At 37.4% G+C, this 72,089-nt stretch overlaps 2 protein-coding genes across 8 annotated transcripts; both read right to left on the reverse strand.

The window, feature by feature from the left end:
* Positions 1-9,825: 9,825 nt before the first annotated feature.
* LOC126369635 (organic cation transporter protein-like) lies at positions 9,826-21,655 on the reverse strand. 5 transcript variants are annotated; one of them, XM_050014160.1, is made up of 4 exons: positions 21,515-21,644; positions 21,206-21,383; positions 12,092-12,203; positions 9,826-11,820 (listed from the first exon to the last, which is right to left on the reverse strand). In XM_050014160.1, exons 2-4 carry the CDS (start codon positions 21,243-21,245, stop codon positions 10,335-10,337), a joined length of 1,638 nt encoding a protein of 545 aa, XP_049870117.1. In that variant the 5' UTR covers positions 21,246-21,383; positions 21,515-21,644; the 3' UTR covers positions 9,826-10,334. The 5 variants fall into 5 exon arrangements, with proteins under 5 accessions (XP_049870117.1, XP_049870113.1, XP_049870114.1 ...); XM_050014156.1 differs by lacking the exons at positions 21,206-21,383; positions 21,515-21,644 and adding exons at positions 17,248-17,323; positions 18,210-18,353; XM_050014157.1 differs by lacking the exons at positions 21,206-21,383; positions 21,515-21,644 and adding exons at positions 17,248-17,323; positions 18,187-18,350.
* An 861-nt stretch (positions 21,656-22,516) lies between these two features.
* Positions 22,517-45,811, reverse strand: LOC126369639 (organic cation transporter protein-like). Of its 3 annotated transcripts, none has more exons than XM_050014172.1 (4): positions 45,720-45,811; positions 25,665-25,808; positions 24,723-24,834; positions 22,517-24,332 (listed from the first exon to the last, which is right to left on the reverse strand). In XM_050014172.1, the coding sequence occupies exons 2-4, from the start codon at positions 25,711-25,713 to the stop codon at positions 22,898-22,900; spliced, it is 1,596 nt and encodes a 531-aa protein (XP_049870129.1). In that variant the 5' UTR covers positions 25,714-25,808; positions 45,720-45,811; the 3' UTR covers positions 22,517-22,897. The 3 variants fall into 3 exon arrangements, with proteins under 3 accessions (XP_049870129.1, XP_049870130.1, XP_049870128.1); XM_050014173.1 differs by lacking the exon at positions 45,720-45,811 and adding an exon at positions 30,919-31,040; XM_050014171.1 differs by lacking the exon at positions 45,720-45,811 and adding an exon at positions 26,514-26,638.
* Between the last annotated feature and the right edge of the window lie 26,278 nt (positions 45,812-72,089).

Genomic DNA, 72,089 nt, shown 5'->3' on the forward strand with positions numbered 1-72,089 from the left:
CAGATTAGGTCACATGTTTGATGATGTTTTCCTTCACCGCTGAATACATGATAATCATTTGTGATCCAAATATGAATTATCATTTATTGTTAATGCTTGAAACTCATCGCGATCATGCGTAAGCGCTGTGCGTTTCTTTTGCGCCGTGAGCGCGCCAGCCCCAACACCATCATAAGCGCATTGGTGGACCGGTACGACTAGCCGCTGCTGAGCCGCTGGGTTCGATTGCACGCAGTTACATAGCTGCCCGCGGCATCGATGACTCGGGCCGGTCTCCTGTAGCGTATTTTATGTTGTCGCCCCTGAGAGTAGCTTTCTTATCTTGTTGCTTCTTCTGTTCTGCTAAAGGCAACACACCATTCATGTATAAAATGTTACTATAGTACCTCATTGGATAATACATTCCAAAGCCTGTTTCCGATATAAATATTTTGAATTTGAATTTGAAACTGCGACATCACAATGAGAGTCAAGCGTTCATCCAATTGATTACCACGGCTCGACCACGCTGATGAATGGAGATATGTGTGGAGTAATCAACAGCTGATAGCCTTCTTTACTCCTACTCCAGCATAGAAGTAATTCATCCCGCCTCCTACCCTTCCCCCACAGCCCTTCCAATTGTTTTTTAAAAAGTGCAGTTTACTCGAACTTTTTGTAAATGTTGGAGTATTGTAAGAACTCTGCGTCGAGCGGCCTTTCCGAGCGGCACTAGGGTTGAATAATTCTTTCAAATACTATATTCTCAGGCCTCGCCCTGAGCTGAGGGTTCGCGCCCAACCGGGCACACTCAGGCTAATTGTCTGAAATTTTGTACCAGGTGCTCTCACCTTATCCCTCAGCGCTCCCCATTTGTCCGGCCACGTAGTGAATGCCATCTGCGGCAAATCTACAACAAGTCCCGTCGAAAAAAAAAAGAATATTGTAACATTCGTCGCTATGTAAACTTTTACCAATTGAAGATTCATATGGTGATTTTAAGGGTTGTTAACTTTGTAGGGTGAATAGCTCGCGTAAATTGTATTTATAAAGTAGGTTCCTACATATTGGCACTGTTTCCAGTGCATATCATCTTATTTTATTTTAAATTATACCTGTCACTTTCTTATCAGCCGAAAAGGAAAGAGACGGGTAATTGACAGACATAAACTATAAGGAACGTCAATTATTATTGTAGACAGAACTGGTAAAACTCTCCCAATATTTTATGTTGCTCATAACCCGACAGAGTTAAGTTGACCGCACACGTCAAACGGGTAGCATATCAGCGAGATGCCTATTTTATTCGCCCGATTTATTCATTAATTCGCCAATCATTTTATAATTAAGAGTTGTCTATAATCCGTCCCTTTCCTTTTCGGTGGATAAGAAAATGATGGGTATTACCTTTAACTTAAAATTAGGAAAAGCTTTATTCATCGATGCATTTGTTTGCCGAAATTTTTATTCGTCGATTTGCTGATAAGTTTATTATTGTACCCAATGTTTTAAAAATAATCTTATTACTTTCACCCTACAACTTTACCGCTATCGGTGTATCATGACCGGGTGAGAGCGTTCAGTGCTCCCTCTTTTTCCGGCCAAAAAGGTAATGTCATCTGCGGCAAATCTACAATTAGTCACCTCAAAAAAAAGGCGTATCATATTTTCAGCGACCCGTGCTACCGGCAAGTAGTGTAATCGGCAAACGTAGCTACTCACTTACCATGATATTGACGAACAAAACTTTCGCCAAACAAATACATCGATGAATAAAACTTGCGGTAAACAATTATTGCGATGAATGGTTTTTCGAAGTACAGTTGTGAGCAATATCATGTACCCACTTTAGAACTCTGTCGCACTATCACATTTGACATTTAATGAGACTTACGGTTTAATTTGGCAAAAACGTTAATGTGAAATGGTTTCAAAGTGTACATATTAGTACTCGTGACCGTACAGTTGCGGACTCACTCCCTCGCTGCTCAAGTGCAGGTAGAGAATAGAAAAGTTTGTCACCTAATTTGATTCTGGGACTTAGATACAGTTAAATTGCCAATCAGGCATTACACCATAAAAGTCGTCTTGTTCCTAAAAAAAAGATGTGCGAAAAAGTACCTAGCTCCAAACTCTTTGATTACAGTTTTACAAACAACCCATTATGAAGTAACTTTTAAACCTAAGTTAACTACTGAATAAATGATACCATCGCGGTGAATTTGATGTCAATATGTGTTAACACTAAGCTATTTAGTTCACGAGTCGGGGGCCCCACTCACACAGAGAGAGCCCACCACCCTCCCTCACACAGAGAAAGGGGACATTTTTCACACAGAGTTACACAGTTACACACACAGAGGTGAAGTATCTCTGTGTTGCCAGTTTCGCCTCCCCCGAAAGTTCGGTAGATTTTGTTCCCAGGTTTAGCTAGCTATGCTGTTAACTTAAAGCGGACCCGCTGAGACTTGTTTCATGAACTTGAAGAAATATTTTGCTTTTAATAGTTGCGAATACAAATATCCTTGGAGATTTTGTATCTTGGGACATTAAGCGTCTTGTGTCCGTTGTTCTTTTGTTTTATTTTTGTTTTGTTAATATTGTTAAACCGACCTAAAGAAGTAATTGGGAATAATAAGGAATACTGATAAAAAAAATTAATAAACATAAGATGATGTACCTACTTACTTACCAATTTCTTATTAATAAACAAACAAAAATCCATTCTTAATATTATATCTGCGTTTTAAGTTTGATTCAAAGGAGTGTATAATTAACTAAAGTAAAGCCACCGAAAAATTATAATTATAATTTTCTCCATTACAACAATAATAATTATCGCCATACGCTTTGCAAAAACAAAACTATATTTTAAACAAAATTATAATTCTTTAAAAAAAAATTATCTTAACGAAAAGTCAAACCACTAAAATCTTTCCCATAGCCAATTAGCAAGGTAATTAATTAGCAATTACAAACGAGATGAAACGAGACAAGTCGGACGCGAATACTAGTCCATCTGAAAATTGAAGTCCATTGTACGTCTATAAAGGTAAAATAGTAGGACGCGAGTGCTTTGGCAAAATCATGGCACGAGAATGCATCGAAAATGATTATGGAATGTGTTAGAACAAGACAGATACACTGCAGTCCTACCCCTCTCAGTCAGTTAGACAGAGATCAAATATTGAATACTGAACCCGCTTGTACTCGCTAAAACGGAAAATGTTGCCAACAACAAACTTGCGAAATTGCACCATTTGTCACGCGACATAGGGTGGGAAATGAAGGCTAGCGGTTTGTAACATAGGGTATCTCAACCAAAGGCTTCGTGGCTCTCAACTGTGGCAGATAATCAATATCCGCTTGGCTTGTGGACACTATAATAATATACGTTATTTTATACCTTTCCCTTTCTTGCAGACAACCTTCAGATATAGTCATCCCTCTCGCACCATTATCTAAAATGGACAGTGGCGTAGATTTGGTAAATGATAAGTGTGAGAAAGTATTTATCACGACAATGAAGCGTGATATGTAATTATATAACCTACTTAGGGTATAGTAATGTCGGGGGGTGTTTGGGTGTGTTTGGGGGTGTTAGGGGGTGTTGGATGTGATATATTTATTTTTATTGACGTGTGTTTGTCCACGCTATGCGGTCTACTTCTTCATTACATTGGAATCGACTCACCGCTGCCCCGTCGTTGGTTAATTGGAGTAATCTAATGGAAAGGATATCTACGCGACTATTCCATTATTGTATCTACTTTAATATTATGATATACTATAGCCATTAAAATAGTTTTTTTTTTAATTATTAAAGATATTTTTTTACATACAATCTTACCCGACGGTAAGAAAGATGTAGACTTAGGTGGTACACGCTTAGCTAGATAATGCCTATTCACTTTAGTTTTAAAGAAGAGTGAATAGGCTGGAAGCCCGGCCCGACTGCTTAACATGCTCTCCGAAGCACAGATCATCTCTATTACTTTTGGACAATCGGATGATCAGCCCGCAATGTCCTAACTAAACTACTTAGTGATTTTTGTGTAAACCAATAATTGTCGAATTTGTTTTCGGATATATGTTTGAATAATAAATGATTATCACGTGCTCAACGGTGAAGGAGGACATCGTGAGGAAACCCACATTCCCGAGAAATTCATTTTTGGAGGTATGTGACGTAACCTATATTAGGCTGGTTTTCCCTTCGCGGGTTGGAAGGTCAGACAGGCAGTCGCTTCTGTAAAAAACCGGACCTGTCAAATCTTCAGGTTAAGTAAGCGGACCCTGTGAGAAACGGGATAATGCCAGGGTGATGATGAGTCCTGTACTGATATAACATTTACTTGTATCGAATTGAGTTAAAAATTTTAGCACCAAAGAATTTGGTGCCGAAAAATTGACATTCACGGAAAACATGTTAGTTCTTGAATTTACACAACCAATATTCTTCACAAGTTAACCAAAGGAGAAAAGAAAGTCTTAGAAGGCAATAAAAGGCCCTTTCAAGTATTGTTACGTTTACTCATTTTCTGTGGTTTCGTTTCGCAACTCAATGGAAAGTTTTTACTGAAAAATTTATAATTCTTTAGCATTTCACAGGTTGTATAAGGTCTTAGAAGAATATTCCGAATCTAAGGCATTGTTTAATGTTGACGCGTTTAAGTAACCACCGCGCCTATAACAATCAATGTTTATATAGAAGAGACTGCCAGTCAGACCTTCTAACCCGCGAATGGAAAACCAGCCCAATGCATTTATGTTTTTTTTTTTAAAGAATGTCTAGGGCCAGGGTCCACATACAGCACAGGATGCCGTGGTTTTTATTTTCCCCGGCTATACAGGTTGTGAGAAGCTGCAGTAGTTTTAGGCGGATGAGACGTTCGTTATGTAAAAATTGACGATTGAAATTGTAACTATGTTACCTACTGAATAAAGATATTTTTGAATTTGATTTTGAATTTGCTGGTTAGGTCACATACCTCTGAAACACATTCTTCGGGAATGCCGCTTAAAACATAGCATGATTATGCTATGTTTTAAGCGATATTTCATAGCTTATTGCGTAAAGTAATAGTTATAGGGTTTTCTGGCTTCTGTCTAGAATCTGAGATAGATAGATACTTTATTGATAGGTATGGCTGTATAATAATAAAGCCGTCTGTGTAAACCATGAAGCCAAAACTCGTCGAATATTGACTAGAAATGCTATTAAAACAGAATGCGTTACAAATAAGCGTGTGTATAGTGTAATGCGCAAACGGTTCACCCCTTGAACCGTCCCCAAATAATAATGGAAACATAACTCGATTGGCCGCCGTCTGTCGATGAATCAGAGGGAACAAGGATGTATTTTGCCTCCTGGAAACGATAGGGTGTAGATAGATAGATAAAATACTTTATTGAACACAATGGACACAAAATACACAGATAAGGACAACATATACAGAAAAGCACAACAGGCGACCTTATTGCTCATGCAGTAATTTCTTCCAGGTGTAGTGTATTAGAGAGAATTCGCTTTAACGCCAACGTTTTAACGCAACGTTTTAATCATTTTCTTCTGTACTGTGTAGGTACCTAATATTAAAAAAAGGCTAGCCAAATAATGTTAAAGTATATGAAGATGTATGGAATTAAGCCCAGTAATTTTGGAATTACCAAGCTTATTGCCTGGAAAATTTTGTGGAAGTTTTTAAAATTGGCGATTTCATAGATTTTTATTTGCGTTATTTGAATTTCAACTTAGCCAACTTGCTACCATGTATCTTTGCGGTTTGCACCGCCATATTGGAAATAAATAGGTATTAGTTTTTTGACAATATCTCTTTTTCATTTAATCTAACTTGCTTTGAAATGAAAGAGAATGTTGTAGGGAAGACTTAATTTTCTGATAAACGTTTTGGTGATAAGGGATCAGCCTATCGCCACTGGGACACTGGGGGGTTAAAATGGTCACATCGAAGCAATTCACCTAAGAAAGCAATATTGCTATTAGACGTTTATTTGCATTGCGCACTTACTTTTATATGCGAAAATGTCAAATTGCAATATTGCTTTCTTAGATTAATTGTTTCGATGTGGCCAGTTTAATCCCCAGTTGTAATTATCACAGAAAGTCTGTTATTATAACAGATGTCGTAAAACATAAACAGCCTATGTACGTCCCTAATCGTATCGTTGAAATATCGTTATAAATTAGATCACTTAATGGGGGTGTTATTTTAAATATGGGCAAAGTAAAAGAAGTATCTTTTGAAGTATGGCGTGATTACAATGCAAAAAAGAACACGATCAAAAAACGAAAAAGATCTGATAAAAAACGACAAAAAATTAAAATTGGTCAAGTGTAACATCGCTCCATATGTAATGGCTCATCTAGTAGCTCTAACTCCATAGAATAACGTATCTCGCAGATTAGACACTCCTCTATGTAAATAAATTGGAACAGATCGATATGGGCGGAAGTCAGATAAAATGTTAATTGGAACCGTAATCAGCGAGTCGACGTCCATTTTTTATGTTTTTGACACTTTTTACTATCGGTTTTCTATGGAAAATCGTTTATAATCTATAACACTAGCACACAATAACGCTCAAACAGGAGTTGATTCCAGTAAACACTACTTAATTTTATTTTAAGTAATAGATTTACCTGTCATTTTCTTATTTGCCGAAAAGTAAAGGAACGGATGATTAACAGTGATAAAATTTATGGAGCACACCTCCAACTTTTTTTTAAATTTAGACAGAAAAAAATAAATTTGCCAATAACTCGACATAATTTAGTTGACACACGCCAAACGGGTTGCACACCAGCGACATTTTCTTCGCCCGGATATTATTAATTCATTAATTGATCTTAAAATTGTCCTTTTCCATTTTTGGCGGATATAAAAATCACAGGTAAACTTAAAACAAAGTTAGGAGGCGTCTTCAAGATAAATTATGACATTCTGATTACTAAATAAAGACACTTAAAACTAACGAAAAACATTACAATACAATACAAAAACGCTTTATTGCACATATAAACAACACTAAAAACAATTACAAATGTGACAATCGGCGGCCATTTTTTATATATTTTTTCTAAACAACTTATTTATTCATTTTAATTAAGAAAAACGTTATAATAAGCCCGACAATTTATCACGTTTTTCTATGATGTCACAGTGTGCCTTTTCATTCAAATTCCATAGTAATTTCGTGTTTTGACGTTTAGTAAAGACAAATCGATTTGATGACTTCTTAATTTGAAAAACTCTGAAGATGGTATCCCTACCATCAAAAAGAAAACCTAAGAAGTCATCAAATCGATTATTCATTATTAAACGTCAAAACACGAAATTACTTTTTATTTGCTTGAATTAAAGTTAAGAAAATTAAATTAAATTTTGTCGTTAATGTGTTTTTTCTTTCAACAAAGCCAAAACGTATCAAAGACATTTTTGTTTCTCAATTCGAAAAAAAAAGTGTCGCAAGCGGATGATTCACACATCATGATCTCGAATGCAGGGAGGTCAGGCCCTCCGAGGGTCGCTGTTCGCATCCAATATGTCTGACACCCACACGCGCCGAAGGGCTATAATCCTGTGGAAAAATACGAACATGGCGCCGATTTAATTGAAAATATAAAGCTTGAAGAGATTGTTTTCAAATAGTTTTTTGTGGTGTGCTTAGATATAAAACAACTATTAAGTACTTATCTGAAAAAAATCTTTATTTTCATAAACGTTTAGAATATATCACTTATGCAGCTTGATTAAAAAAGATTCGAATGTTGAGAATTTGGTTACATTTTCAACCAGTGCACCACAAAGATAAATAGAAAGATAATATAGAAATAAAAATCAATTATAAATATTTTTTTTTATTTATTTGGATCAACCAACAATGATACAATATGGTTTAATAATTTCATAATAAAAGACGTGTTTATAAATGACTAAAATGGAAAGTTCTCGTAAAAGCTACTTACTATTTTCAAACCATTCGAATCCCAAATTCAATGAAAAATACGCAAGTACAAATCAAATACCCAAGGTCTCTGGTTCGAATCCCAGTGGGGACATAAAAAATCACTTTGTGATCCCTAGTTTGGTTAGGACATTGCAGGCTGATCACTTCATCGACGGAAAGTAATATGATCCGTGCTTCGGAAGGCACGTTAAGCCGTTAGTCCCGGTTACTACTTATTGACGTAAGTTAGTAGTCGTTAGTTAGTCGTTAGCCGTTGGTCCCGGCTGCATTAGCAGTCGTTAATAACCATCAATCCGCACTGGGCCCGCGTGATGGTTTAAGGCCCGATCTCCCTATCCATCCATAGGGAAGGCCCGTGCCCCAGCAGTGGGGACGTTAATGGGCTGATGATGATGATGATGATAAGTAGTCGTTACATGAGCTATGTCAGAGGCCTTTGGCGGCTGAATACTGACCCAGACACAAGGGGTGATGGGGTTGGTAATCTACCTCACAACCCACACAATAGAACATCAAAATACAATTGCACCTACATACGTCATTACCGAAATGATGACGTCACATCAGTAATGAGACGTCAATATGCATGCATTACCGATGGTAGTATTAATATCTGTAATATGCACCGAATGGACGTTATATGCATATTAGGGGGCGACATAATCCGTCAATTGTATTAGCGAAACGTGATTCAATGTACCACTTAGCATAATGTAGCTATTGACGCGTTAGATATGGATTAAATTATTTATTTCTTAATCATCATCATCAGCCCATTAACGTCCCCACTGCTGGGGCACGGGCCTTCCCTATGGATGGATAGGGAGATCGGGCCTTAAACCATCACGCGGGCCCAGTGCGGATTGATAGTTATTAATGGCTGCTAATGCAGCCGGGACCAACGGCTTAACGTGCCTTCCAAAGCACGGAGGAGCTCGAGATTTTATCCAGGCGGAGGATTCTGAGCTTCTTTATATAAGTGGTGCTGTGGTGCATGCTCGCCTCGAAATGTTCGTATACGCGGTGGCGTCCGGAAGTCGGGTCGCACCTTTCCCTCAAAAATGTGCGAAGGGAGCGATGGCTCGTCATCAAATAGCTTATTTTTATGTTGTCGTCTTTCGAATCTGTTACTTATACTAGGTTAAGCTTTCTGTTACTAATAAAATATGGACTAGTTTCCGAAATAAATATTTTTATTTGAATTGAATTGCACATTTGTAACAGCAACAGTTGCGTTGTCGATACTTGTTGTAGATTTGCCGCATATGGCATTCATTACTTGGCCGAACATATGGGAAGCGCCGAGGGCTGTCACCCGGTGGAACTATTGGCTAATACATCAAACTGTTACTTGTGATTGTTTGTGGCTCTGCCCATCCTACTAGAGATTATAGGTGTGAGTTTATTTCTTTTCTTGTTGCTTCTTCTGTTCAGCTAAAGGTAACACCATTCATGTATAAAATGTTACTATAGTACCTAATTGGATAATACATTCCAAAGCCGAAGCTGTAGTACTTAAGAGACCCCCATACTAGCGCCTCTCATCGTCGTGCCAGCGTCCGCGCAACGTCCACACGACGTCGACGTCGCGGCGACGCGACGCCAGCGTTGCCCAGCTGCCGAACGCCGAGCTTACGCGGCGCTATAATTCATATAATATCTTGACCTTAAAATCTTTAAATTTTAAATGCGGCCGAACAGTTTAATAAATAATCATCAGATCTACATAAATATATCGCGCATGAGTTTACTGTTTTTGAATATAGCAATGATTAAAATGTTATGGTGATATAAAAAGACCAAGGGCAATGATTACTGTAGAGCTATTTTAAACACGGCAATAAAACTGGTGACTTAAGTAATAAAAAATATTTATTAAATGAAAAAATATTAATAAAATGCAAAAAGAATTTATTGAAGTTGTTTGAGGAAAATATAATACTTTATTTATTTTGAAATAAAGTATTTCTAGCGTATCTTTTGAATTGTTGTTAATTGGTTGTGATAAAAGAGAATCGATCAGCTCATTCAAATATTCATTAAGGACCCTATCTCACTGGGGCACCGTAGTTGGGCCAACTTGCCGCAACCAAACCGTTGAAGCCCGATCAATTTCCTGCTGGTAGCGCGAGCATGGTGTCTTTGTGAGATAGGGCTCTGAGACTTAAAAAGAGCTTGAAATATCGAAACACTGATTTACGACATGCGACAGCACTCTGTTATTACAGGAAATACAACCATCTCTTTCCATCTTCACATCATTGCCATTTTGTTCTCTTTTATAAGCCATCTTCTTTTTCATTCAACTCTGCAAATCTTCCACTTTGGAATCAATATGTGGCTCATATGATGTTCTAGTGAGCTTATTTCTTTCCATCAATTTTTAATGGCTCGAAGAAATCTGGAGAATCCGAATAATCACTGCCACGTCTTCGACAACTTGTGAAGCAGGTATCATTTAGACCGAATAGCTCTCCATCTTCCAGGGTTTGAGGAAGTTTTCTACCACGAGTCTCAGGCAGAAGCATGCAGCATAACCCAAAAACAAGTCCGGATAAACCAAATATGATGGTTGGAATTTCTGGTTTGAAAGTATCCAGCAGCGTAATAAGAGGAGTGAGCGCAGCTGATATACTCCCACACATTGTGCCAAAACCGACACCAGAACTACGTACTACTGTTGGGAACAATTCAGCTGAATACTTATAAATAATAGCGAACGACCCTGAAGCTATAAACTTGCCTATCATAGCTGCAACTGTGGTCATGGTCGAAGCTTGAGGTAGAAGTACTATCACTAAACAAGCGACTCCGCTTAATAACATCGTAGAGCTCAAAGTCGCCCGGTGGCCAATTATGCTCACTAAATACATGCCTATAATATACCCAGGTAATTCTACGAAACCACTTAAGAAAAGGATTATAAAAGGATTCCCATTGAGCTTTCCAGTGTTGATAGCAAGACCGTAATAGACGACGTATACTGCTAACCAGCAACCACATATTATTACAGATTTCCTGGCCATGTTTGGAGTTCTGAATAGGTCCAGTATTCCAGTAGTAGAACTCTTTACGCAAGGGTCACATAATGTTTTATAATGTGAAACTATAAGTGGAGTGTCAACTGTTTCCTTCGATCGGTTTATTCTTAGTCCTTTATCAACTATAGCGACAGCTTCACGAACTCTGCCTTTCCCCCACAGCCATCTTGGAGATTCGTCCATAAGGAACCAATGTGGGAGAAGCAACGCTGCATGCGAAGCATAAACGATTTGTAAATAAAACCTGTTGTCGATTACATATCCCCAAACTCCTAAAAGCATTACTCCTACACCAAATAAAATTTGGAATAACGCACCACAAAAAGTCCGTTTACGAGGTCCAATCAGTTCTATCATTAACACGTAACCAGCTTTGAAGGGGCTAATTCCGAAAATTCCGTAAAGAAACCTGATCGTTAAGAAGGTGTAATATTCTGTGGCGAAGGCGCTGAGGATTCCGGTGATGAGTTGAAATAGGGCTGTCCATATAAATATGGTTCTTCTTCCGAAGGTATCGCATAAGGGTCCAAGCACTAGTGACCCTAGGACCACTCCTGTCATGAAGATGGCTTGCGGTGCGGCTCCCATCCATCGTCGATTGCAGACAAAATCCCATTCGATTCCTCTTGACGAGTGGTAATATTTTGTATCATATACCCAGGAGTTGCATTCTTGTATAGTGTTGTTCGCTCCAAATATTTTGCAAGACTCAAGCTTCCCATATTCATTAGTTGGTATATTTTCTGTCACCAGTGAAGAATTCCATGACGCAGTGTAGTTTAGGGTGTCCACCCCTTCTATGGCACACCTGAAAAGAGAATTATAATATTGTTTTCAATAGTCCTTATTAATGTATACTTAAAACAGTACATTTACCATACTTTCTAGTCTCACTAGTTTTTTTACTTAAAAGGAAGTTCCAATCAAAATTGCATCGAAACGTTTAAGTTAAAGAAATAAATATTTTTATATTTGATCATGATCATAATGATAATTATCAGCCCATACACGATTTTTTTTTATCAAAGCAATAAATTATATGGTTTCTGTGGACTTTGAAGATGGTGTAAAACGGTCACCTGTGTTCAGGAACAGCAGCGATGGTGACCAGCGACAGCATGGCAATGCTGGTGGGCACGGCTGACAGCACGTGAAGCAGGAACTGGTAGTTCTGGTACCGGCCATATTCTCCTGGAAGATTGAAATGTTATATGGTTACAAAAGAAAAATACATTTATTTGAGGTCAGGGAGGGCTACCGCAACCGCTTATCCGGTATGTGTCTTGTGGTGCCGTCCACATTTTTCCTTCTTATTTTTTGAGGCTTAACGTGCCTTCCGAAGCACGGATTAACTTACTTCTGTACTATCAGATGATCAGCCTGCAATGTCCTAACCAAACTAGGGATCACAAAGTGATTTGTCCCCACCTGGATTCGAACCCGGGACCTCCGGAGCAGAACGCTCAACCACTGAACCACGAAGGCCGTTTTACTTACTGATGTAAGTACGTAGCCATTACTTGAGTCACGTCAGGAGCCTTTGACGGCTCAACAATAACCCTGACACCAGGGTTGATGAGGTTGGTCATCCACCTCACAACCCACTCGATAGAAGAAGAAGAGTAAACTGAACTACGGAGGCAATACTATCGATGGTGATGGATCAATAGGTAACTTTAATATTTAATGTACTTATTTTGCGCTAAGTTAAGACTACGATCTGCTGTCTCCTACTTATGCTGTGCTCTCCAGGGTCCATAATGATTCTTATTTATGACACCTGTATCTACATTGGAATGGCAATAGAGTTATCGAATATTGAGTACCACGGAGTGGGGGATGTAAGGGGCTCCAAATGACACCTTTCGGAGCCCAAGCCAACCTCGCCTGCACGCGGTACATCCTGCTGTTCAACGAAAGCACCAACACGCACTGGACCAGCGCGGTGGGCTTATGGTCCAAACAACCCCCCCCTCCCCTTTGGGGGAGGCCTATGCCCAGCAGTGGGCGTCGTAAGGCTGATGATGATGAGTATCACGTGATATTGATTATCTATGATCCAAACATGAATTGTGTCACACTATGATGTAAGTCTACGAATGGATTGTGTATGGATACAGTAAACGGATTTATAAGCATTACGAATTATCATCCAACTTCAATGACCCAGATGTTTTATTTATAAATAGTACAACAATTTTCATCACATGTAAGCATATAAAAATAAAAATAGCAATAGAAGCGTTTCAGTGAATTCGAGCGTTCTTATGCGTTTGCGCACGATTGTTGACTGTGATAACTATTGGTTAAATTCTGTTTGGAAAATTTTAGCTAGTTAGTTAGGTTCTCTATTTTGACGCATATTTTTTTATGTAATAATGTACCATGGCATAATGTTACTTGTCCTGTTATTAGTTACACATAGTATTGATTTGTCATAACTTTTTAAGCATAATTTTGAAACTCATAACTACCGTAAGCATAATAATTAAAGACAATAATGACATATAAGCATATATGTATTATAAGCATAACAACTATACTCCGAATAAGAAAAGTTTTGGCACAACTTTGAACATTTCCGAAACCTACTTTTTCCTGGGCTGCATTTGGTTCATGATTGTGACTTTTTATATTTTTTTACCCACGACGGAACGGAGCAGGTATATGCGTTTAGGGTGAGAGATGTTTGTGTGTGCGTTTGTGCAAAGAAATGTTATTAATTATCTTCTAAACTAATAATCCGATTTTGATGCGGTTTTCAATAACGGGTTTGTGTTTGATGAGTTCATGTTATTAGACAGGTGTCATGTCTGTAACTCACTAGGGGGCGCCACAATATTAGAGTTTAGAGTCAATATTATTCGAAACGCCTCTTCATTTTATAATAGCAATTTATTTGCAATAGTTTTTATTAGTTAATTGTTTCTGACAGGCGTTTTTTTTTCGGTTCCATTGATTACACGTAATTACGTCGAACACGGTGCTGTTTCATTGCTACCTAAATCCCTTAAAAATCAGTAAAAAGGCATATCAGGCATATTCATGGTCCTTCGAGCCAGATTTCAGAGAAGATCACAATCAATAAATTGTAGATAATACGAAGTGATTGGCGAAGATTAAAGAAAAATCAAGATCGACTATAAGTGGCACGTGGATTGTGTGGTCAAGTGAATCAAATTCATCCAATTAATCCTCATTTAATTCATAAAGTCGAACCCATCACTCAATAATCAGGTACTATTAAGTAAAGCAAAGTGTTGTTAATTACGGTTACTATAATTTTAATTACATTTATTACCCACGACGGAACGGAGCAGGTATATGCGTTTAGGGTGAGAGATGTTTGTGTGTGCGTTTGTGCAAAGTAATGTTACCACCTATCTTTTAAACTAATGATCCGATTTTGAAGCGGTTTTCAATAACGGGATTGTGTTTGATGAGTTCATGTTCTTAGACAGGTGTCATGGCTGTAACTCACTAGGGGGTGCCACAATATTAGTGCAAACAATGTTGCAATATAATCAAAACGAAATGTCCGATTACAATAAATTCTGTTTTCGGCAATGTGTACGTGGTAGCTTATTGCATGTACCCAAATAATATAAAAATTACGTCTTTCTAGAGGGTGCTACTTACAATATTAGTGAAAAATAGTATTGCAATAATATTAAAACGAATTGTCCAATTTCAATGCGGTTTTCAGCAATGGGTTCGTAGTTGAATGGTGCATGGTCTAAGATAAGTCTTATGATATTAACTCACTAGGAGGCGCTGCTATATTAGTGTGAAACGTTTATATTGCAATATTATTAAAATTAAAACGTATTGTCTGATTTCAATGCGGATTTCAGGAATGAGTTCGTGGGTGATTGGTGCATGTTCTCAGATGAGTGTTATAGAGGTAACTTTAAACAGAAAGCAACTGTATAATATATAATAAGGGACTTAATATTATGTGGTAGGATGAATCACACTTATTGTTTTGCGAGATCTTACCTACACATTATATAGATTATAATTCGTATATGCTCTCTAAAAAGTCTGAAATAAAATTAAGCAAAATTAAAAATTTTGGAAAAACCCACGACGGTAAAAATATCATCGAAAAAGAATAAAATAACTCAAAACCCCCGACTTAACCCAATTATTATGTAACGAAATATTATATTAGACTTAAAAATACTTTCTAAAAAAGAGTTGATATCTCGAGACATCGGTAATAGATATACTTAAGTACCTAAACAATGAATATGGATGTTTACAGTTTTTTCCTAACGTGTCTGTTTCTCGAAGATATACTTAAATGTAGCGATAATAATTTTACCATAATACATAACCGAGGAATATCCGTCGGGGGCTGCCATTAACCCAGCTAAAGTTTTTCTAGTGACGTGAATACAATTATTGAAGAATTGTAGATGTTTAACGACGACATAAAATACACTTATGAGTATGATTAAATTTCTGTTGAAATTTCATATAGAAAAGGCAGCCCCCGACGGATATTAACTTATTAACTTATTGTAGATTTGCCGCAGATGGCATTAACTACTAACTGAATGTTCTCACCCGATATAACGTTTAAGACAACAGGCTTGAGGTTGCCCAGTTGGGCGCGAACCTCGGCTCACGACGTCGTCTGAGAGCCTTGGCCCGTATTATGGGAGGCTTACACGTAAAAAATATGAATCGTTACAATGAGGGAATTTCCAATTGAACACACGATAGATGGCGTTGATCACTTTTAACGTGATAATTACCTATTCTCTCGATGCTGGAGTACATAATTATTAAAAAATGTAATGTAATGGTAGAATCATATATAAAACTACCTAATTGTTGCTTGATATTTGGATCACATTATGTATAAAATGATGTTGTTACCTACATTGCTTCTCTTTATTTTGATCAGAATAATAATGGGTGGAAGTTGTAATTGTACCTTGATGTAATAAAAAATGAGGAGCTCGGTGGCACAGCGGTAAACGCGCTCGGTCTGCGATTGTTGAAGTTAAGCAACTTTCGCAAAGGCCGGTCATAGGATGGGTGACCACAAAAAAAAAGTTTTCATCTCGAGCTCCTCCGTGCTTCGGAAAGCACGTTAAGCTGGTTGGTCCCGGCTGCATTAACAGTCGTTAGTAACCACCAATCCGCACTGGGCCGTGGTGGTTTAAGGCCCGATCTTCCTATCCATCCATAGGGAAGGCACGTGCCCCAGCAGTGGGACGTATTCATATTCATTTATTGCATGTCACAAACACACATAAGGTGGATATAATAAAAAAAATATAGTAAAAAATTACATGTGACGCCTTGCAAGGGCACGACAGTATAAAAGAAGCGACACGAGGTGTCTTATTATAATTATATTATAATAAGATATTGGTGCTAATTCCTGTAAACACCATCTAATTTTATTTTAAGTTATATCTGTCATTTTCTTATCCGCCGAGAAAGAAAGGGACGGGTAATCGACAAGCATAAAATTTATGGAACACACGTCAATTTTAAGCGCAAATCTAAAACAACCGTCTAAAAAAATTACATTGGCCAGTAACCGGACAGAATTATGTTGACAGCACACGTCAAACAGTTTGCATACCAGCGAGATACCTTTTTGATTCGCCCGGATTATTCATGCATTTATTCTTCCTAAAATTTACGACTGTCAATCATTCGTCTCTTTCCTTTTCGGCGAATAAGAAGATGACAGGTATAACTTAAAGTAAAATTAGGAGGTGTCTGCAGGAATCGGGGCCTTTATGTAAGTAAATATTATAAAATTAAGTAATTAGGTACAACCGTAGGTACGCATATTGGCAGTTTATATTTATATTGACTTATTGTATTTTGCCGCATATAGCATTCACTACTTGGCCGAACAATCAGGGAGCGCAGAACAAAAAAAAAAGAACAACAGGCTTTAGTGCCCAGTTGGTCGCGAACCTCGGCTTAAAGCGTCGAAACCCATTGCTTCGATGTAAGAATGACTGGTACCGAGACAAACCGTATTGTGGTTTAACGGTATCAGTGGTTTACCTAATTATGTAATACTTTAATGATATAAATAAAAAAAAAATGCGTTAGATATTGATAAGATTTATGAACAAATTATTATTTTTGTTCTATGTCTTTATTGTTATTACTAACATTGATTATTACGAGATCATTTAATAATGAAACAGGCAATACTCTTTTTTATTAAAATCAGTCAAAGCGGAAGGGGTCTCACCAAGGGTCTTCATCAGTTTTTCCAATCCATCATCTTCTGTATCCATTATTATGGTTTTAGGCATACAATTTAAGAACTGGGGAGTTAGGCCATATTGACGCAATTTATTTAAAAAAGCAATATTGCTATTTCATGCTTGCGTTTATGAAAGTAAGTGCGCAATGCAAACAAAAGTCAAATAGCAATATTGCTTTTTTTAGATGAATTGCTCCGATGTTCACTTTTAATTTCACTTTCTAAATTACTTTAATAAGAACTTTGAAATCGACCGATTGCTTTTATTATCAAATTGCAAGTAATCGTTGAATCATTTAGTTGATATTATTTAAACACACACCTACATTATTATTTAAATAATAGCACTGTTTACTATTTTTATTACTTAAAACGATTCCTTTTGAGTCGTGACCTTGCTTATTCTTGTTTCTGATTGTTATTTTAATTTATTATTGTGATACACAATATTGTGATATAAATAATTTATATTACTTACATATACAATTATACATGTAATTATTAGAGAGTTATTTCTGCAGACAAACTGTTTAAACAGTTTTGCATGGCAGCTATGATATAATAATTAACAAATTAGTTTCATGTTTTAGTAAAATAGCTTACATTGTCTCAATTACAAGTCATAACGGTATATTTAAAACAAATGGAATCCAAGTTATGAATTAAAAAAAAAACTTACTAACTAAAACATACTTTTCAGATTATATTACTGAGTTTTGTGAATAAAAGCAATCAAGACAGTTATTTTCTTAAAAAAAAACACAAAATTTCACTGATCTAGGTAAAAGGTATAACAGTTTAATAGATCACATTTGACGTAAGGATTCGTGATGCTCGGGAGCCGACATGGAAAATTAAACCTTATAACCGCGACGTTAAGGAAACGTCAAAATGTGACCAATTAATTGGCCCTACTTTACTGACAATCCAAATGCGATATCACCCACTTTTCACAACAGAGAGAACAATGTGTGGACGAGGTAAAATAAATCACTATTTTATAAACAACACAAGTCAATATCCGAGACTAAAATCGAAATAATTTGTAAGCAAAGTTGGCGATGCGCACGCGGCGGTGGCCTTTGCTACTGTGACCGTGTTATAATACAAAAAATGGCCATGTTCCCAGAATGTCCCAAGTATGCGTTCTATGGTGTCGATTGTATATGTATCTTATTTCTCGCTTGTTGGTGGGCCGATGACGTCATTGCCATGGGATTGCCTACCTGTAAAGCTATACCTACCTATCTGAGTTATTATTTAAGCTTGGTTATCGCATTCCTTATGATCATAATTTGACCGCAGCATTAAACCGTTTACTGACCTCAAATTACTAACTAAAAGCATATCAAAATTCTTCCTTAACGCAGGCGCGGTTAGAATTTTCAGTTTTATAATATGGATTTATAATGATTTTTACAGAACTGAGAAGTTCAATTTTTGATTTGTTAATTTGAAAAGTTCGGATGCCATCCGAGACATTTTGTTCGGAGACATTTTCACCATCGGAATGTTTCAACAAAAAATATCGATCTTATCTATTCTGTAATAGTGGTTATAACACCATAATAACATTGTAAACTGGACGGCGCGTACGAATTTTGGTCTGCTTTCTGCTTGAGTTTGACCGTTGTAGATAAATATATTTTGTAAATATGTTATCCTATTTTGTCTATACTTAGTATGTGTATTATTAATATATATATTTTATATAATAAGGAAATAGTCAAGAAAAACAAGTGAATCATAAATTTTATAATAGGTAACAAAAGTTATACCTATTAGTATTTTACATCAGTAACTATCAATCTATATAGTAAAGGCACTTTAAGTATATACAGGCTGTTAGTGACACCGTAACGAATACTGAGGGAGATGATTCAGCTCATAATTCTGAGTTAATAACATGTGGAATTTTCCGTCGCGAAATTCATGACGATTTGTGCTTTTTAAATTATTTTCTTTACTTTTGCGATAAAAAATCACTGACCTGAATCACCCCCCTCAGTATTTAGTACGGTGTCACTAACACACTGTATACTGTGTAAATGGAATTCTTTTCAGCAAATGTTCCCATTTAATTTGTGATTAAATTAGGCAAAAAAGTTAAGAAAAACTCAGAATTTTACTCAGTCCTTGAAATATCGTAGAACTCGGCTAAAGATATTTCAAATTTATCTTGTCCCTTTACTTTTTTTACCAGTAAAAATACGTGTGTAAGAGAACCAAGCCAAGTTCAATCGTTTTAATTACTCATTTAATTCGATTTTGCTTGGCTGTCAAATACTTATACACGTTTACCGGCTGTTATTTTTTTACTAAAAATAGTCAAACGTCAAAAGCTTTAGGTTGTGAGAAGCTGCAGTAGTTTTAGGCAAATGAAACGTTTGTTAAAAATAATACGTCACAATTGACGATCCTGCTAAGTGTAACTATGTTCATCTTCTTCTATCGTGTGGGTTGTAGATTACCAACCCCGTCAACCATGGCGTCAGGCTTATTGAACCACCAAGGGCCCCTGACATGGCTCATGTAACGACTACTTACTTAAATCGGTAAATAGTAGCTGGGAACAACGGCTTAACGTGCCATCCGAAGCACGGATCATCTTACTTTCGGACAATCAGGTGATCAGCCTGTTCTAACCAAACTAGGGATCACAAAGAGATTTTTGTGATATGTCCCCGCCGGGATTTGAACCCGGGACCTCCGGATTGTGAGCTCAACGCTCAAACCACTAGACCTAAACACAAAAGCGTGTTGCGTCTATCTGTCTGTACTTAATAAATTTTGCAGAAATTCGGCGTATGTATGTGCTCTATCTGTGTCACTGTATTGATGAATACAAGCTTCATTTATAGTCGTATTTAATGCCATCAAAGTCCAATCCCAAGTAATCACCAATCATAGTACATCACAAGGACACGATGTGGCTCTGCAATCAGTATAATGAATTATACTTAACGGCCTCAGTGGTCCAGTGGCTGAGCGTTGGGCTCACGATCCGGAATGTCCCGGGTTCGAATTCCGGTGGGGACATATCATAAAAATCACTTTGTGATCCCTAGTTTGGTTAGGACATTACAGGCTGATTGTCCAAAAAGTAAAATGATCCGTGCTTCGGAAGGCGAATTAAGCTGTTGGTCCCGGTTACTACTTACTGATGTAAGTATGTAGTCGTTACGAGTACATGAGCTATGTCAGGGCGTTTGGCTTTGGCGGCTCAAAAATAACCCTGACACCAGGGCTGATGGGGTTGGTAATTTACCTCACAACCCACACGATAAAAGAAGAAAAAGATTATTATACTATGAACAACTGTATCCCCGAAGGGCTAGGCAGAGGGTACCGTTTATACACTGACTCCTCACCAGCTATATTTAAAGTTATCTATAACCCAATATGATCACAATATATCACGAATTTTTATACTACGTTTTCTTCATAAATACATACATACATACATACATAAACTCACGCCCGTAATCCCTTATGGGGTGGGCAGAGCCACAAGTAATCAAAGACAACTTGCAGCCACTGTTGATATGAAGTCCAAAGATGGATATGATGAACCTTATGGTGATAAGGGATCAGCCTATCGCCCATAACATTAGTCCATCATGTTAGAGGACACAATCCCTCTGTCGGTTTTTACGACATGCCCGGGAAGAGAAGCAGCTGAACGCGTTCTATGTTTTTTATTTGCTCCCAGAACAGCATAGAAGCACCATCATCATAAATACACCCCGATAAATTTGACAGCTCTCAAAACAGTAAATTTTCCACACTTAATTATTTTTGTAATATTTTATTATTTCTTTAACAAAATACTGTGTATCTTTTTCGGCCGTGGCAAAAATTTATTCAAGCTGTTCATTTGATACTTTTCCTTCTTTTGAAGGTTAAATTATAAAAAAAAATCCTTAATTTAAAATATACTTACCCAACTTCCTCATAATTCTTTCCAATCCATCGTCTTTCATTTTAGTCTTTAATATACACCACACTTAAAGTTCAAACTGGCATAAAATATATACCACAACTTTAATGGGATTATTTTCTATTTTATTTCCAACACAACATTTTATAACTTTTTTTTAACGTTTGGCCGGACTACAATTCTAAAATGTTAAAAAAAAATTACGTTACATTTTACTGTGATATATAATAATTACTTATATTATTTAATTTATTATTATCATATTATTTAAATAAATAATTATTAATATCAAAATTCACGTTCGTTTCTTACACGTCTGGTTTAAAATGTAAGCTTCGCGGGTGTTATTTTAATACTATACGAGAATAGATACGTTATTCCGGTTTTTTTCTATGATCCGAGTTTGATTATTTTTTTCATTATAATAGGAATGACTAGTTTTTCTAATACCCAAGTGTTAGCAAATGAGCAGGTTATGGTAAGCAGATGGGTTATACGGGCCACATTTAGTATATCAAGTCGTCTATATGTATTTTTTTATGTGACTTATTGTAGATTTGCTGCAAATGGCAATAACCTATAAATGTCAATATCATATAAATGATCGGAAAACTACTTGGCCGGACGGCGAATATGTCAACGTACTTATATGAAATTTTAATATACTTAAGGCGCAAACAATGATTTTAAATATAATAATAATGAAAAAAAAACAATAAAAAATCTTATTTTTTCATACAAAAAATTAAAATCCGACAACGGAAAAATCACGCTCCAAAAAGTATGAAAGAAGAAAATAGGTATATTTCTTTGAAATTCTTCCGAATAATGCAATTTTCTTGTTTCATTGTTTTTTTAGCGTGATTTTTCCGTAGACAGGTTTTAGTTTTTTGTATTTAATTATTTTATCATTAAAGTATTTGATATATGATACTTAGCGCAGCATATTTCTCTCGCCATCCAACGGGGCAACGCTGCGAGCGTGATGGGCACATTCGGTCGAGAGGTGATAAAAGGGAGCATTTTTAATTGAGCTTTTTAATTTAGTTTTAGTAGTATAGTTTTAATCCTTATTTTTGCGTTTATTACCTATTCTTATTTTTTGTAAACTTGTTTAGGAAGATTTATATTAAGAACATAATAAAATGTTTATTACTTTGATATATTATGTTACTCTGGACTTCTTTTACCTGATTTTAAAATAAAAAACTATTTATGAAATGTTTATTTTACTTGTATTTTATTTTACCCTTTGATTTATTATTTTTCCCTTTGATTTTACTAATGTATGTACTCGGAGAATAAATAAATGAGTCCATAAGAACATTTTATTTTTAACAATAAATTAAGTAGGTACTTACACAATTTTTCGGTACGATATAAACGTCACTTAAAACAGTATTGCACTTACAAAATGCATTGGTAGATGGAAAGGAACAACGTAAGGCATACCCTTTTATATATAGCTGTAATTAATTTGACAGCTGTCACAACAGTTAATTTTTTCCTGTATCCTATCTTTCTGTCTTCCTCTTGAATTGATCAAAACTCTCGAAACTATATTTAACGGAATATAAAAAGTGTTCAACATTGTTTATCTAAAGGCCTTTCTTGCGTCGACTTTCAAACATACGATGAGGCAAAAGAGCGATCACAACGCGTGCGCGCCACTGCTTCATAAACAACTTAGACATTTTATTCAGAAAAGCTACGACTTTTCCTCCTACCTTTACAACTTGCAAAGCAAGTGTCGCCAATACCAAACTTTTCACCGTCTTCTAAAGTCTGCGGAAGATTCCTTCCAAAGGTCTCAGGTAACAGTAACACAGTAGACCCTGATAAAATTGCAATAAAACCAAAAACTACAGTCGGTATATTTGGATCAAACTTATCTAGTAATATTATCATTGGTGTCAAAGCACCCGATAAACTAGAACACATGGTTGCTAGCCCTACTCCTGAACTACGGGCTACAGTAGGAAACAATTCAGCTGAGTACTTAATTACTACAGAAAAAGTTCCAGAAACAATCATTTTCCCAAGCATCGTTACAACAATGATGAGGTAAGACTCTATAGGTAACGCTACGGCTATCAGACAACAACTGCCGCTCATAAACATCATGCAACTAACAAGAGTTCTATGACCTATCCTATGTACGAAAAACATGGCCACTATATATCCGGGAACCTCAACCAACCCTATTAAGAATAACATAAAGTAAGGATTGCCATTCAACTTTCCAGCGTTCAGAGTAAGTCCAAAATATACAACAGAGTTTGCGAACCAACAAAAACATATTATTAATGTCCTTTTCAATAAATTAGGAGTTCTAAACAAGTCTAATGTGCCAACTTCTTCTGTGTATTTTTTAGATTTAGTACGAGCTACTAAAGGAGTAGTCACTGTTTCCGTTGATTTGTTCATTTTTAAAGCTTTTTCTATGATTGCCACTGCTTCTTTTATACGGCCTTGAGACCAGAGCCATCTTGGCGACTCGTCCATGAGGAACCAGTGAGGAAGCAGCATCACCGCGTGTAATGCGTAGATTAGTTGCAAATAAAATCTGTTTTCAATCAGATATCCCCAAGCTCCTAGGAGCATGATACCAACAGCATATCCGACTTCAAATAAGGACCCGCAAACGGTTCTCTTTCTCGGACCAATAAGTTCAATTGTTAAAACAAAGCCAGCTTTGAATGGACTGATTCCAACAAATCCGCAAAGGAATCTGATGAATATAAATGAGTAGAATTCTGGAGCGAAGGCGACCATAGTGCCGAAGACGAGTTGCAGGACGGCAGAGCAGAGAAAGATGGTTCTTCTGCCATATTTGTCTGATAGTCGTCCAAGAACTAAAGATCCCACGACGGCCCCTGATTTTGTAGAAGTTTGGGCAACAGCAAACATCCATCGGCGACTGCATACGAAGTTCCATTCTATGCCTCGAGAAGACTTGTAGTACTCAGTGTCATATACCCAAGAGTGACATTCTACCGTCGTGTTGTTGTATCCATACATCAGGCATGAATCAAATTTTCCGTTATCATTCATTGGTATAGCATCTATCAGCAAAGATGAGTTCCATGGTTCTGTGTGGTTTGGCGTGTCTACTCCTTCAATTGCACATCTGGAATTAAAATAATAGCTTATGAGAAACAACCTAAGTAATCAAAATATGGGTTATCTATATCCAAGTTTGGACTAAGATGGATTATATGGTGATCTGCAGTGACAGTGTTTTTTTTTTCGTTTTGATGGCATTGACACTGCTTGGCCGGGTCCTCGCCTAGTACATATTTTAAAGCAAGAGGCTTGACTATACCCAAAAGCGGGTGCAAACCCTCGGCTCAGGGCGTTGTCTCATAAGATTATGTTTTAGGAAACCCGCCCTTGATTAAAGAGGGAAAACTGGCTTAATCAGTGACAATTACGTTTAATAAATAGTTTTCAATTTGAGTTTGACTTTGAACTTTGCTGTTAAGTTGATTCACTGTTATTTATATTGAAGCTTGCTGACCTGTGTTCTGGGACCGCTGCAACTGTTACCAATGAAAGCAGCAGGATACCAGCAGTCACTGCAGAGGTGATGTGCAGGAGGAACTGGAACCGCTGGTAGGGGCCAAAGTCACCTGGACACGACAAATATATATATGTAATTTTATTTATTGAATCAAGTAAAGAGATGAACAGGTTAAATAAACATTATTATCATACTCAATGGTTTCGTAGGCCATCTTTTCTTTGATGATGTATAATGATTAGCTGTATAGGTTATTATATTTTTCATATTTTTTAAATGTTTTTTTATTTACCTATTTAAAATGTTCCTATAATTTGTCGATGACAAATGCTCACGGTTATAATTTATCTTAGCAATCAGTTTTGAGGCTAGTTTCACTATTTGTTGCTGAAGTGTCAGATAGTTTATCTTCTGGATAAAGGTGTATATTATCAGTAAGTATTACCTATTACATAGCTTGAACAAGCTATCAGACATTTTTATTTTAGACATTAGTAGTAGGTAAGTGATGAAAGTAGCTCTTAATTTGTGTTGATTCAGGAGAAGCTCTTTGCCCAGCAGTGTGACGCATTAAGGCTGTTTATATTAAGCATTTTACATAGTGTTAGTGCATCGTAACTAAAACATCAGACCAAGATTCTGAGTTGATATCAAGGGGATTCCCTGTCGGAAAATTCATGAAAATTTTGGTGTTTTTTAAATTATTTTTAGTTTCATACTTTTGCGACTGAATATTCCACTTGATATTAACTCAGAATCACGGTCTGAATCATCCCCCTCAGTATTCGGTACGATGTCACTACCATCCTGTAGATGCCGATACGGCTCACCACCTCTCATATATACGAGTACTTATAGGTTTTACATAAATCTTGCGATGGGCCTCTGACTACCACAATTGGGCCAGTCGTGAGCTTACGTTATGTTGTTGTAGTTTACCTATTTTTCTCATCATCTCCTCTAAGGAATCTTCATCCTGAGTTTCCATTTCGCTCTTCTTTTATTCGAAATCTTTTTAATCGGTTGCTGTCGGATCTTGATTGTCTGTGTCCTTTTCCACGGTCATCCAAGTTACCAGGCCATCTGAAATGTATAAATATAATCATATTATGTATTGCTTGAAAAAATACATAAATCTTTGCGATAAAATAAGTAATAATAAAAAACACTTTATTGCATACAAATGCAATGCAATGCGATGCATTTTTAACTAACAGCCTCCGTGGTCTAGTGGTTAGAGCGTTAGGCTCACGATCTGGAGGTCCGGGTTCGATTCCCGATGGGGACATTGTCGAAATCATTTTGTGAGACTGTCCTTTGTTTGGTAAGGACTTTTCAGGCTTGAATCACCTGACTGTCCGAAAAAGTAAGATGATTCCGTGCTTCGGAGGGCACGTTAAGCCGTTGGTCCCGGCTATTAGCCGTAAAAAAACACCTCCACCAACCCGCAGTGGAGCAGCGTGGTGGAGTATGCTCCATCCCCCCTCCGGTTGATTGAGGGGAGGCCTGTGCCCAGCAGTGGGACGTATATAGGCAGTTTATGTTTATATGTATGTATTTTTTTATGACTTTTATGATAATAAAACACTTTGCTTGCACTACAATCCGAGTAGTAGTTCTGTAGTCCCTAAGTAGGTTGTTACATGAGCCATGTCAGGGGCCTTTGGCGGCTCAATAGTAACCCCGACACCAGAGTTACTGAGGTTGGTCATCCACCTCACAGGCCACACGACAAAAGATGAAGTGGGCCCAAAAACACTGAATTGCGTTTTTAAATAAACTACTCACCAAAAAATTGCAGATATGTTTAAAAAAAAAAAAAATGTTACATTGAACATGTAAATATTAACAAATATTAGCAATTTATTAAATAATTTGTCACATAAAATTAAAATTACGAATAATTAAAACATAATAATGTAATAATGTAATGTAATGTTGTAATATTAGCAAATATTAGTCGGACCACCGAAATATATGATAATCGGATAGTTTTTTAATGCCGTCGACTTGCAGGCCACATCACAACTACTTTCAATAAATTCAATGCAAAGAATTTAATAAAATAAATATTGTTACTGACTGTTTTAACAACAAAACAGTTTCAGAACACTTAATCAAATACGTATGAATAAAGCTAAATGTGTGACGGACGCCTTTTAGTTGAGGATGAAATATAAAGCATATAAAGTATAGAAGAGCATAAAAAATAATTTATCATCAGCATCCTTACCGTTATGCCGTTTTCACGGGGTCCAGTATTTTTTTATTAATTTTTTTTTATTTTTATTTTAAGAAACTAAAATTATCTAATTCATCATCTAGCGTTGCATACCCCTAGCGTTGCATACTTTTTACACAGGGTGTGCCAACCTAACCTGAAGATTTGACAGATCCGGCGTTTTTACAGAAGCGACTGCCTGTCTGACCTTCCAAACGAAGGGAGAACCAGCCCAATATATGGTAGGTCACATACCTCCGAAAACGCGTTTCTCGGGTATGTGGATTTCCTCACGATGGTCACAGTGTTTTCCTTCACCGCCGACCACGAAATTACCTAATCAAATCAATTATTTAAATCCCCTACAAATTTAAAAAAAATGCAAATTACTTTATGACATTACGGTGATTATTTATGACAGTTATATACATATATACAGAAACTCACGCCTATTTCCCACCGGGGTAAGCAGAGACTATGGAATACACACCACTATGGAATTTATTACAGTTATTAGTTTGTTGTTAGTTTAGTTGCGTGGGGCTCACGATCCGGAAGCCCCGGGTTCAAATCCCGGTGGGGACATATCACAAAAATCACTTTGTGATCCCTAGTTTGGTTAGGATATTATAGGCTGATCACCTGATTTTCCGAAAGTAAGATGATCCGTGCTTCGAAAAGCACGTTAAGCCGTTGGTCCCGGTCACTACTTACTGACGTATTATGTAATCGTTACATGAGCCATGTCAGGGGCTTTTGGTGGCTCAGTAATAACCTTGACACCAGGGTTGATGAGGTTGGTATTCCACCTCACAACCCACACGATAAGAAGATTACAATTATGACCAAATATCCTAAATATCGATTTTTTTACGGTTTTCGCGCTGCCCACTGTGTTATATTATAGTATTGAATAAATCTATGGCTAATTGGGTAACGCAAAATAACTAAGTAGTTTTAAGTTTACGCGGTTATTATCACAATTAAAACACACAATAACGGGTTCTTACCGCGTTTAAAGCAGGGATGTGATATGATGTCATCCCGTGATCATGGCACTTGCAACAGTGTCGAAATATCGGGAGTCTCATATCCCTGATTTAAACGCGGTAAGAACCCGTTAATTATGACTGAGTAGTTACTTAAGCCATCTGCATGAAATCTACAATAAGTGACACATTGTTATAATTATTAATTTCTTTCACCATTTATTGTTTAACCTTATGTGCCATTGCAACTATTTTGTTACGTTTTACTTCTCTCTGTTTATTTAAGAGCTGCGCTCTTGTCGGTGGAGTAATCGCCTTCAATACTCCATAGATAGGGCGTGTAGAACGGTGGTTGCCCCAATCGCCTTCCGTTCCGCAGCACACCGACTAATTTCTCAATCGGTGTTCTAGCTAGAGCCCTACCAGAATCCATTTCCTCAACCTCTAACCAGTACTGATACCGCTGCTGCCCGGCATCAGGGGTGCGCTTTTGAAGTAGCGGCGCCTACTCGCTACGTCACAAGATCGTCATAGAATCTAAGTAGCATTTTATAGGTTAGCCCGTCCCAGTGAGCTACCCACTACGTTCTGCTAATCCTGTCGCTGTTTGGTCGGGGACTGCTTATTTTTATATTCGCAGCTAACCATCATATCTGATGGCCGTTCCACTATCCGCCACCTGTGGACCCCGTAGATGGCCTACAGCTCAGCCTACTACATACGTTCGTACGTTACGTACGTTTTACTTACGTAACACTAAACAAAAATGTAAATAAAAGATGGTATTTTCGTTGAGGAATGCGTTGCATATATTTAAATACTCATTTGTTTGATTTCAAATAAGCTTTTATTTTTAAATTTATATTTATTTAATGTAATGACCATGATTTCCCCTCTAAAAGAGGTTAAGAAAAAGTCTGTGGTATAATGAACTTAGCCAGAAGGTGCCTAGGTTGTATGGCGATGATGATAAGGTCGAAAATAAACTGGTCTACCAGTAGTGTTACTAGGTATGGTAAGCAGCTGACAGACAGTAACCACCTTACAAATAAAAAGTAAACCAGGGATGAACGTGGGTTGGGGGCTGATCACCTGATTGTCCAAAAAGTAAGATGATCCGTGCTTCGGAAGGCACGTTAAGCCGTTGGTCCCGGTTACTACTTACTGATGTAAGTAAGTAGTTGTTACATGAGCCGTGTCAGGGGCCTTTGGCGGCTCAATAGTAACCCTGACACCAGGGTTGATAGGGTTGGTACTCCACCTCACAACCACACGATAGAAGAAGAAGAACGTGGGTAAGTATTTGACAGACAAGCAAAATTGAATAAAATTATCACACTATTTGACTGAACTTTGCATGGCTGTCAAATACTTAAACCCACGTTCATCATAATCATCATCATCAGCCCATTAACGTCCCCATTGCTGGGGCATGGGCCTTCCCTATGGATGGACAAAGAGATCGGGCCTTAGACCATCACGCGGGCCCAGTGCGGATTGGTGGTTATTAACGACTGCTAATGCAGCCGGGACCAGCGGCTTAACGTGCTTTCCGAAGCACGGAGGAGCTTGAGATGAAAACTTTTTTTGTGGTCACCCATCCTATGACCGGCCTTTGCGAAAGTTGCTTAACTTCAACAATCGCAGACCGAACGCGTTTTCCGCTGCGCCACCGAGCTTCTCATTTCATCCCTGGTTTATTTTTTATTAGTAAGGTGGATAGGAACACAATATGGTATTTGCTTGGATGAAAGATAAATATAGAATATAGACTCTCAAGTATAGAAATAGAGGCTATTCTAGAGGTACAATGATCAAAAACCTATTTTGTTTTACATTTTTTAATTATATTCGAATTTGGAATTATGATGATGTCACACGCCAGTATCTCCGTACAATAATGGTTACTATAATAACATTACTATAATAACATTACTATAATAACATTACTATATGTCGATAGCTGTACCATTTTTTTAAAGAAAGAGGTTGGGAGGGCCAAGTGAGCTATGGAATGTAAGACGCAGTATATCTACCGATAGTAGTAGTACAGTCATGAGCAATATAATGTACCCACTTTAGGACTCTGTCGCACTAACATATTTGACATTTAGCGAGACTTAGAGTTCAATTTGTCAAAAAAGTTAATGTGACATGGTACCAAAGTGTACATATTAAAGCTCGTGACCGTACAATAGAGTGGGGTTGAACCAGAGACAGCGGTTCTCAAACAAAATGCGCAAAAGGGCCTTTACATCCACTTTCTTCTATTTCGTGGAAAGTACTCAACCTCTTATCATAAAAAAAATAAATAATAATAATAATAAAAAATAATAATAATGAAAAATAATATTCTCTTATTATCGTGTGGGTTTTGAGGTAGAATACCAACCTCATCAACCCTGGTGTCAGGCCCGAGATATGAAAAAGACACACAAATAATAATAAAAAATAAAAATAATGAAAAATAATATTCTCTTCTTATCGTGTGGGTTGTGAGGTAGAATACCAACCTCATCAACCCTGGTGTCAGGCCCGAGATATGAAAAAGACACACAAATAATAATAAAAAATAAAAATAATGAAAAATAATATTCTCTTCTTATCGTGTGGGTTGTGAGGTAGAATACCAACCTCATCAACCCTGGTGTCAGGGTTATTACTGAGCCGCCCCTGACATAGCTCATGCAACGACTACATACTTAGACCAGTAAGTAGTAACCTGGACCAACGGCTTAACGTGCCTTCCGAAGCACGGATCATCTTACTTTCGGACAATCAGGTGATCAGACTGTAATGTCCTAACCAAACTAGGGATCACAAAGTGATTTTTGTGATATGACCCCACCGGGATTCGAACCCGGGCCTCCAGATCGTGAGCCCAACGCTCAACCACTGGACCACTGAGGCCGTCCCTCTAAAATTATATTAATATTATTATATAATAATAATTTAATAGTAGTAAGATTGAAAAAAGAAATACCTTTTAGTAAGCTTCCGTCTTCCAAGCTTTTAACTCTACTGACTAGTAAGAGAACTGTGGCCTTTCTACTTAGTGACTATTACACAATGTATTCCTTGTCCTGTAATCAATCCTTCTTAAATTACAGTCGTAATTAAGTAAATTACAAAGATAACATAATTATATTAATAAAGTATAAAATAAATGATAACAAACCTGTTTATGAATGGAAAGAGCAAATATGTAAAACGTAATTTATGTAATTTGATTAACATACTTTAGTTTATAAAGTAATTATATCCTTAGGTAGGTACTGAATAATAAAGTATTGTCGGCATTGTCGGCATTATCGCTAAGGCCATGATAAGGCCAGTAGTTTGTAATGTGTTGTAGGTTTGAATCCCGATAGTGTCATAATAAAAAAAAATTGACGCAAGCCCCATCACTGATACCTATTGATTGAGTTGAGGGTATGTTTCTTTCAGAAATCAAAATAATTTAATCAACGTAATTATCATAGATAAACTTGTTGATGGTCAATTTAACATTTTTTGAATCTACGTCATTTCGCAAGGTGTTGGCTGAGGAGAAGAAATGACAAGAAACTGCAACAGCAACACATCTTTTAAATCAATGTAGTATACATTACAAGTTATTTTATAACTAGGGGAATATATAATACCAGGCATTTTTATCATTTAGATAATCATTAATCTTATAAATAAAATAAATAAATAAATAAATAAATAATAAATACTTATAATTAGCTTTTCTATAAAGTAAGCTTCACATGAGCTTTGATGAGCTTTCTTTCTTTCTCTTAAGTATCTGTCCCAAGTATCTTTACCTTTTTATAACGGGACAGTGTGTACTTTTGTCTCGAATGACTTTGTCTCGAATGTTACAAAAACCTGCCTGAGATTACCTAGGTAGGTACGGACCTCGATTCAGGTTATTCTCTAACCCGTTCCCAAAGGTGGTAAAAAGGATGTGGTCAAAAAGGACCTGTGTATGTGCAATGTCTCCGAGAACGACACGTCCGATAGAGCGAAGTGAAAGAGAAGTACGAAGAAGGCAGACCCCACCATCAGATGGGAATAATAAATGCCAAGGAGAGAGAGAGTTCCCAAAGGTGGTAAAAAGTGGTCTGTGAAATTCTTAACGAACGCGTACCTAATAGGCTACTTGACAACCTAGTCAAATGAGATACTTTTTACGAAATGTCAAAACAAAACTTTTCTTTGGAGTTTGTATGGAAATACTGTCCTGTGACGTCATCATCAAAAGCGATCAAACGTCTTACTCATTGTTACTTAATCCATAAATAAAATTCGAAAATAAGTCGAAAAGTAAAATTAGATTGATTTTTGATCATCGTAAAATGGCTTGTATTTCTAGATTAGCATTTTATAATTTATCTTTGACCCAGTCAAAAACCCAATTCAAAAAAGCAAGCGCGTCGCGCGGTATTTTGAACAAGCGACTCAAAACAAAAGCTTTTTTTTTACTTTTGTATTAGTGATACTCTGTACCTTTTTTGGCGTGATTTATTGTAGATTTGCCGCAGATAGCATTAAGTACTTGGCCGGACAAATGGGGAGCACTGAAGGCTCTCACCCGGTACAACGTTTAAGACAACAAGCCTGAGGGTGCCCAGTTGGGCGCGAACCTCGGCTCAGGGCGTCGTCTGGAGAGTCAAATATTTTTATTTGAAAGGATTAATCGACCCTAGTGGGTCGATAGCGATAAGCGCTGATTGAGGGAAATTGAGGGAAATCGTCGACCACGCCGCCGCCGGGTCGGTAAGTGTTTGGTGTCGCGAGCTGATTGGCTTCCTCTATGGCTAGAGTAATCGGGTCGTCGGGCTCGTATATTACGTCCTTCGGTCGCCGATCCTTTTCAGCACCGTCCCTAAGCGGGATGATACTATGTACCTGGTTAGTGGTTTCATCACAATAACTGTCTTCAGTATTCTTCTCTATGTTTAACCTTGTCAGGATCGAAGCAAATGGAATTCCATAGTTTCTGCTTACCCCGGTGGGAAAAAACCGTGAGTTTATTATGTATAAAATGCAATGCGTGAAAGTGGTCCCTAGTCACAAAAAGATTGAGAACCACTGCATGATATTATTTTGAATTAAGTAAATGTAAAGCGACCTCAAATTAATTCGTCGAATGCTTAGCCCGCTCGCAGTACGCCGCTCCTTCAAATTTACATATTATTAATTTAACATCATCCCTCAAACTTAGAGTGATATAGATACAGACAGATACCCTATCTAATACATATACATACATAACATCACGCTTATTTCCATTTGGGGTAAATAGGTACCACGGAACTCTATTCACGAACCCGAATACAGAGTTCTTATTATAGAAAGATTATAGAGAGATTGGACCGTAATATGCACAAAAGGAAATGTTTTACTAACGCAACGATCGTATCATAAAACTTTCCAAGTCATTCATTGCTTCTTTGTTATCACGCAACCGCAACTAGAGCTTGTGTTAATACGCAATGAACGGCGGGTAAATCGATCTAGCGGTCCATTCAGATTGTCTTCGTCGCTTTACACTTCACTTGTATCGTGTGGGTTGTGAGGTGAACAAGAGATCACAAAGTGATTTTTTGATTTGTCTCCACCGGGATTCGAACCCGGGACCACGGATCGTGATGCGAGTTAACAGGAGATATGCGGAATCGTGTAATTTAGTGCAAAGGGCCCAGTGATGTGTCATACCCTGACATAACATAACCATAGCCTATATACGTCCCACTGCTGGGCACAGGCCTCCCCTCAATTAACCGGAGAGGGTACGGAGCATACTCCACCACGCTGCTCCAATGCGAGTTAGTGGAGGTGTTTTTACGGCTAATAGCCGGGACCAAGGGCTTAACGTGCCCTCCGAAGCACGGAATCACGGAATCATCTTACTTTTTCGGACAATCAAGTGATTCAAGCCTGAAAAGTCCTTACCAAACAAACGAGAGTCTTACAAAGTAATTTCGACAATGTCCCCATCGGGATCGAACCTGGATCTCCAGATCGTGAGCCTAACGCTCTAGACCACGGAAGCTGTTGTGGAGGTTATGTCATACCCTGGCAAGCTCTTAAAGTGAGAATGTCCCCGTTGTTACAACTTTAATAGTAAGGACACCGTTGAGGAGCTCGGTGGCGCAGCGGTTAACGCGCTCGGTCTGGGATTGTTGAAGTTAAGCAACTTTCGCAAAGGCCGGTCATAGGATGGTTGATCACAAAAAAAAAGTTTTCATCTCGAGCTCCTCCGTGCTTCGGAAGGCACGTTAAGCCATTGGTCCCGGCTGCATTAGCAGTCGTTAATAACCACCAATCCGCACTGGGCCAGCGTGGTGATTTAAGGCCCGATCTCCCTATCCATCCATAGGGAAGGCCCGTGCCCCAGCAGTGGGGACGTTAATGGGCTGATGATGATGATGTAGTAAGGACATTGGCGTACTCCATTGTCGCTTTTCCTCAGACGGCATACTATTAGGTCGAGAATTCTGGACATTGAAAGAGAAACCTCGATGAGCCACGGTTGAAAGCTCAAGCTTTTCCAACTAGTCAAATCAGTTACATTTTGCTAAACGTCAAAACACAAAATTACAATGGAATTTGTATGAAAAAGCACACTGTGACGTCATAGAAAAACGTGATGAAATGTCGGACTTATTATTACGTTTTCCTTGGTTTAAATTCATAAATGAGTTAAAATAGAAAAAATAAACCAATCAAAAACATACGTAAATGTGAAATGAGAGCCAAGTTCAATATTATGATAAATGTCTTGGTTGTTGCCTTCAACGACAAAAGAAGTGAGATCTAAATGGGTGCCAAGTTCAATGGTCAGTCCTGAAATTTATTTATAAGTAACTAATACTAATAGAATACTTGTATTTAACATAATATCTTCTTATAACATAAGACAATGTATTGTAGCCTAAGGTTTGTCTTGGCTAGTTTTTATAAACCTACCAACGAATTATTATGTTCGATCGCTAATTTCAAATTCAAAAAAATCAAATTCAAAATTCAAAAATATTTATATTTCAAAATTGGCTTACAAAGTTAGCGCTTTTTGAACGTCAAAAATTAAATTACATATTATGTAACTAGCTGTAAAACTACTACCACATCGGAATCTGTAAAGCTGAGGGAAAGACGAGGCCAGAAAACCTCCCAGCACAGGGCCTAGTCCTACTGTTTCATGTTTTCCTTTCTTTTTTTTTAAATCCAGTTTGTATTACATAATTTATAAATTTAAATACAATGGTATCCTACAAACAATCCAAATTTTCGGAATTATAAAATAAGAACCGACGAATACTTGTAGGTTTAGAACTTGCGAAGGCTATAATTCATATATTAATTATTCTATATATGAATTATTTAATTCATATATTATGAATTATTCTATATATGAATTATTTAATTCATTTATGAATTATAGCCTGTAATATGAATAAACCAGGAAGACGACAAAGACTCTCGTTGTAAAGACCTTGAATCTATATCGATTTTAATCTGTGCTTGAGCGCTGTACGCAATCAGTGTAATTTCGGTGTTCAGAAGGTATTTCGGGTACTTACTTGTCTGAATGATACACGTGTATTTGGCATCGGCGCGTGTATCTCAGGAAAAATGTTAATCAATTATTCACGACACTAACAATAGGCAAATTCAGACCATGATTCTAAGTTAAAATCAAGTGGAATTTTCTTACAAATTATTTATGAATTTTAATAAATAAATAACCGGAGGGGGTATGGAGCATACTCTACCACGCTGCTCCACTGTTTATTTAAGAATTTTAATTCATAAATAATTTGTAATAAAATTCCACTTGATTAATTACTACGGAATTTGTATTAAAAGCAACCTGTGACATCATTGACAAACGTGAGAAAAAGTCGCAATTATTATTACATTTTTCTTAATTAAAATTCATATAAATAAATAGCCTATATTATGAATGCCTATGCCTAGCCTATGTTATTTATGAATTAAAATTCATAAATAAACAGTGGAGCAGCGTGGTGGAATATGCTCCATACCCCCTCCGGTTGATTGAGGGGAGGCGTGTGCCCAGCAGTGGGACGTATATAATATAGGCTATTTATTTATATGAATTTTAATTAAGAAAAATGTAGTAATAAGTGCGACATTTTCTCACGTTTGTCAATGATGTCACAGGTTGCTTTTAATACAAATTCCGTAGTAATTAACATACTTACTTCAGTTTATTAATTTCGTGTTTTACGTTTAGTACAAAACTGATTTTGACTAGTACGAAAGTACCCTATTGTCTACGACTTTCATCATCATCATCAACAGCCTATACACGTCCCACTGCTGGGCACAGGCCTCCCCTCAATCAACCGGAGGGGGTATGGAGCATACTCCACCACGCTGCTCCACTGCGGGTTGGTGGAGGTGTTTTTACGGCTAATAGCCGGGACCAACGGCTACGACTACGACTACACTTCGACTACGACTCTACTTTGTCTACGACTTTACTTTCAAATAAAAAAAAATAGTGATATTGCTTATTTAGGTGAATTGCTTCAGTGTAGTCCTTTTGCGGGAGGGGATCTTACTGAGAGCATTTTTTTACCTTTAATGGGTTTGCTCTTGACCCCAGACTTGCCTGAAGGTATTGACGAGGCCTAAGATGGAGCGAGCTCGCCCAAAAGTTGCTTGTTCACTCTGGCCTTGAAAGCACCCGGGTCATGTGCATTTGGAAATACAGAAGACGGCAAATGCATGCGGGAATTCTTAATTGTTTCGATTGGACTCAATTAACTATAGTTCCACTTTGTAGTAATAAACAAGTATGATACTTACGCCTTACGAACTTACATACATCATCTCCCTAGTTATCAGTTCCTCACGGAGTCCGCTTACCTAATCTGAAGATTAGAGAGTTCCGGTCTGACCTTCCAGAGTTCCAGCCCAAGAACCTATACAAGTTAAGTCAGATAGGATCTCTAGTTTGTTTAGAACACTGCAGGCTGATCACCCGGTTGTTCGAAAGTAAGATTATCATTGATTATTATTAATTTTAATGAATATTTCCTTTCCACTGGTTGCCTGGAAGAAATTGCTGCTTAGCAATAAGGCCGCCAGATTGTACTGTATCTTCCATCCATTTGTGTAAATTCGTTTTGTATGTTGTGTGCAATAAAGTATATTTGATTTGGTTTGATTATCCGTGCTTCAGAGAGCATGTTAAGCAATCTGCCCCGGCTACTATTTACTCAAATAAGTATGTACAGTCAGAGAAATGTCATGTTCCCACTTTAGAACTCTGTCGCAATAACATATTTGGCATTTAGTGAGGATCACAGAACAATATTTCAAAAAGTTAATGTGACATGGTATCGAAGTGTATATTCATTAGTGCTAGTGACCGTACTCGTTACATGAGCCATATCAGGAACCTTTTGCAGACCTACTAGTAACCCTGACACCAGGGCTGATCAGGTCGGTCATTGATCTCACAACTCACACGAGAGAAGAAGAATTGTAATTATAGACAGTGGGTACATCATATTCATCTTGGAACTTGATATCAAAACTGACTACAAACTTTGTTCTGATTGCCCACGGCTCTGTCTACCCTATTGGGGATAACAAGCTTGAATTTATGGGAAAAGGTTAAACCACCAAATAATAAAGATTTGTATTAATAATAAACAAAGAAAATATTGATTCGCGAAATACGCCATTTGTATTTTGGTTCCGATATTTTTGTCTTCCAGTCCCTACTGCATGGTACACGGTACCTACATAGGCGCGACAAATAATGCTTCGACTAATGGACGGACGTTTATAACTACTTACGCTGCGTGTAAAGTAGACAGCATACGCTGCGTGTATTGGTCAAAGTTAAATCACATGAATTATATCCCCATAATACCTACAGAGCTCTGACTAGTATTCTTTTTTATTTATTAGTTCTGTCACGGTAGCAGGCAGTTGTTTCTGTAAAAGGCCGGACCTGTCAAATCGTCAGGTTACGTAAGCGGACCCTGTGAAAAGCGGAATAACGCTAGGTGATAATGACTTCTGTCACAGTTTTTTAGACGGAAAGACAATTCAACAAAGACAATAGATAAGATTCTCGCGATGTTAATTTGTCGCCTCGCATGTACCACGCTGCGGGGGTAGATACTTCTGATATGAGTGGGTATAAGGCCACGTGCAGGGGATGAGGAAAACATATCTACTGTGTCGTTAAACGTAAAATGTATTGTTGGAAGTCTGTGGGTCAATATTGGTGATTAATATCACAAGGTTACTGCGGGAGCGAATAAAAAACATAGAACGCGTAGCATCCTTATCTTCCCGAGCATGTCGCATATCCGAGGGTATTTAATTGTTTCGGACCGCAAATGGTTGGAAACGCGGGGCGAACCGACTTAAAAGCTCTTTTTGAAGCCGTCGTTTCGCACCGCTGTGATTGAAGCGGTTCAAATTGAATTTGAATTTTAATATAGATTGTAGTACTTTGTATGACGTTTGGATTTTTACTTTTGAAAATCTTTGTATATGCTCCTTTTCTGGACCATTATATTATTGACAATATATTAAGATCGAAGAACCGAAAATAAGATTGAAAAACATCCTTTTATTTCTTAGTACCTTACAAACTTTCTCGCAAATAATGATTTGATTTGATAAATATGAACGCCCTAGTAAATTAGTTTATAAAAAAATATTCCGTTTTAATTAAAACTTTGCTTGAAGTTTATCTTGGGTCAATAGATGTTTTAGAATTCAGCAAAATATATAAGAGTTTAAAAGTACTTACTGTTAAAATTTTAAGGGACTTTTATTTTGTGCAATGCCAAATTATTAAGAGTATGCCAGTCTTATTATAGGCTCTGGTGTGTACAGTCATGAGCAATATCATGTACCCACTTTAGAACCCTGTCGCACTATCATATTTGACATTTAATGAGACTTACGGTTTAATTTGTCAAAAAAGTTAATGTGACATGGTTTCAAAGTGTATACATATTGGCACTCGTGACCGTACAAGTATGAAGTGTTTTCACATTCATCAGTCACCTACCTGTCCTCAAAACACTTACCTAAATGGAAATTATTTTTCCATATTTTTTATTTCATCCCTTTGTTACCATAGCAACGGCTATATTCACATCAGCTACGAACTTAGTCAGGTATAACACCGTCCCTCATTGCTCGATATATATTATTATATTTAAAATTGTTCACTCACTTCACCGCCCGTTTATTTCCACTGAGTTCAATTGTTCCGTCAGATATGTTATGGCTACAACACTCAGATCGCGTAGTGATGTGCCGGTAACCCAATACACTACTTAATTAATTATGTCGATATACTAACGCTGACATAAATTGAATCGACTATAAACAAACTTTTATGTGTAGTGCCCGATTCGGTTTTGTTACAAAACACTTGCACACAATGCTATCAAAGGATATTTTGAAAAGTTGAGGTCTATATCTGATATTTTATTTATTATATGGCTTTTAACAACTCGTTATTTTACAAATATTTAATTGAAAACTTAATGTTATAGAAACTTAATATATTATGTTACATTGTAATTGTCAGAAGTTGGTGTGCAGTTGATGTTGTTTAAAATTTCATCGCTCTTGTCGGTGTAGCATTCTCCATGCTACTTTTTTAAGAAAAAATAGGGCAGTGGTTTTCCTCTTGCCTTCCGCCCCGCAGTACTCTGTCTGACGCGACCGGGATGGCGTCTAGAGCAGTCTATTTCAAAGCCGTACTAGGACTCCTGTCCTCTGCTTCTGAATAGTACTGACAGTTACTGCTGCCCCCTGTTAAGTTCCAGGTTACAGTGCCTGTGAATCGCCCCTTCCCTCCTGAATTGTTATACCAATGGCTACCATCAACGATGAAAAAAAAAAATAGTTCGATTAATTATTGAAATGTAACTAAACAATATATCAATAAAGAAATACATATATTATTATCATAGAATAAAGAACAATTTATTTAAATATCTTTGTGCGAAACTCTGGTTTACGAGCAAGGTACAAAGACCTATGTTACTGACCTTATCTAGTAGGCAGAAAAAAAATATTGGTATAAAATAAAATATTTTATTTATTTATTCAAGTTAACAATAAATGCTATCACTACGGGATATGGACTCAAGTCGCTAACATTTTCATTTAAAAAGGTGCAATTTACAATTTGACGGCTCTCAATCGATACCTTGCGTTACATCACTATGAAACTGGATGTTTGCGTATAAACGTACAACATCTTATAACAATGAGTATGCACGACACTACCTACTCATACTACATAAAAACAAAATTTCGCTACACCAATACATAAGATAAAAAAACATCTTAGATACTTTTGTAAGTACTATTTTATTGTAAAATAGCAGACGGCTTGTAATTTATACATTTATGTACTTACTTTGCTTTGTTTTTCTTTTCAGAAATGCAGGACGGAAGCGGCAAGTCTCAGGGACTGTAACCTGCAACCTGACAGAGGGCTGCAGTAACTGTCAGTACTATTCCGAGGCGGAAGACAGGAGTCCTAGTACGGCTTTGAAATAGACTACTCTGGGCGCCATCCCACTAGCGTCAGAGTATTGCGGGGCGGAAGGCAAGAGGGAAACTGTTTTAATTATCCCTAAAAAGTAGCATGGAGAATGCTACACCGACAAGAGCGTGGCTCTTAAATTAATGATGATGTGCTTTGTGAACCTTACCATAAAATATATTTATATTGCCATAAATATATTGGTAGTGATATTGGAGGATAATAGAAATAAAAAAAAAAACTGGTCAGAAAGTATAACTAATGAGGAAGTGCTTAAGAGTAAAGGAAACGAGACAGATATTGAAAGTTACCGAGGAAGGAAGAGGCGATATGATTGGACACATAATAAGACACGACGAATTTATTAAAAACACCATAAAAGGGAAGAGAAGGAAATAGAGGACCAAGAAGAACTTACGTGGATCAAATTAAAGAGAAAGCGAATATTGTATCTTATAAAATAGTCAAAGCTTGGCCTTTGTCTTCGCATAGTCAAGAATGGTCAATGCTCCACCGACAAGAGTGAGAGACAGACAAGAGAGAGAGAGAGGGAGAGAGAGATTCTTAATTAAAATTAAAACACGAAATTTGGTAATCGCGTGTTTATTGAGCAAGGAAGCAAAATACCATCTACCCACAATACATACCACATACCTAAACTCATGTATATGACAGCGAGACTCTCAAACTAATGATGATGATTATATTTATGCAATATGGACTTGTAATATTATCCTTCCAGCCGTATTCGGACATGGCGACAAGTCTCCGATTTAGGAGCGCCTAAGACGCTGATGTATCCGATCTTACAGAGAATGTATAATTATGGTCTTGTAAAATAATATCACCTTGCACAAAATAGTAATATTGTGGAGTAATATGAAAACAAAAGATAAATTATGCACTTAACAATTTAGCTACCTTAGTTTAAAAGACCGTGTGGTATCGAACCTGGCGCAAAAGTACCCATAATGTTAAATTAGGTCTTGTTTCATTAATTCTTTCAAGTATAAACCTCTCAGACGACGCCCTGAGCCGAGGTTCGCGCCCCACAGGGCATGCTGTCTTAAATGTTATATCGGGGTGAGCGCCCACCCATTAGTTCGGCCAAATAGTGAATGCCTTATGTGGTAAATCTACAATAAGTCACGTCGAAAAGAAACCTGATCCAAAAATTATTGATTATGTTTCTCTCTCTATTTAAGAGCTGTGCTCTTGTCGGTGGAGTAATAGCCATCTATGAAGTAATGGCGATTATGTTTGTGATGTTATAATACAACAGTGTAGTCTCCAAAACAAAAGCCATTTACTTCCCTAAAGGGGTGGTTTGCATATTTCTGACACTACCATGATCGTTATTGTTCATCAGTTCCACCGATTTGGAATGAAAGTAGTGATACTATATCTTGATTTGCATATTTTAATTGTACAACGAGGGGCCCCATAGTGTGAATGGCATAAGTAAGTAATCTGCATACATTGGAGCAAATTGCTATCAGTAAATAAAGCCAAGTAATTGAAATATAAATGCGTCCTTACTTCCCTTGATGCGATTTTCTAGTGACTGGTTTTTATTAAATTGGTGACAGAGTTGGCCTTCGACCAAAATATTGAATAATAAACTGTTTTTACTTGCATTGTAATTGCGCATGATATTTAGTGCAATTAAGTTTATTATTATATACACGCCCAAGAAGATTAAGATGATGCCGTGCTTCGGAGGGCACGTTAAGTCGTTGGTCCCGGCTATTAGCCGTAAAAACACCTCCACCAACCCGCATTGCAGCAGCGTGGTGGAGTATGCTCCATACCCCTCCGGTTGATTAAGGGGAGGCATGTGCCCAGCAGTGAGACGTATATAGGCTGTTTATGTTATTTACACGACGGAAAATTAAACTTCATATCAACTCAGAATCATGGCCTGAATCATCATACCTCGGAAACGGTCTCCGTGGTCCAGTGATTGAGCGTTGGGCTCACGATCCGGAGGTCCCGGGTTCGAATCCCGGTGGGGACATCACAAAAATCACTTTGTGATCCCTAATTTGGTTAGGATATTACAGGCTGATCACCTGATTGTCCGAAAGTAAGACGATCCGTGCTTCTGAAGGCACGTTAAGCCGTTGGTCCCGGTTACTACTTACTGATGTAAGTACGTAGTCGTTACATGAGTCATGTCAGGGGCCTTAGCCGGCCCTGACACCAGGGTTGATGAGGTTGGTAACTCACAACTCACACGATAGAAGAAGAGGATCATCCCTCAGAGTTTTCGTTACGATGTCACTAACTTCCTGTATAAACATATATTTAAAAATCCACCTACCTATCTACTCTCTTACACCATTAGGTTTATTTATAGTCGGCCCGTTCAGTTGTATTAAGTCGATGTAAACAAAACTAAATGAGGGTCTTCACCTTCCGCCCTATATTTAGTCGGTTGGTGACCCTATTGAGAGCGATTAGCGAGAAGCGAAGCGACAAGCGATAAGTGCCTTACATTTCTCTGGAAAACAATAATACACATTGGTGCTAATTCCTGTAAATACCATCTAATTTTATTTTAAGTTATATCTGTCATTTTCTTATCCGCCGAAAAGGAAAGGGACGGGTAATCGACAAGCATAAAATTTATGGAACACATGTCAATTTTAAGCACAAATCTAAACCAACCGTCTAAAAATTTTACATCAGTCAATAACCCGACACAGTTAAGTAGACACACGTCAAACGGATTGCATACTAGCGACGTACCTTTTTGATTCGCCCGGGTTATTCATTCATTTACTCATTCTTCCTAAAATTAAGAGCTGTGAATCATCCGTCTCTTTCCTTTTCGACGGATATGAAAATGACGGATATAACTTAAAATAAAATTAGGCGGTGTCTGCAGGAATCGGGGCCATTGCCTTATACGTCTGTTTCAGACGATTTATGACGTCATTGCCTCGAAGAAATGCACTAATAATAAAACAAAACAAAACAACAATAATAACAAAATAAACAAAAACAAAAATAATATGGGTGTTGAAAAAAAGGCATTATTAAGGTATTATTTCGGCAAAATGCAATTCGAATATAAAAAAAATCGAATTTATGATAGGTAACCGTGACCTTAGTCTATTTCCTATCTGTTACCTAGATGGCGTACGTATAGCGGATTCAGTGTAAAACGTAAAAAAACAGACTTTTTCTCATTTATCAATATTTTTGAGGCTTCGTTTTATTTGTGCTACTAGAGGTAAAATAATAATATATTTTCTTTAAATTATTGATTAAATATACATTCCCATACAAAAGTATTTACTAAGTGTCTGTATTTTATCTTACGAATAAACGTAAATAATCCTTTTTAAAACGTAATGTAGTTTCTAATAATAAGTAATAAAAAGAAAATTTAACAAAATAGGAAGCGTTTATATTCTTTATTGTTTGTAGGTTCTCTTGACCTTCAAATACAAGCAAAAAGGTGTAGCGCTCATTTAGTTCAGTTTATCTATGACAAAAAAAATATTTTGATCCCCAAAAGTACCCATTTCTCCCAATAGGTGTCGCTACTGTTGAGTGTTCTTAAATTCTGACAGTTCCTCGTATTATTTGAGTAAACAAACATATTGTAGTTTTGGTTATATTTTACGCTATAACCATTTGCGCAGCGCGTAACTGATCGGAAAGAAGAAGACTTAGAAAAATTGATTATTAATCAAAACTGCCTTTTATAACTGATGGCTGCTTTTTTATCCGAAACTCATCATTCAGACGGGATACACTCCACCTTGCTCCATATTTTAAAGCAATTTATAACAAATTTTAGCTGGACGGTATGGAGAACAGTCATGAGCAATATAATGTACCCACTTTAGGACTCTGTCGCACTAACATATTTGACATTTAGTGAGACTTACAGTTCAATTTGTCAAAAAAGTTAATGTGACATGGTACCAAAGCGTATACATATTAATGCTCGTGACCGAATATTCAACAGTGCTGCCGCCTACATTTGAACTTCTAGTTTTAATCCTCATTTGTAAAAACGTTAGTTGAGACGCTTATCGCTAGTCGCTTTCCCGTTGTGTGACCAGACCTTTCCACGCGTTATTTCAGTGCTGTTTGAGATCACGGTGGTGTCATGGTGATGTCAGGGCTCCCCCTTTACTTTGTATACTGATCTAATGACGTAATACACCTCTTCTTACGTCATTAACTAAGTACTTTGTATTTTGATTTTACAAAGAATCAGTCGACGCCTGATTTTAGTAAGTAAAGTGTACATACTCAGATCAGGCGGCATGCATATTATGGCAATATTAGGGCAAGTAACTTATACTATTAGAACACTGATTAGACACGTTCCTGGCAGGATGTGTAGAGCCATGAATTACCAGACGATAACTTGACATGAATTCATTGAACTTCTTCTATCGTGTAGGTCGTTGACCCTCCTTAACAACCAGCCGTCGTACCACCCCCCGTCACCCCTCACCGACATGGCTCATGTCACTATCACGCCTACGTACTTACTAGTAGTAGGTATCAGGGACCAACGGTAACGTGCTTTCCGAAGCACGTACAATCAGGGATCACAAAGTGATTTATGTCTCCACCGGGCATCGAACCAGAGACCTCCGAATCGAAAGACTAACGTTTTTTATTTAACAAATCTAGTAGTTTCTAATAATAAGTAATAAAAAGAACATTTAAATAAGAAGTTGTCAATAGGTTCAGACCCAGTGTAAACCTGAAGAAAATAGAAAGGATTTACGAGTATAATATTTTTTTATTGTTTGTAGGTTCTCTAGAACCATATTGAAGACTATAGAGAACCGGAGAGGAAATATGATTGGCCACCTGATACGACACGATTCCTTTATAACAAACATTATAGAAGGAAAAATTTAAGGGAAGAGAGGAAGGGGTAGACCTAGGATAACATTATGAGACAAATAAAAGAGAAGGTGCAGGTCGTGTCGTATCGGGAGGTGAAGGTTTTGGCAGGAAGAAGAGAGGAATGGCTGAAATGAATGAATGAAATAGAGAGAGAGAGAGAGAGAGGTTCTCTAGAACTTCAAGTAGTGGCAAAAAGGTGTAAAGCTCATTTAGCTTAGTTTATCTATGGCAAAAGAAAACATTTCGATCACCGAATAGTGTGGCTACACTTGCACCATCTATTGTCGTCGAAAATTATAATAGATAAGGTCCCAATACCCTTAAAGTCACGTCAAACTTACCTTGTAAAACTGCTACCGGTAGACTGACGAGTGATTCGGGGCGTCACAGTGCGACAGACTGTGGTTATAACTGGACTGTATCTGAATTCGACTCTGCCGACAGAATTAGCTCCGACACATTGTAGATGCTTTGGGTATCAATTCCTGTGTTTTGGCGCCTACACAAAATTTTCCATCAAATACATAGGTACGTACGTACAGTCATGAACAATATCATGTACCCACTTTAGAACCATGTCGCACTATAATATTTGACATTAATGAGACTTACGGTTTAATTTGTCAAAAAAGTTAATGTGACATGGTTTCAAAGTAATATATTAGTACATGTGCCTTGAGTACGGTCACTAATATGTATACACTTTGATACCATGTCACATTAACTTTTTTGACAAATTAAACCGTAAGTCTCATTAAATGTCAAATATGATAGTGCGACAGGGTTCTAAAGTAGGTACATTATATTACTCATGACTCATGACTGAACATACGTAACTAATGCACCAACATTACAATAGCATCACGCTTCTCTCCGAAGGGGTAAGCTTTTTTTACGTATTGTAGATTTGCCGCGGCATTAACTACTTGGCCGGACAAATGGGGAGCGCTGAGGGCTCTCATCCGGTACAAAATTTAAGACAACAGGCCTGAGAGTGCCCAGGTGGGCGCGAACCTCGGCTCAGGGCGTCGTCTGATAGGAAGAATATTTGAAAGAATCAATCGACCCTAGTGGGTCGATAGCGATAAGCGCTGAATGGGGGAAATCGTCGACCACGCCGGCGGGGTTCTGAGGTGTCGCGAGCTGATTGGCCGCCTCTATGGCTGGAGTAGTCGGGTTGTCGGGATCGTATATTACGTCTTCCGGACGCCGATACTTTTCAGTACCTTTCCTGGGCGGGATGTAGAAGTGAAGGGGTAGGCGAAGGTGTAGGTATAGTAGTATAGTAATATACACGTACTTCTCGCTTGCTATCTATTGGCATTTACGTAGCACAAATCCCGGAAATATGGGGTTAGGAGTTGGTATAAATGGAAATCTAGGTAAGAAGGTATACCCGAAAAAAATAATATGGAGGCAATGGGTACGAACTAACCTGTAATTAGCTTGGTTGTACCTACAGTCACAGCGTGGATTTATCATACAAAAATCTCATTCTTATTCTTCTAGTAATAGGCTACTGTCCAACTAGTCAAATCAGTTACTTTTTTCTAAACGTCAAAACACGAAATTACAATGGAATTTGTAACGTTGTTGATACAGTATCCTGTGACGTCATAGAAAAACGTGTCATAATGTCGCACTTATTATTTATTACATATTTCTTCAAAAATAAATATAAATAAAAATAAATAGAAAAAGAAAACGTTTTTTGTCACCTTCAGATCTGTCTTTATAATCAGAACATCATATTTTTTTATCTTTGACCTAGGAAACTACCCAATTCTATGTTTCGGTTGAAAGGTCATAACGGCAGTCACTTGCAAATAATTTCGTCAAAGAAATTTTTTTATTCCAATTTTCTTTTTCACGCGTCTTAGTTCTGATTTTAATAGTTACCCCACAGGCAATAAGCAATCTGCGATTTGCCCGCATTGAGTTGTAACATAAACAATCAATTTCGCTAAACGTACGACAGCTAGCGCCATCTATTGGCGAGTGGCGGCAACTGTCTGACCTGTCGGTGGCCTACAAACTCCGGCATTCAACATTTCCTAGTATCATAACATTAGTTAGAAACGCCATAACTCCGTAGTAGGAGCAATTCCAGGACAATTTACTTCGTCACCATGAGTAGGTGTGTTGGAAGTTAATTATTTTTGTAGGGCGGTGATGTCGTTCTTCTAAATAAAGACTGTGTTATTTTAGGAAGAAAGTTATGGAACTCTATAGGCAATTACTATAGACTTGTTGTTAACGGCCTCCGTGGTCCAGTGGTTGAGCGTTGGGCTCACGATCCGTAGGTCCTTGGTTCGAATCCCGGTGGGGACATATCACAAAAAACACTCTGTGATCCCTAGTTTGGTTAGGACATTACAGGCTGATCACGTGATTATCCAAAAATTAAAATGATCCGTGCTTCGGAAGGCACGTTAAGCCGTCCCGGTTACTACTTACTGATGTAAGTGAGTAGTCGTTACATGAGCCATGTCAGGGGCCTTTGGTGGCTCAATAATAACCCTGACACCAGGGTTGATATAGTTGGTAATTCACCTCACAACTTACACGATAGAAGAAGATAGAGTTGTTGTATGAATATTAGTCATGTTTAGAGTACGTACGACTGTAGAATAAAACTAAAATAGATTATTTACGACCAATAAGTATTTGTTATGATGTATAATGATTATACGTTTAAAGATATTATATTTATACACACATAAACTCACGCCTATTTTTCAGCTGGGTACCTAAGCATGGAATTCCATTTGCTTCGACCCTGAAACACTTATTTATTCCTTATGTATGATGCTCATATGCTACACACACACACACACACACACACACACACACACACACACACACACACACACACATACACACACCTCCACCGCGTGGCATACCAGCGACATACCTATTTGTATCGTCCGAATTTTTATTTCATTCGCTTATTTATTCGTTATAAAATTAAAACTAACAGCTGTCAATTACACGTCCCTTTCTCTATCGGCGGATAAGAAAAAGACAGATAACTTAAAATAAAATTAGGAGGTGTCTGCTGGATTCAGAACTTTGTTGACACTTGAAAACTAATTTAAATTTAGAACTTCCGAATAGTCTTGTTACGCAATAGATATTGAGGTTGAGATAACTTAAATACACGATAAATAATTCATCTAAACTGTTCCTTACTAATTCCGTATTTGCAAAGGGGTCGAATGGGCCCGTATCCCTAGTTCCGGGATTCAGGGCCGTTTCGGGAGCAATTCTCCGGATATATTATATCAAGGTTACCCGGGGTCGTGAGTGTCATGTGAATCAGTGGTTCCCAAAGTTGAAAGGCCGCGACCCATCTAACAAACTGTTCGATATTTAAAACTCATGAAATATGATGACCATTTCATGAAATGGTCGAACACATCAAGAAATGATCAATTCTACGATCTGACCACGACATCGTCGCCATCTATCTAGAAAATTTAGTAGTAATATTACTTAAGACTTTTCTACCACTTTAATTGTATTTATTGTCTGTTGTTATGTTTATTTTTCTTGTCTGTGTCTTTAAGTTATCAGTAGTTTGAGAAATGCTGATCTAGATTCATCCCTATTGCTTAAACGTGTCATGGCCAGTCGTGAAAAATTCACTGAATGCTTTTTATCTGGTAAAAAGCTCAGGTTTTTGTACGTTTGTTTTTTTACTGAAGTACTTATTTACTTCGTTGTTTACTGATATTGCTATTACCTTCTTCTGAATCTGACTTTGAGTTTGAATTCATGTTTGGACCATAGATATTTTTTTTGTTTTGGTTTTCCCCGAAGGGCAAGGTAAAGGGACCTACGCCCATACAACCATGTCTTATGTATTTTTTTTTCTTGATGATTATTAATGAAATTATAAAAGGTGATGACGATGAATGATGAAACTTAAGCTCCCACCCACAGAGCAGAGTCCTACTCCGAACCTCAAACGAATTAACTCAAAAGTCCGCATAAACTTTTAACTTATAAAGCGGCTTGTTGGCACGAAGCGAAAATAGATAGGTACACTTTGTATATTGAATATTCCGACATAATAACACTATCGCGAATGTTTTCCGACTAAATGGGATCATTAACTACAAAACACCACTTCGTATTAATTATTTAGATAAATAAGTTTAAATTATTCAATGAAGAAAGCAACCGTCCCGTTCCCGCCAAAAAGTCCCTGGACCATAGATACTTAATAGAAATTACGTTTTCAAAATCTGTGTCCGGACACAAGCCGATTAATGACAATAGATTCACCCCTATTACTTAACATAGCTGGCGAGGAGTATGGAGCATACTCCACCACGCTGCTCCACTGCGGGTTGGTGCTTATATCCTAGGTATATCAAAAAATACATATACTCTAAGTGCGTGTAAGAAACGATTGATGAATGTGGAGGAAGCAAGAGAAGTGTGTCAGGATCGAAGCAAATGGATTTTCATAGTGTCTGCTTACCGGTGGGATAGGCGTGAGTTCATCTATGTACGTATCACTACATAGTATAAAACAAAGTCGCTTTTTCTGTCCCTATATCCCTATGTACGCTTAAATCTTTAAAACTACTCAACGGATTTTGATGCAGTTTTTTTAAATAGATACAGTGATTCAAGTGGAAGGTTTATATGTATAATAACATGCATTAAATAGTGGAAAAATACTGTTATTTTTGAGGTTTTTAATGTGATGTCGTTAATAATCTCATTTTTTCCTCAGCATTGCACCCGAGCGAAGCCGGGGCGGGTCGCTAGTAAAAAAATACATTACTAAGCGAAAAGTAGGTACTTAAACACACTACCACATTTACTACATATTGTGAGCTTAAACAACTTGACACCATATCAAAATGCCTACATACGCGTGCTCATTTCCCCAGCGTATTTTCATTAAGCCAAGTTAATAATCCTAGAACTAAGGTTCTAACCTACAACGGATCCAGTGGAACAATATCGAGAATACAGGCTTAACTAGGTCAACCAGCCACCAGCTAACTCAGACCTCACGTTACTGGAGAATTTTCCTCCTAGCAACCCAACTTTTCCTGTAAACAAAGCGGGGTGGGAGCTCAAGTTATGCTGGCAATGTAAATGTTCTGTGCTTATAATTTATTCAGAAAACAATGCTTGAGGTGCTTCAGGATTTTTCACTGAGGGACTTTCCAAGGTACATTCTCCAAAAAAATAAAGATGGCGTTGTACAGGTTTAACGTGATAATTACCAATTTTCTTATTACTCGGGTACATAATTATTTCAATTATATTATTATTTTTATTATTATTTTTTTATTTTTATTTTTTAATTATTTTTATTTTTTCCTTGGCAATAGTGCGCGGTAACGCGGCCAGTATAATGGGCACCTTTGAACCGGGTACGAGAGGGGGCGGTATTTTACACTGACTAGTGTTTGTGTAATAATTTGAAATGTTTTCAAAATACAATGATAATTGTTGCTTTATATTTGGATCACATTATGATAGAATTAAGTTGCTACTTACTTATATATTGATTCTCTTTATTTTGTCTAAATTATTCCTCAAAGTTTTCGTTACGATATCACTATTAGTTACCACCACTGTTATCACTGTTAGCCGTTGGTACCGGCTATTAGCTGTAAAAACACCTCCACCAACCCGCATTGGAGCAGCGTGGTGGAGTATGCTACATACCCCCTCCGGTTGATTGAGGGGCCTGTGCCTAGCAGTGGGACGTATATAGGCTGTTTATGTTATATTATGTATCACTATTAGTCACTAAGACCTGTATAACCTTTGTACCTACTTTCATAAAAGCTCCATAGAAATCTCCAAAACTAAACGATATCTACGTATATCTATTATCTGATATATCGTTAACAGAAACTTATTATATCGATATATTCGTCTGTGATTTACAACTGACATAAAAATAGCAGATGGTGGGAATAAATTGGGATAAGTACGGTCACTGCGCGGGTGGTCCGCCTGTCAATTGTTTACTACGTAGGTAATGACGTCACTAGTCTTCTTGTATCGTGTGGGTTGTGAAGTGGATTACCAACCCCATCAATCCCATCAGGGTTATTATTGAGCCGCCATAGGGCTCTGACATGGCTCATGTAACGACTACGTACTTACATCAGTAAGTAGTAACCGGGACTAACGGCTTAACGTGCCTTCCGAAGCACGGATCGTCTTACTATCGGACAATCAGGTGATCAGCCTGTAAACTAGGGATCACAAAGTGATTTTTTTGATTTGTCCCCACCGGGATTCGAACCGTGGGGCCTCCGGATCGTGAGCACAACGCTCAACTACTGGACCACGGAGACCGTTACGTCACTAGTTTCTACGCCCGTACAGTATGATATTTTTTATATTAGGTATACTTATCTGAAAACGGGGCGGCGGTGCACTTCGTTGGGTATTTATTAGTGTGTACGATTATTTTTCTTACTCTTCTTCAATACATCCCCATCCCCCTAGCATTATCCCGTTTTTCACAGGGTCCGCTTACCTAAACTGACGATTTGACAGGTCCGGTTTTTTACAGAAGCGACTGCCTGTCTGAGCTTCCAACCAGCGAAGGGAAAACTAGCCCAATACAGGTTAGGTCCGATACCTCCGAAAATGCGTTCCTCAAGAATGTGGGTACTCTCACGATGTTTTCCTTCACTTCTCAGCACGTGATAATCTTCTTCAATACAATAAGGGTACTTTTGTTTTTCTTATGAATTTTGCGTTGTGTCTACTGTATGTACTACTACTTTAAGCATAATAATTAATGACAATAATGATATATAAGCATAATTATTATAAGCATAAAAACGATACTCCGAATAAGAAAAGTTTTGGCAGAACTTTGAATATTTTCGAAACTTACTTTTTCCTTGGCTGCATTTGGTTCATGATTGTGATTTTTTATATTTTTTGACACTATTTCATGCTGTTGGTCATCATTCAGTATACTTTTCGTGTGTAAGATAAACATGCTGGCGGCGTAGGGGCGGCCCAAGGGCCACCCCCGCCGCTCCCTAACCTACTGTTATGCCTTGTAAAAATTATGACAAAACACTATTATTGTAAAAAAGAACTATGGATACATATTTATTAGTCCAAAAATAAGTTATACCTAACAAACTAGTATTCCTAGATGTTATTATGGGAAAGTACGATTATGCTAAAAACGATAAGTATGCAAAAATGATTATGATAATTAAAATTATGACAAAAACATTTATCCATTTTTAGAGAATCCCGTTTTATTATTGTTATGTACAATTCTTTATCGCATAGAACAAACATATATAACACAAGAATACAAACGAAATAGAGGCACAAAAAGAGGTCTTAGTATGTAGCAATTTATTCCAAACTTCCATAAGTTTCTAAGATGTACCTACATTCGACCTCAATACTAATACTTTCTGCTCAGATCGTCGGCACAGAGTAGATTGTCTAAATCGGAACAGTTGTAAATTAAATACGTGCTTCATCGTAAATCAACGCAAGATTTACACACCAGAAGAAGAATATCTAACTGCGTTTGCGCCGATCGGACGTGACCGTGTAGACGATAAACTGCGTCGAAACATTGGGAAATATTACGCAGAAACATTGATTGCAATAGCAAGATGGTTATTAGGATAACTGATTATTTATTTACACAAATACATACATAAACTCTGTCCGTAATCCCAAAAAGGGCGGGCAGAGCCACAAGAATTCAAAGACGACTTGCAGTCACTGTTGATACGAAGACCTAAGATGGACATGATTATTCATTTATTAAGTAAAATTCCTTAGGATTATTCGTTTTTTTTTTTAATTAGAAGTAAGAATTTAGGAATACAATTTAAAAGTCATTTTACTTTGGATCATAGGGCTTTTATTCTTTATGCCTAATGTTCCAAATTCAAATTTTAAATTAAGAGAAAATATTTCGTTGTAAGATTTATTTTATTTACCTTCTATTTTTGAAAATGTTATCTATATTTTTGTAAATCAATTTTATTTATTTCTTTTTAAGAATGAGAAGTATTTATTATCTTGGAACTAATATCAAAAGTGGCTGCGGGTTGATATTATGAGCCTTTGCCCACCCCTATAGGGACGGCGCTATATTTATGTAGATAAATAAAGAGAAACAACAAATACGTGTTCAAAAATAGTACACCAATTATCAAAGATGTAGTAGAAAAACATTCAGCTTCAGTCTTTCAGCCATCAAAACAAACTCTGTTTTCTTAACAAAATGGCGGTTCAGTTTTCCCGCCAAGAATTCAAGTGACCTCGCCACAATTTCGAATCAATTAAAATTCGATTAGCCGCTGACATATAAAATTACTAAAATAAAGAAAGCAAATTGGATACTGAACATTTTCGGCTGTACTGTAAACAGTTTATAAAAATAGCATTCGGGTAAAGAATTTGGATTTATCGATGTACCCAGTAGATTGGTTCGAGTAAACAACGTATTTGGGACGTCCAAAGGATCGCATCAGAAATGGGGCTATCCGGCAGAGAACCAAAGTTACCGACGTAGCTGAGAGGATTAGCAAGCTGAAGGGTCAATGGACTGGTCACATAGGTCGAAGAACTGACAGCAGTTGGAGAAGACGGGTTCTCAAGTGGAGACCACGTCTTGGAAAATGTAGTGTATGACGCCCTTGAGCTAGATAGAATGACGACATCTTACAGATGGCTGGCAGCAGTTGGAGGAGGAGGCTATAGGAGAGGCCTATTTCCATCAGTGGACGAGCGAAGGCTGTTGATGATGATGAAAGAACGTAGGTAGAGCACTATTTTTATTGATCAAGTTTATGGCTAATAGCCGGAACCAACTATGGGGAAAAGAATTGTGATAACTTTTTAAAACGACCTACTTAGTTCTTGATAAATCTGTGCTTTTTTTTGACACCACACTTTGCAATCTATTTTATTAGATACATCCACAAGTATTATTTAGTATTTTAAGTATAGTATTTTTTATATTGCTAACAGCAAAATTAACCTACACAAACAATTAAATGAACCTGTTACATTGCACAAAACAAGAATTTGTTTTGCTCTACATTTTAACATACATTGTTTCAAAAAGTTGTCGCTACTCGCCAAGAGATGGCGCTAGTAGTCACATCAGTGCGATTCCGTGTCCAACTGTATAGTACCGCTAGGTTCACAAGTTGTTAGTTTGCATTTCACTGCATTTGGTTGGCAAGCTGCCCTTGTAGTTGGTAACGTAGGATTTTCTGCGAAGAGCTCCGGTTTTCACATTATAGTAGTGGTGTAGAGTTCAAAGTTCAAAATGGTGAAGGTTCATAAAGTTTGCTTATGTAGAGTTTTGATCTGTGGTTTTACGATTACGTAATTATAGGGGTTTTGAATTTGTTTTGAAGGTGGTATAAGATCTATTGTTTGACTTCTTCACGCTGTAACGTTTTCAAGGGTGGATGGAGGAGTTAATTTTTCAAAACAAAAGTATGTTTCTTTTCTAATCAAATAATCTAAATAGCGTTAAGAAATGTAGGAATTGAAATATTGAAAAAGAGACATAAAAAGGTATAGAATGCTCGATTAGGTAAGTCAATAAATAAAAATGACAGCGCCAGTACAACGCTCAGCTGTTTCATAACTGACGGACGGCGGCGATATAAAATTGTAATTTCTAAATAAAAATGTCGCGCGGTTAGTTCGCTCGGCGCGTCACCTGGCGAGCGTGCGTCATATTTCAAACTCGTTATTATTCTATCTATTCTCCGCCACTATAAAAAGCCAATATAAACCTAAACGTCGTCGAGATCGCCCGCATTATCTCGTGATTATCGCGTGTCAAAACATCGCCACGCTCGCGGTGCCTCGCATGTAATCTGATAAACGATGTACGCTGCATGCTTTGCGCCTCCCCCGTCTCGCTCTGGCACAAACAAAGTAGGACTCTCCATCCCGCTCGGACGGTCATCCCTTTCATTCATGCGCGGTACACCTCGGCGGCGCTGTTTACAGACACAAACAAACAGTACAGCAAACCGCTTAGCTTTAAGTACGGGACCGTGAAAGTGATATTGTCAAGTGTTCCCGTCCCGCTCTAAGAGCCGATTGGACAGTTCCGCCGCGCGCTACTAGATGGCGCTAGGGGTCACGTTTAGGTGGAGTAAATGTCACAATAATTCGGGCGCGACGTTGCCAGGCCGCCACCCGCCGAGTTTATATTGCACCGTTATTCTTGCAACTTTGTGAGCACTTGTTGGGTGGAGATAGAGGTGATATTGAGTGAGGATCGTGGTGCGTTAAGTTTGCGGTGTGTGAGCGTCACGTAAACGTAACGAGCGGTGAACACACACGCTCGGAGCTGTCAGTAGCTAATGTGATGCGCCGTGATCGCTTATAGTGGCGCGCGCCTCGGCGGTTTATACCGTTTAATTCAATTTAGTAATTGATACGTTTGTCGATTGGCTTTGCGCTATGCGCGCGACAATTTTGTATATTGACCAAATATGATTAATAAACGTTTTGATTGATTGAATAACTAATTTATTTTTATTTCTATTGTTTTAGTTAATTGACTGGACAAAGACAATGAACTCTACATATTTTTATCACGGACAAAAAACTCTATAAACAACTGTAGTTGTACTTTAAACGAGCGAGAGCGTACAGAAAAAGAAACTGTAATAGGTGTGTAAACCTAACATTAATATATTAATTAGCTAATTAACTAAAAAGAACCAAATCACAAAAGAACAATGATCATGTCAACAAAATCTTGTATCATAATCGACCCTAATCTCCGTGATAGCAAACGAGAGCGAATTATTGTCAAAGTGACAGCTCCCTAATCTAAACATGGTAATTCACGACATTCTTCGATACTCCGGCGCGCACACATTTACACGAACATATTCACATTTAGTACCGTGACTCCGCTCATACATCTACTTTACCGTCTCTACTTTAACGCTTACAATCCATAAAGCGACATAGAAGAGACTTAAGTCGTTTTCGAATGGGTTTAATATCACGCACACATGAACAGTTTACGCGAAGTAGTAGACTGTACAATATGATGTCTCGTATTGTACCTACTATTATAAATGAAATGTGTAACTTTCACGAGCACACATAAACGCACGCACACATAGAAATCCGACTTGACGCGTGCGAGAATTTCAGCTCTATTCTGAACCGTTTAGCGGTGGATTTGCGCTTGAGCGTAACATACACTGTTTTTGTTTCGTAAGAATGTGAGTGTTGTAAACGTGTGACCCGTTCTGTATGTTTTCGGTTGCCTTAATCACAATTTGGAGTGGGCGATACGGCTTTCGAACTGTCGACCTAGCAACGCCATTGAGTGTTTGTACCTTAATGGCTATTGTCTTATTTTAACCGCTTTTTTTTTCTATTCTGGATTTTGATGCCCTTTTATATAGTCATTGATTTTAGATAGAGAGGTTTTGCCCAGTAAGTCTACTGGGTACTTACAATATTGTAATGACTCATAATTTATAAGCGAAGACTTAATTAAAATTAGCGATTAATTATTTCAATCAAATCAAATCAACCAACCGGTTTGATCCCTTGATAGTTGCAGCTAGCAACATTAAAGCTGTTAGAGAAGTTATTCTGATTATGTATGGAAATATAGGTAGGTAATCGGTTGCTGTACTGAACTGTGTTTTCACCTATTATACTACCTACAATACAATACAATAACTCGTATTGCACATACAATACAAGTTCCAATCCCCACTCCAATCTCATCAGTCATCCCGTGATCATGGCACTTGCAACAGTGTGGAAATATCGGGAGTCTCATATCCCCATTTAAACGCGGTAAGAACCCGTTATTATGTTTTTTAAGTAGGACAGAAGAAGTAAAACAACAGCGGGTGGCCATTTGCTAAATAGCAATTTCTTCCAAGCAATCTACAAACCACATTCAGATCTGTCCAAACGTTTGGTCATAAAAGTAAAACAAACAAACCCACAAACAAACTTCAGCGTTGAAAATATTAGTAAGTATAATTATATAAAGAACGCAGTTAGTAACACTTCGAATTTTAAACACAATTTACTTTTAAAAAAGTATTTGGAATAGATTAGTGACGTAACTTGTAAGGTACCTATAAGGTTAGACTAGACATAATGAACTTTCAACTTTGTGCAATCCGTAACATAGGGGTCAAAAGAGATATTCTTGATGAAAGGGGCAATGACCTACAAGAGGGCTGTATTTAGTGGGACTATTTTTATTATCGAGTTAATACTAAAATAGGTATACAGTGATTTGATTTCTTTTTAATTTACGATAATTACGAGTGTTGAGCCGTTTGACTTTGATTGTAGTGCCCTTCTTTTTGTTATTATAATGTGGTAGTTTTCAGCTAGTCAAATCAATTACTTTTTACTAAACGTCAAAACACGACATTTCTATGGAATTTGTATGAAAAAGCAACCTGTGACGTCATAGAAAAGTGTGACGGAATGTCGCACTTACTATTACATTTTTCTTAATTTAAATTAATAAATAAGTTGAATAGAAAAAATAAAACTTTTTGTCACCTTGATATCTTTGTTTGGTAATCAGAATTTCAAATTTACCAAATTACACCCAATTATATTAAGCAATAAAATGATAGAATGTATTTTTTTATTTATTGTATTTAGTTATAAGTACGTATTTATTTTATTTATTTGACACTGACCAAAACATTGATCGCGATCATTTTTTTCTTTTTTTAGCGTGTCTTAAATATTTTAGATTTGCCACTTATGGCTAACTTATCTACTCAGCCGGAAATCTTTTATTCGACAATACGGAATATCTAAGTCTATAGTGGAGTCTATACCTAGTGTTATAAAAAGCGCGTAATAATAAAAAAAATATAAAGAAAACTTAAAAAATAAACCAAAAGACGTTCACTCATCCACTTCTTTCGTTCATCAGTTAATTTTTCGTTCTTTAGCCACACAGAGAACGAATTGAACGAATTCCCGCGTGTTCTTAAAACATAATATATCATTCCCACGTTAGATCAGGCTAAAATAATAATAAAAAAAAACAAATTGAGATTGGCCGTCTCAACAGTTTTATTAGATCATCAATTTGTCAAATACTTTTTAAAATGTGTAGTAATAAAGTTATACATTTGTCAGTCGCATAGATTATTTGAAAAGAAGATTGAGTGACCTCTATCCGACTGAGAGAGATTTATTACAATCTAGACCGAAGTGGATGTTTTTTTGACATAAATGTTATATAGGTCAGACCTTGGGCAGGCTAGGTCTCATAAATCTTAGATTATATTTTTCCAGAATGAGGGATTTTCCAGGCTAACATTTCCCAAAAAAAAACAGATAGGGCTGTAAAAAAAATCCTTCGTTTAACATACATAATGCATCTTTTATCTTAGTTTTCAGGTATTATACCCAGGAACAAAACATCTTCCACCAAAATAAGAAAATATAGATAACAACGTAATTATAAAAAGAAAGAAAGATCGAAAATATTTATTCGGCAAACACTAGATAATTACATATTGTTAAGTGGTAGTTATTATTAACAATAGAATTATAAATAATGCTGAAACGGCTGCAGCTCAGCGAATGCCATAGCCTAGCTGCAGTTAGATTATGGCGCTGATTTTCAGCTGCAGCCGATTTATCATCAAAAACAATTAAAAAAAACTGGGCTCCTAAGTCTAAAGCACATTTGTTCTTACGATTAATTAGGTACTTATATATCTACATAATGTGATCCGAATATCAAGAAAATATTTTTTTATATATCCTTCTGCCATTGTATGATTATATTTGTAATCAATTATGTACCTTAGCAATGAGAAAATAGGTATTTTTACGTTATATTTGGACAGCGCCATCCGGGTGAGAGCTTTCAGCGCTCCCTATTTGTCTGGTCAAGTAGTTAATGCCATCTGCGGAAAATCTACAATAAGTAAAAAGAAATGGACAGCGCCATCTTACATATTTTTTGGGAATGTTGCCTGGAACTTCCCTCATTGCTAGCTGTTTTTGTTATCATTCATTGCGTTCTATCACTTAATGATAACGATATGTATAATAAATATACAATCAATGGTTTAATTTTAAAATAAATATTTTACCATGATATATGAATTGTAGTCCACACAACCTTCATCACCCCGCAGTGGAACAGTATGGATGCTCCATACCTCCTTCAGTTGATTGAGCGCCTGTGCCCAGAGTGGGACGTATATAGGCTGTTTGTTTGTTTTTATGTAGTGTAAGACATAAAAGCGTTTATCGTTATCCTTCGAACTTTATTATGACATACATATATAAGTTCACGCCTATTTCCCACCGGGGTAAGCAGAGACCAGGCAATTCCATTTGCTTCGATCCTGACATATTTCTCTCGATCCCTCCACACTACACACACTAACTTTATTATTGATTTTTGGAAATAAAAATTACTGCATTTTTAAAACTACCAGACTATTATTGGGTTCGGGTGACTCTGAATTTGGGACACATAAAATCGAGATTCAAGTTTTCACCTAAAAAAAGCAGTTTCAAAAAATCTTAGCACATAGGGACAAGATTTTACTTCCCTTTCAAGGCGCAGCAAAATTAAAAAACAGAAGGAGTACATTACACAAAAGGCGCTTGATTACACATCACTGGCTCCAAAACCTTTGTTTCTTTGCCTACTGAGAAATTCAGGTTTATTACAGTTTCTCAATAAAAAGACTGATTAAAATAATGGAATGCGCTTGAATTATTTTTAAAATATATTTTTTTGAAACTAATTTACTTAAATAATCAATCATTTCCATTACCATTATTCTGTTTCCACAGGGTCCGCTTACTTGACAGGCCCGGTTTTTTACCGAAGCGACTGCCTTTCTGAATTTCCAACCCGCGAAGGGTTAAGTCACGTAACTCCGAAAAGTATTTATCGGGTATGTGGGTTTCCTCACGATGTTTTCCTTCGCAACTGAGCATGTGATAACCATTTATGATCCAAACATGAATTCAAAAACGATTTCTACAATCAAAGGTTTACGCGTGTGCTGGATTCGAACCTGTGACCTTGCAGTGAGAATCAAGCGTTTTTCCAACTGGGCTACCGCGGCTCTTAATTTCAATAATTAATAAAAACTAATATGTTTTTTTTATAAGTCATGTATTACATATTAATTTAACTTATTGTGTGAAGAAGTGCGTAAAAAGGTTCTATAAAAACTATTACCTAATTATTTATTTTTTTATATATGAAGAATCCGGGGTGTTTCTGTGCCCAACAGTGGAACGTCCAATATACGTATATTAGCTACACAGCCAATCTGCATCCTTACACAAGTATGCATAATAAAGCTAAATGCAGAGTATCAAGAAACTTTACTCCGTGATAGGGAGAGAATATTTCATAAACTAATTCAAATTCAAATTCAAAATAGTATTTTATGCAACAGTTGTATAAGAAGGGTCAAAAAATGCGAGTGGCGTGAGTTGCGATGTGAGCCTTGGCGAACATCGCAATAAGAGACGCCACGAGCATTTTTTGACCTAGTTATACAACGTTGCATACAATACTTTTTCTACGACGACGTCATTTTTCCTTTTTATTTTATACTTTTTAGTGTTTTGAAACGAAACACAAAAATTTTCCAATTTATTTTCCAACGCGCGGGAAAATGGCGGCAAATGTATACTTTTTTTTATAGTATATCTATGGCACCAAACAAAGTAAAGGTGCCAGTTTCCAGGTCAAAAAAAAAAACAACAACAATGCTTTTTTGGCGACATTATAGTACAGTTACACTTTGTAAACAATGCTTTTATAGGCCATAGCGCGTAAACTTTTTCAAAGAGTTTAATTATGTATGTACTTATATTAGACTTTTTGGTTATTTAAATGCCAGATTAAAGTAGAGGAGTAGAAAAATATCTTTATTCAGTTGGTAACATAGTTACACTTTGAATCGTCAATTTTTACATAACGAACGTCTCATCCGCCTAAAACTACTGCAGCTTCTTACAACATGTGTAGCCGGGGAAAGAAGCTGCAAGAAAAACCTCGGCACAGGGCCCTAGACGTTCTTTAAAAAAATAAAAATAAACATAAAATATTGGTATACAATTGAGTAATTTAGCTGACTTGTAAAGCAAGTTTATTTTTATTCCGGGTACTTATTAACAATGTGCCGATCGCAATTTTTTGCAAATAATCCTAATGTTTTTTTTACATATATTAAGTTTTCAAATATATTGTGATGCCAAAGGTAAAATATTAATTTCTTTAAATTTATCTCTAAGTGACATCTAATAATAACAAGTTATAATCAAACCTAAATGAGTAGTACTAAACTATAATGGTGTAAAGTTAAATACGTTGTTCATAGCAATATAATAATGTTCTGGTTGTAAGTAACTAAGTAAACTAGACGGATTCCCTTGACACCTATTTCATTACTTATTAAGACCAATTCGGGTATACAAGCTTATAGATAGCAGCACACATACAAGATATAGTTAAGAAGACTTAACTGTGTATGAGGAGCTCGGTGGCGCAGCGGTAAACGCGCTCGGTCTGCGATTGTTGAAGTTAAGCAACTTTCGCAAAGGCCGGTCATAGGATGGGTGACCACAAAAAAAAGTTTTCATCTCACGCTCCTCCGTGCTTCGGAAGGCACGTTAAGCCGTTGGTCCCGGCTGGGCACGCGTGATGGTTTAAGGCCTGATCTCCCTATCCATCCATAGGGAAGGCCCGTGCCCCAGCAGTGGGGACGTTAATGGGCTGATGATGATGATGATGAACTGTGTACTAAGGAGGAACTGTGAAACTGAAATTGTGTGTTTAAGGTTAGAAATTACCTATATACCTATAGCTAGCCTGTATACCAAGCTAGTACACCAGACACCCTTCTATTTTTGTAAACCCTGTTAAATATTACGTTCATATTTAAACTAGATATCCTAAGTTTCAGTAGTATTTTGTATAAAACGGTCTGTAACCAAAGCCTTCTCGGAATGTCTTTTTAATGCTGAAGGCAGATCAGAATTCTTCCGCAAAATACGCGCTTTCAAAATTTTCAGTTTTATATGGAATTGTAATCCGTAGTATCCTGTCTACATTGAAAATTAACAATTTATTATACTTACTTATAATTTAGCAACCCTTACTAGCAACTGTTTTTTTTTTAATTTGTAATAAGTTGGTTTGGATACATAGAGCGGATGAAGGATAATAGGATTACGAAAGCGGTATATAAAGCGAAGGTTGGTGGTAGGGCGGGCAGAGGAAGACCTAGAAGGACGTACATTGACCAAATTGGAGATGTCTTTTGAAAAAATCAGTATGATCTATTCTGAACCGGCGTGTGTGTATGAAACGATTGATGAATGTGGAGGAAGCAAGAGAAGTATGTCAGGTTCGAAGCAAATGGAATTCCATAAACTCTGCTTACCCCAGTGAGAAATAGGGGTACATTTATGTATGTATGTACAACTTAGCATCACGCCTTTATTCCCGAAGGGATAAGTAGAGGAGTACAGTATACATGTGTTTACAGTATACATAAATGGGGCTTAAAGGAGTCGCCATACTGTGAATGTGGTCATCCGGATCGGGTGAGAGCCTTCAGCGCTCCCCATTTGTCCGGCCAAGTAGTTAATGCCATCTGCGGCAAATCTACAATAAGTCACGTCAAAAAAAAAAAAAAAAAGTCATCCGGATCAAACCATATCTCATAGTGAACGAGTGCCCTCTGCACCGGTTCCCAGGTGGGATAGCCGAGCTGCATTGTGTGACGGATGCGGCAGAGATTTAATTAAGGGAGCTTAAGCTGGATATGTGATCCACCATCCAATAACATGTAATGTGTCACAATTTGTTGAATAAACATTTTTTCTCTCTCTCTCTCTCTCTCTGTCTCACATACACCTACTCCTCGCCAGCTACGTTTAAGTCCCATGTAATAGGGAGCGAGTCTATTCCCTTTAACCGGGCACAAATCCTGGAAACCAGATGATATCAATTATCTATGATCCAAATATTAATTCTAAATCATGAAGTCAACTGTACACTGCAATTGTCATTATATAATGAGCTTTAATTTTGTTCTTGTTTTATACAGGGTGTTAGTAACATCGTAATGAAAACTCAGGATAATGAGCTGAATCATCCCCCTTGGCAATCGTTACGATGTCATTAACACCCTGTATAGATGATGAACTTGTAGTACTGAAGAAAGAAATAAATGAATGTACTTGACTGCTCCATTCTAAACTATAAATATCAAAGTAAAGACATGTGAGTATTCTAAGCTGGATTAGCAGCTGGATTGAAACAACTTTAGCAGCGCATCTACTGAATTTACTAACAACTCGCAAGAGAAGATTACATTAAATATGCTGATCGTAACGCTTTAAGAGTCAGTTATACCACGTTTTACTAATGTACGATTTTCATATACAAAATACTTCATTAGGCTACGCCGACACCGTCCTCCAGATCGTGAGTTCAATGTTTTACCCTAGTGGCTGCGGACGCTGTTAGTTATGTCATCATCCTCAATTTAAGAGCCACGCTCTTGTCGGTGTAGCATTTTCCATGCTACTTTTCTAGGGAAAAATAGGGCAGTGGTTTCCCTCTTGCCCTCCGCCCCGCAGTACTCTGTCTGACGCAGATGGGGCCCAAAGTACTCTATCACAAAGCCATACTAGGACTCCTGTCCTCCGCCTCTGAATAGTACTGACAGTTACTGCTGCCCTCTGTCAGGTTCCAGGTTACAGTCCCTGTGACTTGCCCCTTCCGTCCTGCATTGCCGTGCCGATGGCTGCCATCTTCGCCTCTGCAACCGTTAGTTATGTACATACTTAAAATATTTACTTTACAATACAATACAATACAAATACACTTTATTGCACCAAAATAAAAATAAATAACTTACTCTACTCACTCACTTTACTTACTCTATCGCCGTGTTGTTCTTCGTGGCTCCATGTCGTAAGCCTCGTCTTTCTTTTTTTTTCTTCATTTTTGCTCTCATTTCCCATAGCTTTTTCATCTCTCCCTTTAGGTATCTGCTGCGAAGGAGACGATACTATGAGTATAAGCATTCTTCATGCAGGATGAGTTACTACAGGTAAATAGTATTACAGATACTTTTAAACATAATTATAATACCGGGTTCTTATGCATCAGTCGTCCCGTGTATATGGCACTTACTTAAAACAGTGTTGAAATATTGGGAGTCTCATATCCGTGATTTTACATACATAATTACATACATAAACTCACGCCCGTAATCCCAAATGGGGTGGGCAGAGCCACAAGTAATCAAAGACAACTTGCAGCCACTGTTGATACGAAGTCCTAAGATGGATATGATGAACCTTATGGTGATAAGGGATCAGCCTATCGCCCATAACATTAGTCCATCATGTTAGAGGACGCAATCCCTCCAATCGCAATCGCAATCGTGATTTTAACGCGGTAAAAACCCGGTATTGTGTTTAAATTATGATAACAACCGCGTTAACCATAATGCAATATATAGATACTTTTGTATCATCATCAGCCCATTAACGTCCCCACTGCTGGGGCACGGGCCTTCCCTATGGATGGATAGGGAGATCGGGCCTTAAACCATCACGCGGGCCCAGTGCGGATTGATGGTTATTAACGACTGCTAATGCAGCCGGGACCAACGGCTTAACGTGCCTTCCGAAGCACGTGGTCACCCATCCTATAACCGGCCTTTGCGAAAGTTGCTTAACTTCAAAAATCGCAGACCGAGCGCGTTAACCGCTGTGCCACCGAGCTCCTCAATATTTAGATTATTATGAGGTTAAATAGAAGTAGGAGCCTCTAGTTGCGTTTCTACTGCATAAAAAGTGCATGCACCTCTATCTAAGACTGTATAGGCACGGATTAGAAGAAAGTGGTTGGAAGGGCCAAGTAAGCTCGAAACTTGCGCCATACAAGTATGAGTAAACAGTTCATACTACAACTTTGCGCTACATTTGTCCATTATCAAATATGATCATTTCATGAAATGGTCGACCACATCATGAAATGATCAATTTTACGATCTGGCCACGACATATACACGTTTTGGGCTTCATTCTAGTTATTACCCACATCTATAACCTTTTATTTTATCATGCCATGATTGACACCTCTCGTGTGTACCTTTTAAATAAATAAATAAATATACAAACTGTAACCTCACAAAATTTAACTTTTTATAAATATTAGAAAAGACTAGATATAGAAGTAAAGACAAGCTGCTTAATTTGTATTAGGTGTTTAAGCTCGCTAACAAACTGTTTTGCAGTTTGGCGTGTTAAAACAACCAACTATTAGTTTTGCACGTTATTTATTCCAAATTCGTATTACACAACTCTGGACACGCGTTGTCCGCTCAATAGTCTAAAAAAACTGCATAACTTACCGCCTTTTTCTGATACGTCAAACACTTGTCATTTATTGCCGATGGTGGCGCCACAAGCGTATGACGAGTATTTTATACAAATCGATTAACTGATCGATAAAATAGAATCACTAACAGGCGAAACATATTTTTTGTAAAATTGCAGTGTATATTTTTTTGTAAATAAATTTAAAAATATATATCTTTTTATATTCGTAGCACCTAAACCGCTACACCCCATTAAATAATTAATTAAAATACATAAAAACTTAATTCAAACTCATAAAGTCGAATTCAGTGGTTTAAAGCCGGAGTTGGGATAAGAATTCACGACACTACACAACAGGGCTGTTGCTTCCCTATCACGCTATCACGGAATAATTAAACAGTTTACTTAATAAACATTAAAACACGCCCAATAAACGAATAAGGCGACATTTTTTCAGAGAATTACGCCAGCAAATCATTACACAAACAGAGTCAAAGAGGCAAACCGAAACACTCCGAAACTTCCGAAGGTTTTCGTCCCGCTAGGGTCGGAGGACCTTACTAAGGATACTCGAAAAATCATTCCAAGTTACATTGATATTTTCCCTTCTAAATGTCTCAACAATGCTGATGCAAGGACGTTTCAAAGAAAGGCCAGATTGGTGAAAAAAACATTGAAATAATTCATCTACGAAGCAATATTGCTATTTGACATTTGTCGACATTGCACACTTACTATTTTATATTCGCGATTCTCAAATTGAAATATTCCTTTTTTAAATGAATTGATTCTTTTTTTGATATGATTTGAAGATAATTTTGTATTTAATATATTAGCTTTAGGCATCGTTATTCTCTTAGATGACGCTCTGAGCTGAAATTCGTGCCCATTTGTGCGCCTTCTGGGCGCCCTTTCTCAGACATTTTCAATTTCGTACCGGGTGAGAGCCTTTAGCTGCGTCTATTTGTTCGGCCAATGTACAATAAGTCAGTCAAATGTCAAAATAAACTTATATTGTGACTGGTGACAGCATAGTAATAGTTTTACTAATTACAAGACCTTTTGGCTGCCTAAACCATTTTGCCTTCCACAGATTTTTCAGTCAAATAAACCTAATAGAATTTTCCTCCCAATATAAATTGCCAAAAGCTTCTAGTAAACAGATTACATATCGCCGCATCGTTCGATACCGGTCACTTAACTCCATTATCGAAAACATTGCATCGAGTAGGGGAGATGGTGGTGTGAGGACCCCCCTTCACGCTCGGAGTGAGTGGGGGTGAGAAAGTTATTAATTCTAGAGAGGGACGCCTACTACTGCACCAGCTACCTTACACTCGTTTAATGTTCTTCTGATGTTATTATTTCGATTACCACCCAAAATTTTCGTACGGAAAGCGTTAAATATTTTAAATCTTTGCTTTTGGGAGCGAATAAAAAGCAGAACGCGCTCAGCTGCTTAACCCGGGCTATAGAATAAAGAATAATGCTGCATATAGAATGGTAACTCTCTGCCCCGCACCAATTCGTATCGGGCGTTAGCCGGGTTTACCTCACCCCCTCTGGGTCTTACTTAAGTCTAAATGGCTGTAAGGCGCTAAGGAGTAAGGGGGAGCGCGTGCGGTGTCTCCCTCGCATTTTTGTGTGGAGTCTCCGGGGTGTGTACGGACATGTTGTAAAAACTGAGAGAGGGAATGTGACCTTCCTAACATGACAGACTTATCAGCTGTCACGGTTATGATTCATCAAATCAGTCTTCGAACTTCGTATCAAAACTGGCTACAAATTGTTTATTGAGTCTAACGAATTCTAGGTTATGTAAGTAGTTTTATTTATTTTTTTTTTTTTTCTTGGTATTTTTTTTCCAGTATTTTACAATATCGAAATTGTGGACCTCCCAGTAAGCAATTTGATATGCTTGTGTTGGGAGTGACCACGCTGCTTCCGAGGGTTACAATATATAAATACTTAACTTAAAAATAAAATAATGTGAAAATAAGAACAAAAAGTGAAGTGAAAACAAAAAAAAAACAAACATCAGGCTTTATGTGTGTGTGTGTGTGTGTGTGTGTGTGTGTGTGTGTGTGTGTGTGAGTGTGTATGAGTGTGTGTGTGTGTGTGTGAGTGTGTATGAGTGTGTGTGTGTGTGAGTGTGTATGAGTGTGTGTGTGTGTGTGTGTGTGTATGTGTGTATATGTGTGTGTGTGTGTATGTGAGAGTGTGTGTATGTTTGCTTCATTATTATGATCTCTCTCTCTGTTTAAGAGCTGCGCTCTTGCCGGTGGAGTAATCGCCATTCCTCTCTTCTTCCCGTCAAAACCTTTACCTCCCGATACGACACGACCTACACCTTCTGTTTTATTTGTTTCATAAATGTTACGATAACTACTGAAAATGTTAAAACGAAAAATGTGAAATATTGGAGGTTGTTTCAGTCTGAAATTGCCGGAATCGCTATCGGTAATGAAATCTGTATTTTTGTTTCGATAAAATTGATCGGTGACGGATAATGTGTTGTGGTTACATTTGCCTTGATGTGTGAACAAACCTTTGTTCCACTATTTGTTGCATGGGTATTGTTTTAGTGCTTGTTCACGTTGAGTCGCGGGTGCGGTCACGGAACGGTACAGAACCACCTGCGATTGACTACATCAGAATCGGAATCGGAATCGGAATCGGAATCGAAATCGGAATCAGAATCAGAATCAGAATCATTTATTCAACGTTATTATCATGGATAAACTTGTCGAAGGTCAATGTAACATTTTTGAATTTACGTCATTTTGCAGGGTAAATTCATCTTTCTTTCATACCCTGACACCAGTGTTGATGGGGTTGGTAATCCGCCTCACAATCCACACGATAGAAGAGCTTTCTTCGGGTTATGTATACGTTTTTACAATTTACCAAATAATAGTCTGAATTTGTCAGAAAATAAATTTAAAGTTCATGTGAAGCTTACTTTATGTAAAAAAGCTTATTATAAGATTAATGACGATTACCTAAATGTAAAAAATGTCTGGTATTAAATGTGTTCCTCTAGGTTATTAAATAACTTGTAATGTATACTTACCTACATTGGAGTTTATCTATGGTAATTACGTTGAAGATGAACGGCCACTGTGGTCCAGTGGTTAATCGGTGGGCTCACGATCCGAAGGCCCCGGGTTCGAATTCCGGTGGGGACATATCACAAAAATCACTTTGTGATCCCTAGTTTGGTTAATTATTTACAGGCTGATCACCTGATTGTCCGAAAGTAGGATGATCCGTGCTTCGGAAGGCACGTTGAGCCGTTGGTCCCGGTTACTTCTTACTGACTAAGTATGTAGGTAGTAGTTACATGAGCCATGTCAGGGGACTTTGGCGACTCAATAATTACCCTGACACCAGGGTTGATGTGCTTGGTATTCCACATCACAACCCACACGATAAGAAGATTACGTTGAATAAATAATTTTGATTTCTGAGCGTTATGGTTTATTCTATGGCTCAACGGAATAACAATAAATTATTCCTACAACTACTTAATTTAAAAGCGTTTCAAATTGACTGTCTGCAACTCTTGTTTTGTCACACGTCTGTCCGTCTCTACCCACTCCGCAACGATCGGGCGTGAAGTTTAGGTATCTATGTAGGTATATAGTCTAATCAATTAATTAAGTTAACCTTTAGCATTTGTTGGTAGCGATAAAGTAGAATACAATATTAGCTCGGAATTATGTTTTGATTAGTGTGGTCCGACCTCGGGCGAGTGTGCAGTATGGTCTGCAGATAAAGTTTCACTGTTGGAATGAGTAAGCAAAATAATTAATATTTTTTTTTATACAAGGGCCATACAAATGTACGTAAGCAGTAATTTAACGTCGTAGAAATCTATATTGTATCCATCATTCAAAACAAGACTTATTTTGTTGATGATTTTTGTAGACCTGTCACCTTCTTATCCGTCGAAAAGGAAAGGGACGGGTAATCGACAAGCATTTCAAGTGGACACAAATCAATTTTAGACAGAATTTTAAACAATTAATCCTATCAATTTTTTACATTAGTCAATAACCCGACAGAACCAAGATGACCGCACACTTCAAACGGTTGCATTTAAGCGAGATCCCTATTTGATTCATTCAGTCGTTCATTTTAAAATGAACAGCTGTCAATCGGCGGATAAGAAGTTTGACTTAAGTATAATAAACTTAGAAGGTGTATATTTAATAATTCTTTGATAATGTCTTACGATATTCATTAAAAGCATTATCCTCGTGGCGTATACTACTTTCCATCAAAATAAAAAGGCAAGAGAGTTACAAAGGGCAATTCACTCAGGTACTATAAAATTGGAGATGTCCATAGAAAAGGTTGAGTAATGAAACGGGTGATGAATGTGGAGTGTCAGGATCGAAGCAAACGGAATTCCATAGTCTCTGCTTATCATCTCCCTAGCATTATCCGTTTTATACAGGATCTGCTCACATAACCTGAAAATTTGACGAGTCCGGTTTGTTACAGAGGTGACTGCCTGTCTTACCTTCTATCCCGCGAAGGGAAACCAGCCCAATACAGCAGTTAGGTCATATACCTCCGAAAATGCATTACTCGGGGATGTGGATTTCCTCACGATGTTTTTCTTCACCGATGAGTACGTGATAATCATTTATGATCCAAACATAAGCCTGTGCTGGATTCGAACCGGCGACCTCAAAGTGAGAGGCAAGCTTTCTACCAACTGGGCTACCACAGTGGGAAATAGGCGTGAGCTTATCTATGTATGTGTCATATCTAAAATATTCGATTCGTATATCCAGCAAGTGTTGCTGCCGACGCCACCAGCTCATATCGATCTCGGTATGAATATTTGAAGGCGAACCGTCCTTGCACGCCGCCACAGACTTGCACAGCTGAAGGATTGATTTACTTACTTATATATATTATGCTTTTACACATTTTATATCGTAGTGTGACTCTTCGTGAAGAACGTCTAGCGCCCTGTGCCGAGGTTTTTCTTGCAGCTTCTTTTCCCCGGCTATACAAGTTGTGAGAAGCTGCGGTAGTTTTAGGCGGATGAGACGTTCGTTATGTAAAAATTGACGATTCAAAGTGTAACTATGTTACCTATTGAATAAAGATATTTTTGAATTTGAATTTCTTATGGGTTCCATCCAACCCAGCTCGGCTAAACCACTGAATTCGACTTCATGACACAGTCTTCTTAGCATCATAGATAATTGTTATCTCGTGGTTTCTAGGATTTGTAACCGGTTAATGCCTATAGGTATAGCTGGCAAGGAGTGGGTATATATGCTATAAAACTCTGCTGACCCCTTTAAGGATACAGGTGCGATGCTATGTGTTTTCTTACAGTCAGTAAAAATTACATTTATGAATTAATGGTATATTTCAAGTTATTTCGGGCTAATGTTGAAATGAACAAGCTAAATTGGTTTAACTCTGCCACAGCCCAACACTTCTTACCGTGTAAGTGCGAGCGAGACAAATATGCTCTTTTACTCTTTAACGGCATACTGCCATTTAGAATAAAGGGGGGGGGGGGGGAGAGAATATCCGTATTACTCTTTAACTCTTCTTCTTATCGTGTCGATGGCAAACTAAATAGCATCGGCCCAAAACTTGGCAACAAGTATGGCGCTTTCTGCAGCGCTCATCAGATCCTCCTCTCCTACTCTTTAACTAGTAACGTTACTATATAGAACAGAACCCATCCGTTTACAGGATAACCTTAAGAAAGAAAAAGACAGCATGAGTATCTCATATTCTCATTGTAGAATAAAATACTGAATGACATTATCTAACAAATGATCACAGTCACCGATATTGCTGTGTTGAAGTAGCAGTGGATTTGCTAGTTTGAAAACATAGAGAAGTCGATATTGTGAAGTGGAGAATTCGTATTTAGAACAAAAATGATTTTGTGTTCTTTCTCATTCTAACCTTCAAAGATTATTGGTGAAAAATAAACATAAATACAAGGAAAGTTTTATTTTCGAAGAAGTTCTGTTTCTGTCTCCTTGCATCGAAGAGCTTCTGTAATTCTCAATGACCAGGGACGCATGATCAGTCGCTGAACCTTGAAGTGGCTGGCAAGTTTCACAGCTATCAATTCAGGATGTCGTCAGCTGAATTGCTTATTTCCACAGACATCTCCAGTGGTTCACAGCAGATCTGGAGTAGAGACAGTGGCGGATTTAGATTAAGAACCTCAAGCTGATTCGTCCAGCTCAATTTCAAATGAAACTTAATATTGGTGTTTCTTCTCTCAGTCAGGGTTACTACCGAGC

This window comes from Pectinophora gossypiella, chromosome 9 (assembly GCF_024362695.1).
Source record: "Pectinophora gossypiella chromosome 9, ilPecGoss1.1, whole genome shotgun sequence".
NCBI lineage: Eukaryota > Metazoa > Arthropoda > Insecta > Lepidoptera > Gelechiidae > Pectinophora > Pectinophora gossypiella.

What these genes read in the sequence shown, in the direction of transcription:
- LOC126369635 (XM_050014156.1), bottom strand. Translation starts at nt 17,311, where the DNA reads ATGCCTAAAACCATAATAATGGATACAGAAGATGATGGATTGGAAAAA. An exon ending in AAAACTGATGAAGACCCTTG is followed by an intron (nt 12,204 to 17,247) that starts GTGAGACCCCTT and finishes TCAATCTTCCAG; the next exon opens with GAGAATATGGCCGGTACCAG. An exon ending in GCTGCTGTTCCTGAACACAG is followed by an intron (nt 11,821 to 12,091) that starts GTGACCGTTTTA and finishes TTCTCTTTTCAG; the next exon opens with GTGTGCCATAGAAGGGGTGG.
- LOC126369639 (XM_050014172.1), bottom strand. Translation starts at nt 25,713, where the DNA reads ATGGAAACTCAGGATGAAGATTCCTTAGAGGAGATGATGAGAAAAATA. An exon ending in GGAGATGATGAGAAAAATAG is followed by an intron (nt 24,835 to 25,664) that starts GTAAACTACAAC and finishes TGTCGTGTCCAG; the next exon opens with GTGACTTTGGCCCCTACCAG. An exon ending in GCAGCGGTCCCAGAACACAG is followed by an intron (nt 24,333 to 24,722) that starts GTCAGCAAGCTT and finishes TTTTAATTCCAG; the next exon opens with ATGTGCAATTGAAGGAGTAG.